Source organism: Mesoplodon bidens, assembly GCF_964165515.1.
Source record: "Mesoplodon bidens genome assembly, chromosome: 8".
NCBI lineage: Eukaryota > Metazoa > Chordata > Mammalia > Artiodactyla > Ziphiidae > Mesoplodon > Mesoplodon bidens.
In genome coordinates this window covers 14,870,248-14,941,242 of record NC_138165.1, presented here as the reverse complement: position 1 = coordinate 14,941,242, position 70,995 = coordinate 14,870,248, and the positions used below count along the sequence as shown (strand labels likewise).

At 46.5% G+C, this 70,995-nt stretch overlaps 3 protein-coding genes across 5 annotated transcripts; 1 reads left to right on the top strand and 2 right to left on the bottom strand.

The window, feature by feature from the left end:
• Positions 1–29,886: 29,886 nt before the first annotated feature.
• Positions 29,887–47,823, bottom strand: PTPN18 (protein tyrosine phosphatase non-receptor type 18; the record flags this gene model as incomplete). Of its 2 annotated transcripts, none has more annotated exons than XM_081243184.1 (15): positions 29,887–30,094; positions 30,320–30,394; positions 30,845–31,053; positions 31,726–31,814; positions 32,066–32,155; positions 32,248–32,325; positions 32,404–32,470; positions 33,083–33,225; positions 33,447–33,509; positions 34,258–34,326; positions 44,769–44,807; positions 44,921–45,016; positions 45,095–45,294; positions 45,459–45,567; positions 47,731–47,823. In XM_081243184.1, 15 exons carry the CDS (start codon positions 47,821–47,823, stop codon positions 30,027–30,029), a joined length of 1,488 nt encoding a protein of 495 aa, XP_081099310.1. In that variant the 3' UTR covers positions 29,887–30,026. The 2 variants fall into 2 exon arrangements, with proteins under 2 accessions (XP_081099310.1, XP_081099309.1); XM_081243183.1 differs by having other exon boundaries at positions 45,095–45,171.
• A 3,689-nt stretch (positions 47,824–51,512) lies between these two features.
• Positions 51,513–58,023, bottom strand: IMP4 (IMP U3 small nucleolar ribonucleoprotein 4). Of its 2 annotated transcripts, XM_081242405.1 has the most exons (11): positions 57,661–58,023; positions 57,371–57,490; positions 57,117–57,225; positions 55,426–55,509; positions 54,602–54,711; positions 54,390–54,522; positions 54,148–54,302; positions 53,967–54,061; positions 53,774–53,847; positions 53,585–53,693; positions 51,513–51,737 (listed from the first exon to the last, which is right to left on the bottom strand). In XM_081242405.1, the coding sequence occupies exons 2-11, from the start codon at positions 57,371–57,373 to the stop codon at positions 51,710–51,712; spliced, it is 900 nt and encodes a 299-aa protein (XP_081098531.1). In that variant the 5' UTR covers positions 57,374–57,490; positions 57,661–58,023; the 3' UTR covers positions 51,513–51,709. The 2 variants fall into 2 exon arrangements, with proteins under 2 accessions (XP_081098531.1, XP_081098532.1); XM_081242406.1 differs by lacking the exon at positions 51,513–51,737 and having other exon boundaries at positions 53,148–53,693.
• Positions 58,024–58,151: 128 nt separating this feature from the next.
• Positions 58,152–61,926, top strand: VMA22 (vacuolar ATPase assembly factor VMA22). The gene is made up of 5 exons (XM_081242030.1): positions 58,152–58,289; positions 58,361–58,464; positions 58,552–58,634; positions 59,288–59,419; positions 60,965–61,926. The coding sequence occupies exons 1-5, from the start codon at positions 58,179–58,181 to the stop codon at positions 61,075–61,077; spliced, it is 543 nt and encodes a 180-aa protein (XP_081098156.1). The 5' UTR covers positions 58,152–58,178; the 3' UTR covers positions 61,078–61,926.
• Positions 61,927–70,995: the final 9,069 nt, after the last annotated feature.

Sequence of the window (70,995 nt, the reverse complement as noted above, 5' to 3'; positions counted from 1 at the left end):
GAAGATTAGTACATGAAAGAAATGTATAAGCAGCTGCTTTATTCAAACATAAAACCTGTATTTGAAAAATATTTAAAATAATTGGATCTCAATTTGGATTCACTTTCATCGCTTGTATATTTCGATTAATGTCGCATAGTAGGTAATTGTCCTATATGCCTTGGAAAAACTTATCAATGAGACAAAGCCAAAAGAGTTTCTTCAGTTAGAAGGAACATTCACAAACGAGCTGCCACTGACCCTTAAACTTAAGGTGTGACTGACCTCCAAGCTTCCCGTAGGTGGCGCCCAGAACATGTCTAAGTCACTGTGGGCCAGGGCTCTCTCCACGACCAGAATTGTGTCAGAAGTCCCCAGGGTGGGACCAGCCAGGAGAGCCAGACCTGGGCCCCTGGCTGGGCTCCAGGAGACGGTGGAGAGGCCGGCTGGCTGCTGTCCCACACAGCACAGACTCTGGGAGGGGTGCTGGATGCTCCATTTGGAGAAGGAGAAAGGCCTAACCCACCGGTGAAGGAAAAGTAACAGTGAGAAGTACGGCGGTCCTTGGTTCTCCACTTCAGTGGAGATGGGGGGAACCTACCACAGAAGGCACCAAAGATAATAACTGAGGGAAAGAGCAGAGAATTAAAAGACAAAGGAATGTGAATAATTGCTGAAAATACAAAGATACCTCATTACCTTTCCTGTTATCTTCCTCTTCCTTACCAAGAGGTGTCTGTCACATTCCCACTAACCAGAGGGGGCCGCCTGGAGCCTGGCACAGATGACTCATGACTGTGCAATGGTCAACAAGGGGAGGAACACACCCCGAGTCCCATCATGTCACTGTGTCATCTGCAATGTCACACAGAAGCCGGGAAATGACAGCGACCCCCTTGCCTGGCTTCCTGGCCTCACCTTTGCTGGAGTCCTCACCTTCCCCGGCCTCCATGCACTACTGCAGCTCCTAGGGCTGGGACTTGTTAGGGGAGCATTTGGGGACTGCTACGCGCAGGTCACAGATCTAGTACTTTACATTCACAGTGCCAGGCAGCACCGGGGTAACCTTTTGAGTGAAGCATTATTTCTATTTGGCACTTGGGAAAACTGAGGCTCCAAGAAGAATAAGCTGCCCTGCTGTTGGAAAGTAGTAGAGCCTGGCTTCAGCCCAAGACCCTCGGACACACATCATGCCCCACTTCCATGATGCAACTGAAAAGAGGGCAGCTGAGTCTGAACTCATGCCGGTCCTGTGCTCCCTCGTCACCTAGGGAATAGCTATGATAATAGCACTGATGGTGAATCACCAGGGATTGATGTGGAGTCCAACAGAGGTCTGGGAAGGAGCTGTAAGATGGCCTTACAGCCATTTCCTGTCACCACTGAGACCCACAGAGCATCCCTCCTACAGCAGAGGAAGAGGCCGCCTCCCACCTGCTGAGGCAAAGCAGGTCCCCTATTCACTAAGGTTGAGCTGCTCCCCCAGGTCCAGCAAACAAGAAAGTGATGTCTAAAATTACAAGCAGACCTCAGAGAAATTGTGGGTTAGGTTCCAGACCACTGCAATAAAGCAAATATTGCAGTAAAGTGAGTCACACAAATTTTTGGTTTCCCACTGCATATGAAAGCTATATTTATACTGTACTCTATTAAGTGTGCAGTAGCGTTTTTGTCTAAAAAAAATGTAATACCTTATTTTTAAAATTATTGCTAACCATCATCTGAACCTTTAGCAAATCATAGTAGTAACATCAAAGATCACTGATCCCAGACCATCATAACAAATATTAAAATAACGAAAAAGTTTGAAATATTGGAAGAATTACCAAAATGTGACACAGAGACAGAAAGTGAGCAGATAAGGTTGGAAAAATTGTACCAACAGATTGCTTACTGCACAGTTGCCACAACCTTCAATTTGAAAAAAAAAATGCAATACCTGTGACGTGCAATAAAGCAAAACACAATAAAATGAGGTATGCCTGTATGTGACTGTGACAAAAGTCTGCCAACTAATGTCTAGCCTCCCCATCTCTGACAAAACCTGTGCTGGCTGCTGATCTGCCTTCTGCCTGTAAGCCCATCAGGTAACCATGCGAGCGCGAAGCTGGTCCTCATCTACCTGCTGATGATACCACACGACCCCATCTACGCTCGCTCACCCCACTGCCAGGTGGCAGAAAGTGATGCCCACACTCTGTCCCTGAGGGTGTGATTACTGATGTAGAATAACAAACACATTTCAATATACTAAGGCAAAAAAATTACAAAGTTGTTTTGAGAGTATATTCCCATACATTACCATTTATACATCTTGTTGAAATAAAATTTATATTTTAAGGCAGAGCAAGAAAAAATTAAATATAAAATTCTCTCTGTGTGTTTGTTTGGGCTTCTCCCTCCTTAATGTGCAGAGTGCACCAGACCTCCACAAAGATGGGAGTGCCTGCTCAGCTGTAAAGATCATTTTTTTTCTTCTTTCTTCTGACGCTGGCAGTTTAACTTCTTAAAAGAATAGTGCTCTTGCCCAGCTCTGTAGGGGGTCGTGGTGACTTGCTGCTCACTTTGTATGTGCTTACCTGGACTATGTATCCTTGGTGAACTTTATGTAAAATATCAGTATGTCATTTTGATGTACGATCCTTTGTCTCAGAAATGTATATGACTATGCCTCCTAACAGACGGAACAGTTCTCAGAGCTTTCTGAGAATCTGCTTCCTGTGTTATAATCCTCAGTTTGGCTCAAATAAAATTCTTTTTTCTTCTTAACTTGATAGTTAATTGAATTCTCATTGACATTTTCTCTGTGTAGTCTTCAGGATATCAGAGACACCCACCAGAGGACACCTGGAGTCTACCCCAAACCAGTTCTTGGTACAAGCAGGGACCCTTTGAGCCTCACCTATTTCTTGGTTTCCTTCAGGTGCTTTGGTGAGTTCTGATATCCAGACATCATTACTTTAAATGACGGCCTGAATTTTACTCGAGCTGTTTTTCTTGGGACTTGGAATCCTAAGAGGGTACCAGTACAATTCCTAGGAAGGGACCTAAGGGGAAATTCCTAGGCAGGGACCTCGGGGGAAATTTGGAGTGAATTGGGTTGGCTGTCCTTTTTAAAACTTGGCTTAAATTGGAAAGATTATGTATATATGGTCTGAACAAACTGCTAGTGAAATGAGAGACTGAGCCTGCTCAGCTCCAAAGAAAAGGGACATCTCCTCCTCCGGCCACAAGGCATTCTCAGGTGACTGAGACCCTAGCGGAAGTGTCTGAGGATCAATCCTCGTGATGTGTAGCAGTCCCACAGAGAATCCCACTACAACTATTAAGTAAATTCTGCCCCCCAGGGGGCATAATAAAGGATGATCACCTGGTGTCCTGAGCACCCACGGCAGTTTTAGACTGTTAGAGGGAGAAATCAAGACACGTAAGAGGGGCTTCCCTGGTGGCGCAGTGGTTGAGAGTCTGCCTGCCGATGCAGGGGACACACACGGGTTCGTGCCCCCGTCTGGGAGGATCCCGCGTGCCGCGGAGTGGCTGGGTCCGTGAGCCATGGCCGCTGGGCCTGCGCGTCTGGAGCCTGTGCTCCGCAGCGGGAGAGGCCACAACAGTGAGAGGCCCGCGTACCGCAAAAAAAAAAAAAAAAAAAAAAAAAAAGACACGTAAGAGAGTCAAACCAACCCAAGGGTAAGTCCTTGGGGAGCTAGACTCAGAAGCAGTGCACATTTGATTCATCACACTGTCCTCGGAAAGTTGCTCAGATCATATCTGAATTAGGCTGTCAAATTAATAACGGGAAACCGTGCCTCAAAGGCTGAACAGCTCCCGGATGGGCAGCCACTCACTGGAACTTCAGCTGGCTTCATGGATGGAGCTCTCTTGACATTCTAGAGAAAGCCAGCTTGATAAAACACCTTTTCAAAATTCTGATCTGGAGAACATAAGAGTATTCCTAGGAGAAAATTTGAAGTTATAACATCACCTGAGACTACAGCCTTAGCTCAAATAATAGAACTTAAAACTGAAAGGAAGAAAAAAAAAAAAAAAGGAAATGGGCTTTTTAAAACCCAGGCAGGAAAATTATGAGATCTCTGTGTCTCTGGATATATATAGTCTGTGTGTATGTTTTAAGTATGATGTGCCCCTACTTTAAGATGGTATTATCAAAATTAATTTGTAAAAGAGCTCTCTTTAACTGACTTAAAAGTAAGTGCTTACAAATTTTGATTTGTACAAATCAATTATTTCTACATGTAACTTGGGTAACTAAATGTAACATAAACTAGCCCCAAAATTTAAAGGATCACCTGATCTAGGATTATGCCTTTTTTTTTTAATGTATTTATTTGGCTGTGCTGGGTCTTAGTTGGGGCATGTGAACTCTTAGTTGCAGCATGTGGGATCTAGTTCCCTGACCAGGGATCGAACCCAGGCCCCCTGCATTGGGAGCGCAGAGTCTTAGCCACTGGACCACCAGTGAAGTCCCTAGGATTATGCTTTAATGAATAAAAACAAGTTTAAATCGAGGCTTTAATTAATATAAAAGTCTTTAGAGTCATCAAGTATAATGCTTTTATTGTACCTAGGTTTACTGAAAGTCAATAAGCTCACGTCATCTGTGTTACAAAATTTTTCAACAAGATAATTAATGGTATGATAATATTTTCATAAATAATAAAATAAAGATAAGTGGGACAAAAGCTTTTGGGTGAACTCTTTAATAATAATATGTTATATGATAGAAGCAGAGAAAACTTTCGACAAAATTCAACACCCATTTATGATAAAAACCCTGCAGAAAGTAGGCATAGAGGGAACTTTCCTCAACATAATAAAAGCCATATATGACAAACCCACATCGTCCTCAATGGTGAAAAACTGAAATCATTTCCACTAAGATCAGGAACAAGACAAGGTTGCCCACTCTCACCACTCTAATTCAACATAGTCTTGGAAGTTTTAGCCACAGCAATCAGAGAAGAAAAAGAAATAAAAGGAATCCAAATCGGAAAAGAAGAAGTAAAGCTGTCACTGTTTGCAGATGACATGATACTATACATAGAGAATCTTAAAGATGCTACCAGAAAACTACTAGAGCTAATCAATGAATTTGGTAAAGTAGCAGGATACAAAATTAATGCACAGAAATCTCTGGCATTCCTATACACTAATGATGAAAAATCTGAAAGTGAAATTAAGAAAATGCTCCCATTTACCATTGCAACGTAAAGAATAAAATATCTAGGAATAAACCTACCTAAGGAGACAAAAGACCTGTATGCAGAAAATTATAAGACACCGATTAAAGAAATTAAAGATGATACAAATAGATGGAGAGATATACCATGTTCTCGGATTGGAAGAATCAACATTGTGAAAATGACTCTACTACCCAAAGCAATCTACAGATTCAATGCAATCCCTATCAAACTACCACTGGCATTTTTCACAGAACTAGAACAAAAAATTTCACAATTTGTATGGAAACACAAAAGACCCCAAATAGCCAAGTCAATCTTGAGAAAGAAAAACAGAGATGGAGGAATCAGGCTCCCTGACTTCAAACTATACTACAAAGCTACAGTAATCAAGACAGTATGGTACTGGCACAAAAACAGAAATATAGATCAAAGGAACAGGACAGAAAGCCCAGAGATAAACCCATGCACATATGGTCACTTTATCTTTGATAAAGGAGGCAAGAATATACAGTGGAGAAAAGAGAGCCTCTTCAATAAGTGGTGCTGGGAAAACTGGGCAGCTACATGTAAAAGTATGAAATTAGAGCACTCCCTAACACCATACAAAAAAATAAACTCAAAATGGATGAAAGACCTAAATGTAAGGCCAGACACTATCAAACTCTTAGTGGAAAACATAGGCAGAACACTCTATGTCATAACTCACAGCAAGATCCTTTTTGACCCACCTCCTAGAGAAATGGAAATAAAAACAAAAATAAACAAATGGAACCTAATGAAACTTAAAAGCTTTTGCACAGCAAAGGAAACCATAAACAAGACCAAAAGACAGCCCTCAGAATGGGAGAAAATATTTGCAAATGAAGCAACTGACAAAGGATTAATCTCCAAAATTTACAAGCAGCTCATGCAGCTCAATATCAAAAAAACAAACAACCCAATCCAAAAATGGGCAGAAGACCTAAATAGACATTTCTCCAAAGAAGATATACAGATTGCCAACAAACACATGAAAGAATGCTCAACATCATTAATCATTAGAGAAATGCAAATCAAAACTACAATGAGATATCATCTCATGCCGGTCAGAATGGCCATCAAAAAATCTAGAAACAATAAATGCTGGAGAGGGTGTGGAGAAAAGGGAACCCTCTTGCACTGTTGGTGGGAATGTAAACTGATACAGCCACTATGGAGAACAGTATGGACGTTCCTTAAAAAACTAAAAATAGAACTACCATACGACCCAGCAATCCCACTACTGGGCATATACCCTGAGAAAACCATAATTCAAAAAGAGCCATGTACCAAAATGTTTATTGCAGCTCTATTTACAATAGCCAGGACATGGAAGCTACCTAAATGTCCATCGACAGATGAATGGATAAAGAAGATGTGGCACATATATACAATGGACTATTACTCAGCCATAAAAAGGAACGAAATTGGGTCATTTGTAGAGATGTGGATGGACCTAGAGACTGTCATACAGAGTAAAGTAAGTCAGAAAGAGAAAAACAAATATCGTATATTAATGCATATATGTGGAATCGAGAAAAATGGTACAGATGAACCGGTTTGCAGGGCAGAAATAGAGACACAGATGTAGAGAACAAACGTATGGAAACCAAGGGGGGAAAGTGGCAGAGGGGGGAGGTGGTGTGATGAATCGGGAGATTGGGATTGACATGGATACATTAATATGTATAAAATAGATAAGTAATAAGAACCTGCTGTATAAAAAAATAAAATAAAATTCAAATATAAGAAAAAATATATAACTAGCAAAATATTACTTTTATAGAAAGAATGATTAGATTCAAAGTCAAATCAGAGAAAAATGTTAAGAAAAATAGAATTAAAACATAGATAGCCATGACAAACACAAGTTATAGGCCAGTGACTAAGGCTGGGAAATGCAGGGTGTGTGTATGTGTGGCAGGGCGCGGTCTTTTGCAAGTCTTGCACAGGCCAGTCCATCAGATAGCACATAGAGAGCTTCTTCACTCTGAGGCCCCTGCTTCCACCCTCTCCAGGTCCCTACACTTTATCTCTTGATTTGTTTAGTTTCGGGTTTTTCATTAGAAGAATCTCCTGCAATTTTACCTCTCTTACCCAGCACTATTTTCAGTTTTCCATATTCCCTTCCAGGAAGAGGCCACTTAAATGAGGCTATTTGCATGCGTATTTTTCCATGGTTGTTGTTATCATGCAGATAGTTTGCATATGGCTTTATTTCATTCAATATTAGATCAGAAGCATTCTCCATGTTGCATATAGTTTTCTTTTTTTTTTTTGGCGGTACGCAGGCCTCTCACTGTTGTGGCCTCTCCCGTTGTGGAGCACAGGCTCCGGACCCGCAGGCTCAGCGGCCATGGCTCACGGGCCCAGCCGCTCCACGGCATGTGGGATCTTCCCGGACGGGGGCACGAACCCGTGTCCCCTGCATCGGCAGGCAGACTCTCAACCACTGCGCCACCAGGGAAGCCCAGTTTTCATTTTTAAGGCTTAGTTGTTTCCATTTTTTTAAACTAAATATTATTGGACACATAGCTCTTGCCTTCTACTGAACTTTTAGGGGTTTGGGGGAATAAATTCAGGTAAGTGGCAAAAATGGGTCAGAGCATATAAATTTTCATCAATTCTTAATTGTCCACACCCACTAACCTTGAGGCTTCTTAGCCCATAAAAATGATGATCACCTTTGTTCTTATATGCAAAAAACGTTTTCAAAGAAAGGGATAAAAAAACACTCAGTGGAAAAATGACAAAGGATATGAATGTTATCTCAGAGAAGAAGAAATACGTTTGGCTATAGGCATATGATAAATTCTCAACCTCATTGATCATTAAAAATTTGCAAATTCAAGCAAAAAAAAAGATACCTAGCAAGGTCTGAAAAGTTTGAGGAAGGTAAGCTTGGGGAAAGAGCCACTTTTATTAAATTTCTGCAGACATGTCAATTGACAAGATTTTAGGGGACGATGATTTGACAATCTCTGCCGAAGCTTAAAATGCATATGCCTTCTGACCCAGCAATTCTACTTCTAAGACGAGATCTTGCAGACTCACAAAAGTACACAAAGGTAAATTAGCAACTGTATTTGTGTCAATATAAGTTTTAATAGTGAAAACTGGAAGTGAAATAGTGAAAACTTTAAATCTCCACCCATAGGAGACCTGGTTGAATAAATCAGGGTACATGTACTTCAAAAGCACTGCCACTGACAGGAGGAGGGGTCTGCAAGTGTAGTACAGACATTTGCCAGGGTCAAACCCAGGAGACGCCGCTGGTGCATGTAATGTGAGCACAGTTGAGCCCATTTGTATTAGCATGGGGAGAGGGAGGCGTGTATGATTCTTCACTTTATATGCTTCATATTATTTGAATTTTGTATAAAAAGAACATAATACTTTTGAAATATAAAACATTAAAGAAAAAAGGAAGCCTCTTAAGAACAATCAATAACATATATATATATTTTTAATGTATTTAGGAGTCACTTGGAAAATTATTGACGAAGGGACCACAGTATTTTCTTTCTCATTAGAATTTGCCAGTGAGCACATTCTTTTTCCCTTAGTGAAGCCTCTAGTGACTAAAGTATTAGCCTAGTTATCAGAAAACTAGCATTCTGCTGTACCCACTGAATAAGTCACTGGATTCCACACTGTGCTAGAAGCTGGCTGAGAAATGAAAAAATCTTGTCATTTATGGATGAGAAAAATTGCAACACAGAGAATGCGGCTGACTGCCAGAGGGTGTTGAGAATGCAGTCTGGGAATGCTGGCCAGCGCTGGGTCCAGGGTTTCTCTAGCCTTATTCTCCACTGCAGGGGAACAGGACTTGTGCGCCAGACCCAACTTTATGGGCATGGTAGCCTCCAAGCTCTGGCCACTGTCTACAGAGGTTAGATGCAAGCCCACGTGCAAACGTTGCTGTGCCCCCTGTCCTGAGACCCTTTGCTACACCTCTGACTGACTCCACCTACATCCGGGCCTGCCAAAGGCCAGCCTCCAGAGCAGTGCTGTCCAGTATCACTTCTGACCATGATGGAATGTTCTGGGCCTGCATTCAACAGGCTACCACAAACCACAGATGCTTACTGAGCACCTGAAATGTGGGTAGTGCAACTGAGGGCCTAGGTTTTTTTTTTTGGTTTTTTTTTTTAATAAATATACTTTTAAATAGCCACGCGTGGTTACTGGCCACTGTATTGGATAAGTGACGCTCTAGAAGTGCAGCCTTCCCTGGGGTCTGCTTTGAGAACTCTGACAAATCCAACAACACCATGTTGGATTGCGGTTAGCTGGACCAGGTAAATCAATTATCAGGGAATTCTGTATGCAGTACAAGACGGAAGAATAGAAAGCAAAGAAATAATGGGAGAAACAGAAGAGAGGAATGAGAGAGTGCCGGTTTTTGAAGTGTGGCAAAACCATGGGGCCTCCAGGGTTTGTGGTTACATCTGAATGGCCATGGCCAGTGCCCCAGGCCTGTGTGAAGTCTGGTTTTGCAGCCACCAAGAAGGGTCTTTGCTTCTTCCGGCCTCTCAGCATAAACTGTCAGAACTAGAGCTCACGTCTGTGCTTTGCAATAGGATCAGCCTAACCAGCACTCTCTGTACCTAGATATGCAACCCCAAAATGTTATTGGATAGTTTGGTAAAAAAGAGTCATTACCTCCCATATGATGGCTTATAAATCTTGATGTGCATAGAACGGATTTGCACAAAATGAAGAAGAGTTTAGTTTCTCCATGATCCCGTCTGGTGTGGAGTGGGGATGATGATTGCAATACCAACAACAGGGGGCGGTAGAGGAGTGACCAGCTCTGCCAGTCAGCTCTTGTTTCTCCCTTGGGTTCCTGTACCATCTGTGGTATGCATCAACATTTCCCAAAATGAGCAACGAAGGGGATCATTTTCAAGGCAAGTGCTCTTGAAAACAACTGAGAATTCATGCAGGGACCCCATTTGACGTAAGACTTCTCCAATTTGAGAGTAGAATTGTAAGCCCATTTCAGTTTACATATTCTTTCATATTTAAAAAATGCACCCATTCTTATTCATTTGTTTTGGTCACATGTGTAACTTACAAATATAGTCGTAAGGTAGAGGACAGGTATATAGATAGCCATTTTCTACCTTTATAATTTTTTAAATGTTTAATTTTTTAATATTTGTGAGATTTATATTTGTTAATGGTGGGAAAGAGAGCTGCCAATTTTTTTCCCCAAATTTGTAATCAGTTCTCTAAACATTAATCTATTCCTTTTTTTCCACCCGTATAAGACACCTCCTTCAACATTGACCATATTCCCAGACGTACATAGGCTTTTTCTAGATCTAAGATTTTTGTTCCATTGCTCCACCTATATCTGCCAATTTAATTGATATAGTTTTCAAAATTCCTCAAATTCTCCATGTTCATTTTCTCTCCCAGATGAATATGAGTATCAGTTTGTCAAGTTTAATTTTAAAATCCTTTAGGTAATTTGATTGGTGATGTAGCATTTTCTAAGCCTATAAAGAAAACAATATGGTGGGAAGCTAAAGGTTACCATGGATCTTGCCTCCTCCTCCCCTACCAACCGCCATTTCAGCACAGGCTCCTGCTGACCCTGACACACCACACATCGTTGGCAGAGAACAGCACTCCTGACACAGAGCACTTCCTGTTTCTACTCACCCTGTGCTCCACAGGAGGACATCAGGGCCCCGCTGGGACGCCAGGCCAGCCCCTGCATGTCATGGCTGCTGTGGTCTTTCTTGCTGCCTTTTAACCCAAGGAGTCCACTTCTGGGGGTCAATCCTAAGCAAATACATATTCATGCAAGTGAACATGTATGTACACCTCACCATTATTATTAATAGAGAAAATACCCCCTAAACATAGGCACAGTAAAGATGTCCTGTGAAGCAAATATATGCCACTACCATGCTGGGCAGACCAAGTGCGGACCAGCCGGTGCAGTGCTCAGCCATAAGTGGCCACCGTCATATGGCGCTTGGTGCTGCCCTCATAGTGATGTCTACAAAGACTGCAGATGGCCTGGAGACACTTCAGGAATAATGTTAAATAGAAAAGTGAGGCATACAGCTATAGGTATAAATATATAAACATATATAATCATATCAACAATGTAAAAGGAACTTATTTATTCACTCGATAATTATTTCTTGAGTATTGACTCTCTAGGGGACGGATCCACTCCTAGTCCATCTTTTTCTCGGTGACTTACGGTGATATTAAATGGAGATGGCACAGAATGTCCTTAAGGAGAGGCTAGCTAAGCTCCTGGACAAGGCTTTGTGAGGTGTCACCACCAGCTGTTCAGGTCCAGAAGCTGGATTTTTTTCCCCAGGTACCCAAAATGGATGAGGCTTCTGAGGACCAAATAATGATGATAAACTCATAAGTCAATAATTGCCAAGATGGCTTGGGTATCACTTTCTTCAATGCTAATGGGGACTGAATTCTCCAAAAAGTGGAGAATTCAGTGATTCCTCAGGAGCTTTCTGGTCCCAGAATAACCTAACTCAGCCTTGGAAGAGACCCGGCTGACCCTGAATTGGAGCCAAATGAGTGTCATGGAGGAAAGCCACGCAGGCCCCAGTGGAAGAGAGATCAAGCCCCGTGGCAGGGCTCCTGATCCACTTTAAGGGAGCTCCAAACAGGCCATGTCCTATCAGGTAACACATTGTGTATTTTACCTCTACTGTGTAAAGCAAATCATCCAAACTTAGAAACGTAAACAGTAACACTCCCTATCTCAGTTTCCCTGAGTCAGGAATCTGGGTGTAGCTTTGCAGGCTCCTCCAGGACAAAGCGCCTCCAGTGGCTCAGGCCACAACCTTGGGTCTGTGTCCATACATCATCTACAATGTATATTTTATACTTTGCATAGTTATTTCCAGCAAAGCCTTTCCGTGACTAGACATCAAAGCACCGGAAGTTTCAACGCTAGCCTTTGAAGTCTGAGTATTCAAATAATTCCTGAGCCACCCACTGGATTCCATGAGATCCGACCATGCAGGTGGCAGGTGAGCACCCTGGCCGCAGTCTGTCCAGGGGGGTCGGTGTGGGTGGCCTGAGTGGGCTCTCCCAGAACCCTGCACAGCACTCCCTTCCTCCCAAGCCTCGCTCAGATGGTACAGCGTCTTGCTCCAGGAGTGTGCCTAGCGCTTGAGCCCTGTGTCTCTGAGTGCCAAAACCCTGACAGTCCAGAGGCCAGACGGGGGCAGAGGCGGAGCACAGTCACTCCCCCCACCCCTCCAGGCACCACCTCCTGGCACCCCGCACTCTTCCCTTCAGACATCTGAGGCGCCGGCCCTGTGAGTGTGAATGTGGGGACAAGACTCAGCGTGGCCAAAGGCGCTGAAGCCAATTCTATCCCTTAACCTAGAGTACACCCCGTGGAACCAGAAACAAGGCCGGCGACTCTGACACTGGAAGCCCCCGCCTCTGCTCTGCTGTCCCCCAGCCAGGACTCAGGTGCAGCCTCGCCGGGCGTACGGCAAGAGGCCGCCCAGGATGTGGGCTTGTTTCCTGCCCACGTGCTGGGAACCTCTTCCCTGGTCATCCTCAAAACACACACGAATTGCCGTATAAATAAGACGGATTAATCAGTCAGTCCTGCTAGCCCTAGACCCACGGGACAACACCTCCTGCTCTTTCTGCCCTGCGGGGCAAAGATGCTCTGTAATACATGCACTGTGCCTCTATCAGTGTCAGCTGCCAGGAACTCAGCTCATGAACCCGATTGCCTACAAGCGACCATCCCGAGTAAGGCAACCAGGCTCCTTTCCAGACTGCATCTGCACTCCCATTGCTGTACCTCCATCCTCGTTCACATCCACTGATGCCTGTCTCCCAAATGATGGCTTTGTCACCTCTACCTGCCTCCTTCTCTCCCATTTCCCTCATCCAGAAAACATGGTTGTTGCTAGTTCGAACATACCATGATTTTTTTTTTTTTTTGAGGTACGCGGGCCTCTCACTGTTGTGGCCTCTCCCGTTGCGGAGCACAGGCTCCGGACGCGCAGGCTCAGCGGCCATGGCTCACGGGCCCAGCCGCTCCGCGGCACGTGGGATCTTCCCAGACCGGGACACGAACCCATGTCCCCTGCATCAGCAGGCGGACTCTCAACCACTGCGCCACCAGGGAAGCCCCATACCATGATTTTTTATCTTTCCCTTCCCCAAACACCAGGCCCTCAATTCCACATTAGAGCTAAAATCACCAATTCATCTTAGAATCACAAAACTCAGTTGCTTAAAAGAAAACAATAACATGGGTCTCTTTGAAAAACTGAACATATCAAGAAACTTAGAATTTGGGGAAAATGCAGAAATAGCTGCCCATAAAGGCATGGCATGGCCTCAGAAGGACGCTGTGCAGGAGCTCTGTAGGTTTTAGCTTCTCCTCTGAAATAGGAAAGGGAAGCACGGGTGACAGCTGATCCAGTGCACACCTGAGTCTCCCCAGTGGGCCGCCAGCTCACACAGACAAGTCTGCCTCTCATGATACTTCCAGGAGAGTGTTTTATTCGGCTGCTTTTAGCAATCACACAGCACTGTCCCAGAGGGTGACCCCTTTCACGGCCAGACCCTCCCAACACCTCAACTCCAGAGAAAACCATTTGTAGTGAACTTTTGAGAATACATCCAGGGAGTAGACTCCTAGTGAGCTGGTTTGTTAAAGGGTAGGCCTTATCTAATAATTATTGAAAACAGTTGCCTCAATATATTTTCCTGTTGGCAATATATGAAAGGACCAATTCACATGTTATGGGGTCCCTGTGGTGCCGTTTCAATGACCAGCTTTCACTGGTAATTAACTTAGCCCACAAGTAACTGAACTCAATGAGTACAGCTCAGCCCAGGTGTCATTTCCTCAGGAGTCCCTTCCTGACCCACCCCTCCTTCCTCATTTTTTACTGGACCAAGATACACTCACCCTTGCTCCCCTGCCTTGTTTATTGTACTTTTCATACAGAAGGGAAAGTGCTTCCTTGTCTTTCTCCTCCCCTCCTCCCTCTGTCCTGTGGACACTGTAGAGGCTTCCCCCACATAGGACCCATGTTAGTGTCCCTTTCCTCACATCTAAATACATCTGTCATATTTGGGGGAAACAGAAATATGGCTGAGTATTCTCTCCTAAGCTCGGATGTATTGATCATGAAGATTTCTTCCACCCCCCAGAACAAACCCAAACTGAGAAACAAGAAGCCAAATAGAATATTCAAAGCAATTGTTTCCGATGTGTTTTTTCCAATACCACCAAACAATTCTGCAATTCTCAGCCGACACTGATTAGGTGCCCCACAAATTAAGCTCAATTCTGACATCAACCTGCAGATGGCATCAGACACCACAGGTTAAGGGCTCAGTCTTACCGAGACTAAGAAATGCCAATCTCAAGTCCAGGCTGTTACCTGTGCTTCTGACCAACCAGCGATCAGTTGGAGGTTCCCCAAACCCCCTACTTGGGCTCAATTAATTTGCTAGAGTGGCTCACAGAACTCAGGGAAACAGTTTACTTACTAGATTACTGATTTATTACAAAGGATACGAAAGGATAGGAATAAACAGCCAAAACAAAGAGATACACAGGGTGAGATCTGAAAGGGTCCTGCACACAGGAGCTTCCGTCCCTGTGGAGTTTGAGGTGTGCCACTCTCCCAGCATGGGGATGCATTCTGGGTAACCAGTCTGGAAGCTCTCCAAAGCCAGAAGTTCAGGGATTTTTATGGAGGCTTCATTATGTGGGCATAATTGGTTATATCATTGGCCACTAATGATTGAACTCAATTTCCAGCCACCCCCTACCCCCCACACCGCCTTCCCAGGTGAGAGGTTGGTGCTGAGCATTCCAACCCTCTAATCATCTGATTGGTTTCCCTGGCAACCAGCCTCCAACCTTAGTGACCTAGGGTTTTCCAAAAGTCACCTCATTAACCTAAACTCAGGTGTAGTAGAAAGGGGGCTGTTATGAATAACATGACACCTATTTCACCTCTATGGCCCTGAAGCACTTTCAGGAACTGAGGGCAAAAGACCAAAGATTATAATAAAAGGTGCTCCCCTTGCTCTTATTGCTTATGAAATTCCAAGGGTTTGGGGAGCTGGGAGCCAGAAACAATAGAGAAGTCCAAAATAAATATTTATGACCAATCACAATGTCACATTGTTGATAGTTTTGATGTTCCTTGATTTTAAAGCATCCATGTACACATGACAATGCAAATTAGAACTTTTTTTTTTTTTTTTTTTTTTTTTTTTTCAGCATGCGAGCCTCTCCCGTTGCGGAGCACAGGCTCTGGACGCGCAGGCTCAGCGGCCATGGCTCACGGGCCCAGCCGCTCCGCGGCATGTGGGATCTTCCCGGATCGGGGCACGAACCCGTGTCCCCTGCATCGGCAGGCAGACTCTCAACCACTGCGCCACCAGGGAAGCCCCTTGAACCATTTTTTGGTAGCTGTAGAGCTGCTGATCCCACACTCTCACTGGGGCCCTTGACCTATTTCAAGGTCAGGGTGGAGAAAGTTCAACTTTAGGCTTTTAGGCATGACTACACTGTAGAGTTCTTCCTCACCAACAGCTCTTATTAAATTCAGTAAATATTTATTGACCCCAAACTCTGCTAAACCTGTGGGGGAACCCAAAGATTTTTAAAACCGGGGTCTTGCTCACCACGATAAGTTTAACAAGATAAGGTAAAATTCCTATGTCTGCCACTTGGAAAAAAGTCACGGTGGTCAGCCTGTGAACGTTGTCAGTCGTCATCAATCCCCAGACAGCCAGCCAGATAGAGAGACTTCTTGGAGAAGTCATCCTCAGAGGGAAGGCTGCAGGGCCATAGGTTTGCTTGAGACCTGTGGAATCCATTGAAATCCCTTTTCAAGTGCATTTTGTATTTATGTTTGGACACTCTTCTTAGCTCTTTTTTTTTTTTTTTTTTTTTTTGCGGTACGCGGGCCTCTCACTGCTGTAGCCTCTCCCGCTGCGGAGCACAGGCTCCGGACGCGCAGGCTCAGCAGCCATGGCTCACGGGCCCAGCCGCTCCGCGGCACGTGGGATCTTCCCGGACCGGGGCACGAACCTGTGTCCCCTGCATTGGCAGGCGGACCCTCAACCACTGCGCCACCAGGGAAGCCCCTTAGCTCTTAAAGCCTCTGAAGTTGATTAGAATGGCTTTACAAACACTTGTCTTTCTCGTATTTTCTTAAGGATTCATGTCCCCTGGACCAGTTTGTATATTCTAAAAGAAATGTGCCGTAAAGTAAGTAAATGAAACAATTCCCACTTACTAGATAATTTACTCATACGTTGACCTTGTATTTGGACTAAATTTAGCTATTATCAAACATGGACCAGTGAACAATAGCTGCCTGGTGACTTCTTCCATGACTTTCACTGAGGCTGCAATCGGCATTCTGCAGGCTTTCCAACAAGGCCAACTTGCAGGAACATGATTGAGCAATTCCACTTACTGAATTGAAATCCACACTTACTGAGCACTGCTCTATGCAGGGTATGCTCCAAACATGTAGGCAGCAAAGAGGGGCAAGACACAGCCCTGACACACAGAACCGTCCTGCATCCCCAGGATCCTGCCAGCCCAGGGAGGGATACGACAAGGGCTGACACCAGGTGCTCCGGGGAATAGAAGCCGAGGGGTAGGGTGAGAGAATGCTCCATCCTTCACTGGGCAGGTGAAATGGGAGCTGGGTCCTGTGGGATGAGAGAAACTGACTGAAGGAGGAGAGTAGGGAGCCCTGGGGAGCCAGTGCATTTTGCCGGGAGTGCTGGCTTTGCGTGTGGGGGTGAGTGGAAGGTGAGAAGAGGAAGTGGGACCGGGCCCAGGCCAGCCCAGTCATGAAAGGCTGTTAGACTCTCAGCAGCCCCAGACCTCAGCAACCCCCTTCTAGGTTAAGATTTGAGAAGTTCGCTGAGGACCCAAGGGCTAAACAGAAATTCTTCACCTCTTTCTTTTGGCTGCATGAGATCAGATATCCACTGTCCAAAGTCCAGCAGCATCTTTTAGTACCACGTTTTGCTTCTGAAGGTAATGAGATACATGTGTGTAGGGGGTGACTGAAAAGAGCATTGAATGAAGAGTTAGGAAACCAAAACAAAGTTTCCATCACTGTGTAAAACACCTCTGCACCGCCGGGATTAAAAACAGCACATGTAGCCACAGATAGGGCCTCGTTTTTTTCTCAGAGACGTCACGATCTAAAATAAGAAACAAACACCTTATGTAGAGAAGAAGTCAAGTCAGGAGATGTTGAACACAGAAAGGAGGGAGGAATCACTGCGGGGTGTGTGGAGCAGGGGTCACCTGATACCACCCTACTTATACACTGACCACAGTGCATCCCTGTTTCATGGGTGCTGGCGGAAGACATGAGACTACCGATCAGAGACCAAGGGGCCCCCATCATGCTTGCATCCCCTGACCCCACATCCCGCTGAGGCACATGAGAGACAGGTACCACTCACACAAAGGGCTGCATCCCAGCTGAGGAACACTGAGTTCAGAGGGAGCCATTGCTTCCCTGAAATTTTCCTGCTGCAAACATAGCTCTGAGAAGGGCTATTCTTGGCACACCCAATATATGAGTTTCCTGTGGCTGCCATAACACATGACCATAAACCGGTGGTTTAAAACAACAGGTCTGGGGTCCAGAGGTCTTTACTGGAGGTGTCAGCAGGGCTGGTTTCTTCTGGAGGCTCCACGGGAGAATCTGTTCCAGGTCTCCCTGCCAGCTCCTGGTGTTTTCTTTGGTGTTGCTTGGCTTGTAGATGCGTCAGTCCAATCTGTCTCCACCTTCAATAGCCTTTCCTCTCTGTCTCTGTGTCTCAAGTCTCCCTCCCCTTTCTCTTGTAAGGACATCAGTCAGTGGGGTTAGGGCCCATCCTAAATCCAGGGTGATCTCAGGGCGCTTAACTTAATTACACCTGCAAAGACCCTTTTTCCAATAGGGTCACCTTCGCACGTTCCTAGAGCTAGGCTTTAGACATCTGGGGCAGGGGAGGGGCAATATCCCACTCACAGCCAGCAAAGATGTTCAAGAAAGGAAGAGGCCCACAGAGAATGGCTCTCCCAATGCTGAGTACCTTCTCAACAAGAGGAGGGCCGTGTGTCTGCCTGTGGCAGTCACTAACGTGGAAAGGCTAAGGGCACATTTGAGACAAAGTGTGATATTTTCTAGAAATTGGGAAGCCTAGGAATAGTGTGACATAAATTAACGTGCACACCTACTAAGTGCTAGACACTGTTCTAGGAGCCAGGCATAGAGCTGTTCACAAAACAAAAATTCCTGTCCTCATGGAGTTTACATTCTGGTCAGGAGAGACAGATAGAAAACAACATAAAGAGGTCAAATTTCTAATATACTAGAAGTGGAATGTGAGAGAAAAGCTTCCCAGGCAAAGAGAATAGCCAGTGCAAACACCTGAGGCAGGAGTGCGCTTGTGAACAGACAAGGAAGGAGGCCAGTGGTGAATCCATGAAGCCCCTGAGGGTGGCCCTTCCTTGCGAGCTATCAGGTTAGCTGCCCCAGTTTCACCTATATATGACATCAGACCTCTGAATCAGAGAAACAGCTTATCACTCGCAGTAAAAACAGCAGCCAGAATAAGCATCTTGAGTCAGTTTCCCATGCCCCTGCTCCCCACAAGGGGATGTCAGCATCACCTGTGCCTGCCAGGGGTTTGCATCACAGGAGAGAAACCCTGAACTAAGGAGGTTTTGAGATTTTCTCAAGGGGGCTGCTGCTGACCTGCCCATCCTCTCCCCCAAAGAGAAATCATTCACTGTCCTGTGATGTAAGTATCTTTGGGAAAGAGAGAAGAGGGTCTCTCAGCATATTACACTGGGATACATATATATTACCCAGGGAAAGAGGACTTCCCTCCTGGACAGCTGGGTGGAAGGTGGCAGGGTGGGGATTCACTCCAAGGCACTTTTGGTCCCCAAGGATGTGGGCAGGACGCCCCAGCCCTCACTCAGAACAGGGCATGACTGTGCTGGACGCGGGACCCTGGGGCACCGCAGCAGTGCTGGCAGGACCTGAGCCCACCATACACAAACACCTAAGCGTGGAAGGTCTGAGCAAGTGAAAGGAAGGCAGAGTGGTGTGTGGGAGCACCTGGCCCCCAGACAGTCAGTCCTCTGTCAAGTTTCTTGTGCTTTTTAAAATCATACTTATTGCATATCCAAGGAAAACATATCTATATATAAAAATATAGGGGCTTCCCTGGTGGCGCAGTGGTTGAGAGTCCGCCTGCCGATGCAGGGGACACGGGTTCGTGCCCTGGTTCGGGAAGATCCCACATGCCGCGGAGCGGCTGGGACCGTGAGCCGTGGCCGCTGAGCCTGCGCGCCCGGAGCCTGTGCTTCGCAAAGGGAGAGGCCACAACAGTGAGAGGCCCGCGCACCGCAAAAAAAAAAAATAAATAAAAAATAAAAAATAAAAATATTTTTTTCTTCTTTTTTTAATGTAAGTTAAATCCCATACGCTTTTCTTTCTTTTTAAAAAAATTATCGAGATTGGTTCAAGATGGTGGAGTAGAAGGACATAATCTCACTCCCTCTATCACAACTACTTGCTGAACAATCACCGACAGGAAGACACTGGAACTCACCAAAAAAGATACCCCACATCCTAAGACAAAGGAGAAGCCACAATGAGATGGTAGGCGGGGCGCAATCACAATAAAATCAAATCCCATAACTGCTGGGTGGGTGACTCACAAACTGGAGAACAATTATACCACAGAAGTCCACCGACTGGAGTGAAGGCTCTGAGTCCCACGTCAGGCTTCCCAACCTGGGGGTCCGGCAACGGGAGGAGGAATTCCTAGAGAATCAGAATTTGAAGGCTCGTGGGATTTGACTGCAGGACTTCGACAGGACTGGGGGAAACAGAGACTCCACTCTTGGAGGGCACACACAAAGTAGTGTGCGCACTGGGACCCACGGGAAGGAGCAGTGACCCCGTAGGAGACTGAACCAGACCTACCTGCTAGTGTTGGAGGGTCTCCTGCAGAGGCGGGGGTGGCTGTGTCTCACCATGGGGACAAGGACACTGGCAGCAGAAGTTCTGGGAAGTACTCCTTGGTGTGAGCCCTCCCAGAGTCTGCCATTAGCCCCACCAAAGAGTCAGCGTAGGCTCCAGTGTTGGGTTGTCTCAGGCCAGACAACCAACAGGGAGGGAACCCAGCCCCACCCAGCAGATAAGTGGATTAAAGTTTTACTGAGCTCTCCCCACCAGAGCAATAGCCAGCTCTACCCACCACCAGTCCCTCCCATCAGGAAACTTGCACAAGCCTCTTAGATAGCCTCATCCACCAGAGGGCAGACAGCAGAAGCAAGAAGAACTACAATCCTGCAGCCTGTGGAACAAGAACCACATTCACAGAAAGGTAGACAAGATGAAAAGGCAGAGGGCTATGTACCAGATGAAGGAACAAGATAAAACCCCAGAAAAACAACTAAATGAAGTGGAGATAGGCAACCTTCCAGAAAAAGAATTCAGAATAATGATAGTGAAGATGATCCAGGACCTCAGAAAGAGAATGGAGGCAAAGATCAAGAAGATGCAAGAAATGTTTAACAAAGACCTAGAAGAATTAAAGAACAAACAAACAGAGATGAACAATACAATAACTGAAATGAAAAACACACTAGAAGGAATCAATAGCAGAATAACTGAGGCAGAAGAACGGATAAGTGACCTGGAAGACAGGATAGTGGAATTCACTGCTGTGGAACAGGATAAAGAAAAAAGAATGAAAAGAAATGGAGACAGCCTGGGAGACCTCTGGGACAACATTAAACGCAACAACATTCGCATTATAGGGGTCCCAGAAGGAGAAGAGAGAGACAAAGGACCTGAGAAAATATTTGAAGAGATTATAGTCGAAAACTTCCCTAACATGGGAAAGGAAATAGCCACCCGAGTCGAGCGAGGAAGCACAGAGAGTCCCATACAGGATAAACCCAAGGAGAAACATGCCAATACACATAATAATCAAATTGGCAAAAATTAAAGACAAAAATTATTGAAAGCAGCAAGGGAAAAATGACAAATAACTTACAAGGGAACTCCCAAAAGGTTAACAGCTGGTTTCTCAGCAGAAACTCTACAAGCCAGAATGGAGTGGCATGCCATATTTAAAGTGATGAAAGGCAAGAACCTACAACCAAGATTACTCTACCTGGCAAAGATCCCATTCAGATTCGATGGAGAAATCAAAAGCTTTACAGACAAGCAAAAACTGAGAGAATTCAGTACCATTCTACAACAAATGCTAAAGGAACTTCTCTAAGTGGGAAACACAAGAGAAGAAAAGGACCTACAAAAACAAACCCCAAACAATTAAGAAAATGGTAATAGGAACATACATATCAGTAATTACCTTAAACATGAATGGATTAAATGCTCCAACCAAAAGACACAGGCTCGCTGAATGGATACAAAAACAAGACACATATATATGCTGTCTACAAGAGACCCACTTCAGACCTAGGGACACATACAGACTGAAAGTGAGGGGATGGAAAGAGATATTCCATGCAAATGGAAATCAAAAGAAAGGTGGAGTAGCAATACTCATATCAGATAAAACAGACTTTAAAATAATGTTACAAGAGACAAGGAAGGACACTACATAATGATCAAGGGATCAATCCAACAAGAAGATATAGCAATTACAAATATATATGCACCCAACAGAGGAGCACCACAATACATAAAGCAACGGCTAACAGCTATAAAATAGGAAATCAACAGTAACACAATAATAGTGGGGGAATTTTAACACCTCACTTACACCAATGGACAGACCATCCAAACAGAAAATTAATAAGGAAACACAAGTTTTAAATGACACAATATATCAGATAGATTTAATTGATATTTATAAGACATTCCATCCAAAAACAGCAGACTACACTTTCCTCTCAAGTGTGCATGGAACATTCTCCAGGATACATCACATCTTGGGTCACAAATCAAGCCTCAGTAAATTTAAGAAAACTGAAATCATATCAAGCATCTTTCCTGACCACAATGCTATGAGATTACAAATCAATTACAGGGAAAAAAAACGTAAAAAACACAAACAGGTGGAGGTTAAACAATATGTTACTAAATAACCAAGAGATCACTGAAGAAATCAAAGAGGAAATCAAAAAATACCTAGAGACAAAAACAATGAAAACACGACGATGCAAAACCTATGGGATGCAGCAAAAGCAGAACTGAGAGGGAAGTTTGTAGAAATACAATCCTACCTCATGAAACAACAAACATCTCAAATAAACAATCTAACCTTACACCTAAAGGAACTAGAGAAAGAAGAACAAACAAAACTCAGAGTTAGTAGAAGGAAAGAAATCATAAAGATCAGAGCAGAAATAAATGAAATAGAAACAAAGAAAACAGTTGCAAAGATCAATAAAACTAAAAGCTGGTTCTTTGAGAAGATAAACAAAATTGATAAACCATTAGCCAGACTCATCAAGAAAAAAAGGGAGATGACTCAAATCAGTAGAATTAGAAATGAAAAAGGAGAATTTACAACAGACACAGCAGAAATACAAAGCATCCTAAGAGACTACTACAAGCAACTCTATGCCAATAAAATGGACAACCTGGAAGAAATGGACAAATTCTTAGAAAGGTATAACTTTCCAAGACTGAACCAGGAAGAAATAGAAAATATGAACAGACCAATCACAAGTACTGAAATTGAAACTGTGATTAAAAATCTTCCAACAAACAGAAGTCCAGGACCAGATGGCTTCACAGGTGAATTCTATCAAACATTTAGAGATGAGCTAACACCCATCCTTCTCAAACTCTTCCAAAAAATTGCAGAGGAAGGAACACTCCCAAACTAATTCTATGAGGCCACAATCACCCTGATACCAAAACCAGACAAAGATACTACAAAAAAAGAAAATTATAGACCAATATCACTGGTGAATATAGATGCAAAAAACCTCAACAAAATACTAGCAAACAGAATCCAACAAAAATTAAAAGGATCATACACCAGGATCAAGTGGGACTTATTCCAGGGATGCAAGGATTCTTCAACATACGCAAATCAATCAAGGTGATAAACCATACTAACAAATTGAGAGCAAAAACCATATGATCATCTCAACAGATGCAGAAAAAGCTTTTGACAAAATTCCACACCCATTTATGATAAGAACTCTCCAGAAAGTGGGCATAGAGGGAACCTACCTCAACATAATAAAGGGCATATATGACAAACCCACAGCAAACATCATTCTCAATGGTGAAAAGCTGAAAGCATTTCCTCTAAGATCAGGAACAAGACAAGGATACCCACTCTCACCACTATTATTCAACATAGTTTTGGAAGTCCTAGCCACAGCAATCAGAGAAGAAAAAGTAATAAAAGGAATCCAAATTGGCAAAGAAGAAGGAAAATGTCACTGTTTGCAGATGACATGATACTATACATAGAAAATCCTAAAGATGCTACCAGAAAACTACTAGAGGTAATCAATGAATCTGGAAAAGTAGCAGGATACAAAATTAATACACAGAAACCTCTTTCATTCCTATACACTAACGATGAAAAATCTGAAAGGTAAGTTAAGGAAACACTCCCATTTACCACTGCAACAAAAAGAATAAAATACCTAGGAATAAACCTACCTAGACAGAAAAAAGACCTGTATGCAGAAAATTATAAGACACTGATGAAAGAAATTAAAAATGATGCAAACAGGGCTTCCCTGGTGGCGCGGTTATTGAGAGTCTGCCTGTCGATGCAGGGTACGCGGGTTCGTGCCCCGGTCCGGGAAGATCCCATGTGCTGCGGAGTGGCTGGGCCCGTGAGCCATGGCCACTGAGCCTGTGCGTCTGGAGCCTGTGCTCCGCTACGGGAAAGGCCACAGCAGTGAGGGGCCTGCGTACCGCAAAAAAAAAAAAAAAAAAAAAAAAAAAAGATACAAACAGATGGAGAGATACACCATGTTCTTGGATTGGAAGAATCAATACTGAGAAAATGCAAGAGGGAAGAGATATGGGAACATATGTATAAGTATAACTGATTCACTTTGTTATAAATCAGAAACTAACACACCATTGTAAAGCAATTATACTCCAATAAAGATGTTAAAAAAAATACTGCGAAAATGACTATACTACCCAAAGCAGTCTACAGATTCAATGCAATCCCTATCAAATTACCAATGGCATTTTTTACAGAACTAGAACAAAAAAATCTTAAAATTTGTATGGAGACACAAAAGACCCCTAATAGTCGAAGCGGTCTTGAGGGGAAAAAAAGCGGAGTTGGAGGAATCAGATTCCCTGACTTCAGACTATACTACAAAGCTACAGTAATCAAGACAATATGGTGCTGGCACAAAAACAGAAATATAGATCAATGGAACAGGATAGAAAGCCCAGAGATAAACCCACACACCTATGGTCAACTAATCTATGACAAAGGAGGCAAGGATATACAGTGGAGAAAAGACAGTCCCTTCAATAAGTGGTGCTGGGAAAACTGGACAGCTATATGTAAAATAATGAAATTAGAACATTCCCTAACACCATACACAAATTAAACTCAAAATGGATTAGAGACCTAAATGTAAGGCCGCACACTATAAAACTCTTAGAGGAAAACATAGGAAGAACACTCTTTGACATAAATCACAGCAAGATCTTTTTTGATCTACCTCCTAGAGTAATGGAAATAAAAACAAACAAATGGGACCTAAAGAAACTTAAAAGTTTTTGCACAGCAAAGGAAACTACAAACAAGACAAAAAGACAACCCTCAGCATGGGAGAAAATGTTTGCAAACAAATCAATGGACAAAGGATTAATCTCCAAAATATATATACAGCTCATGCAGCTCAATATTAAAAAAACAAACAACCCAATCCGAAAATGGGCAGAAGATCTAAATAGACATTTCTCCAAAGAAGACATACAGATGGCCAAGAAGCACATGAAAACCTTCTCAACATCACTATTAGAGAAATGCAAATCAAAACTACAATGAGGTATCACTTCACACCAGTTAGAATGGGCTTCATCAGAAAATCTACAAACAACAAGTGCTGGAGAAGGTGTGGAGAAAAGGGAACCCTCTTGCACTGTTGGTGGGAATGTAAACTGATACAGCCACTATGGGGAACAGAATGGAGGTTCCTTAAAAAACTAAAAATAGAATTACCATATGACCCAGCAATCCCACTACTGGGCATATACCCAGAGAAAACCATAATTCAAAAAGACACATGCAACCCAGTGTTCATTGCAGCACTATTTACAATAGCCAGGTCATGGAAGCAACCTAAATGCCTATCAACAGACAAATGGATAAAGAAGATGTGGCACGTATATACAATGGAATGTTACTCAGCCATAAAAAGGAACGAAATTGGGTCATTTGTAGAGACATGGATGGATCTAGAGACTGTCATACAGAGTGAAGTAAGTCAGAAAGAGAAAAACAAATATCGTATATTGATGCATATATATGGAATCTAGAAAAATGGTACAATGAACTGGTTTGCAGGGCAGAAACTGAGACACAGATGTAGAGAACAAATGTATGGGCACCAAGGGGGGGAAACGGCGTGCGTGCGTGTGTGTGTGTGTGTGTGTGTGTGTGTGATGAACTGGGAGATGGGGATTGATATATATATATATACTCACATGTATAAAATAGATAACAAATAAGAACCTGCTGTATAAAAAATAAAAAAAATAAAATTCAAAAAATATTTATTTTTTATCTGCGTTGGGTCTTCATTGCTGTGCACAGGTTTTTTCTCTAGTTGCAGCGAGCGGGGTCTACTCTTTGTTGTGGTGCACGGGCTTCTCATTTTGGTTGCTTCTCTTGTTGCGGAGCACCAGCTCTAGCTGCACGGGCTTCAGTAGTTGTGGTGCGTGGGATCAGTAGTTGTGGCTCGCAGGCTCTAGAGCGCAGGCTCAGCAGTTGTGGTGCACAACCTTAGTTGCTCCATGGCATGTGGGATCTTCCCAGACCAGGGCTTGAACCCGTGTCCCTTGCATTGGCAGGGGGATTCTTAACCACTGTGCCACCAGGTAAGTCCCTTTTTTTTCATTTTACCATGTGATTTGGAGATTCGTCCACACCAGTGCATAGAGGAGTTCTCCCTTTTTTAAACAGCTGCATAAGATTCCACCACAGCATTTATTTAACCAGGATCCCAGGGAGAACATTTAAAATGTTTCCAGGACTTCCCTGGTGGCACAGTGGTTAAGAATCCACCTGCCAATGCAGGGGACATGGGTTCAAGCCCTGGTCTGGGAAGATCCCATCTGCCAAGGAGCACCTAAGCACGTGTGTCACAACTACTGAGCCCACACGCCACAACTACTGAGGCCCGCATGCCTAGAGCCTGAAGAGAAGCCACCACAATGAGAAGCCTGCACACCACAATGAAGAGTAGCCCCCACTCACTGCAACTAGAGAAAGCTCACACAGAAATGAAGACACAATGCAGCCATAAATAAATAAAATGTTTCCAGTCTTCTGCTACAGTGAATAACATGGTGTAACATGGGTTAATATTTTACATTTAAATCTTTCACGCATTTGGAATTTATCTTGCTCTAAGGTATATGGCTCAAACTTCTTTTTTCCTAAATGACTACTTATCATCTCAATAACCTATGTTGAATAAAACGTTTTTCTGCCCACTGATTTAAAATGCAACAGTAATCAAAGACTGGAGCCACTAGATTTTAAGCAGGAGAATGTATAATTAAATTTGCTTTCAATTATTTTTGTCTTGGGTAAAGGGTGCTTTTTTGTTTTGTTTTTTGTGGTTTTTTTGTTTGTCTGTTCGGTTGGCTTTCAGGGTTTTTTTGTGGAATCTTAGTTCCCCCACCAGGGATCAAACCTGTGCCCCCTGCAGCGGAAGCGTGGAGTCCTATCCTCTGGACGACCAGGGAAGTCCCATGTCTTAGTTAGAGCTTTTGATATAATCATTTCAACTATATGGAATTCTGTTTTATTCTGGGGATAAGCCCTGAAAAAATAAGAACTCTTCTTTTCTATGTCCATTGTAAAAATCCAGATTCACAGTCATATATGTGGCAACCCTATGATAAATATAACTGTATTGCCCCATTTTATAGACTGGAAAACTGAAGCAGTGAGAAATTAAGAAAGTTGCTCAATATCACACTAGTAAGTGACTGAGTCCAAGCTATTATTCACCATTACGATACAGACCTGCTTAAAGAAACAACAAATGATGGAAAGATGCCTCTTCCTTCTACCATTAGCCCCCTGTACTCTGAGACACTACTGCTTTTCCCCTCTGGTCTCCGGAGTGCAATGACTTAATATTTCTGGCTTTGAGGTTGGTTTACACTCTAAATGACACCTTCAGCTGCCTCTGCTATCAGCAGCCCCGGGGCCTCCTTCCTGCCTCTTTCCCTCAAGATCTGCTCCAACTTTCACCTGTTTCCCATTGAGCTAGGGAATCTCTAGTTTCTCTGCAATTCCTGGTTTCTGCTGGTCGAACTGGTTCTTGCGCAGAGACTTTACACACTTGAAAAATTAAGTCACTGTCATCAAGCACTGTGTGGTCAGGGAAGGCAAGTTTCATCCTCCTTCTAGCAACACTCAAAGGGCAAATGATTTGTCTCAGGACCTATATTGAATGCAGGGCCCTGGAGCTAATTATGGCCGAACAATTTATTGAGCAGATGGTAGGCTCTTTATATTCCCTTTCACCGAATTTGCACAGAAACTGTGTGAGGGATGTGGCCTGGCTGAGCAGGTCACAGGTGGAGGCCTTGGTGGTCCACGCTCATCACAGACACAGGACAGCTTTCCAACAGCCTGGGGAAGGCACTGTGCTGGGGAGGAATGACTGGGAGTCCTCCTAGATAAACCTGATGTTGTCAGACAGACACTGCCAGAAGGAAGATCACGTCGGGAGGGAGGCTTACAGAGCAGGATCAGGATTTTGAAGCATCAAGTGTAAATTTACTCATCTTTTTGTCTACCTGGCGTTCCATCTCATTTGAAGTTTATCTGGCTGGGTGGCCCAGTGTCTGTCTGTCCAGCTGGAGATCTGTGTGGCTCACTGAGTATCTACCTGTCTAGATGGGGTCTGGCTGCTGTCTTTCTGGCTGGGGGTCTGCATGTCTGTCCAGCCATGGGTTTGTCTGAGGATCTTTTCAAGTTGGGAGTCGGTCTGTCTGGAGTTTTTTCCAGCTGAGTCTACTTGGAGGTTTACCAATCTATCAGTATGAGGTGAGTCCATCTGACTGTGAGGCTAGCGGGCTGCAGATTTGTCTGCCAAGATGGTGGTCTGTGTGCATCTGCTGTCCAGCTCAAGGGCTGGAGGCTGGCTTGTCTGGCTAGAAGCCTGTGTGAACAGCTAGGGGTCTGACTTGTTGGGGTCCAGTCACCTGTCCAGATGGGGGTCTACACGTTCATCTGGTTTGGGGGTCTGTTCATCCAACTTGGGATCTAGCTGGCCAGTTGGCTTGGGGTCCATTTATATCTCTGGCTGAGGATGGTGTCTCATTGTGGCTGGGAATCTATCTGTCCGACTAGGAGTCCACCCATCCAATGGGGTCCTATGTATCTGAGGGCTAGGAGCCCATCTGGCTAGCAGGGATTCCATCTACCTGAAGGATTTACAGTGTGTGTCCAACTGGCAGATGGTCTGGGTAGTGGAGGATCTGTCTGGCTCATGATGCTTTTTCTGTATGAGGGTCCATCTGCCTATCCGTCCAGTTGACTGCCTGAGTGTCCACCTGGCTGTCTTCCCAGCAGAAGATATATCAATTTCTCTGCCAAAATGGGGGGTCTGCCCACCTGTCTGCCTAGTTGGAAGTCTGGCTGGCTGGGTGGGGTGTCTGTGCAATCAAGGGTCCGTGTGGCTAGTATCTGCCTGGCTGGAGTCCAGTTGGCTAGTTGGGAGTCTGTGTGACTAGGTCTGTCAGGCTGTCTGCCCACATGGGGGTGGGTCTGTGTAGCTGGGAGGTCTGTCTAGCTGAGAGGACCTCTGTGTCTATTCAGCTGGGGATCTCTTTACATCTGCCTGGGAGTCTGTCCAGCCAAGGGTTTATCTGGCTGATGTCTGTCTAGCTGCTTAGCTGGGGGAAGTGGTCTGTCTTTTTGGTGGTCTCTTTTGCATGGGGTGGTCTGTTAGGCTGTTGGTGGGTCACTCTCTCTGGCTGGAGGTCCACCCATGGACTGTCCCTCTGAAGGTCTGGCTGTCTAAGGGAATTGCTGTATGCCTGTCCAGGTTGGGATTCCGTCTGTCTGCCTGCCCATCTGGGGATCTTTTCACCTGTCTGTCTGAAATCAGTCTGCTTGGCTGTTGTTATGCCTGGCTTCCATCTGTCTGAATGGTGGAGGGCAACGGGGGTCCATCCATCTCCCCGTGTCATAAGCTGAGTGTCTGAGTGAGGGAGGCTCAGCTACTGAGATGAACCAGTCCTTCAAGTGGGGAAGGGGAGTCTCCAGAAGCCTGTCTGTCCATCCTCCGCTTCACAGCCGGGAGCCCTGCCCAGACTCTTGGGGTTGAATTTATTCTTGAATATGCTCAGTGTAACCTCACTAGCCATCGTCAACCAGCTACCTCCCCAAGCCTCACGCCTTGAACGCTATGATCACTGAGGCAAAGCCCCCATATTTTCCACACTGAGAAACTTTTATTTTGATGCAGCCCAGCAACCCCATTCCCCGCACTTCACAGTGTAGAGCACGGCCCTCAGCAGCCCAGGCACCCACGTGGACCAGGCACCCAACAGGCAGGCAAGGGCGCTGCGCTCACACGCGGGTCCACTCGGCAGGCGGGTCCCGGGGTCCTTTAGGCCTTCCAATGCGCAGGTTGAAGCCTGGAAAAGGAAGGGCACCGTAGGGCTCACGGAGAAGCTGAGGTGCGGAGAGGTAGGCAACTCGTGGAAAGTCACCCCCAAGCCTCCAGGCCCTCACGGTTTGCTGCAGACACATGCACAGGACTCCGAGGGCGTGTGTTTTCCTGCCACCATCTCAAAGCCCCAAATGCCTGGGATTCAGTTAAAACTGCAGAGAGTCCCAGCGACCCAGGCTGTCTGACTTACCTAGCCCACCAGTCTGAGCTCCATCTACCACGTCCTCGTAGGCGCCAGGCCCTGCTGGGCTTTGGTCAACAGGAACTGCGGGCAGAAAACCACCTAACAGATCGGCTCAGGCCGGCCCTCGAAGTTCCGGAGAGCCACTCGGAGGCAAATGCGCATCCTCCCAGGCCAGAGAAGGCAGGCTGGGGGCCGGGCGCCGGGGCCCAGCGGGAGGGTGCGTGGCCAGGGCCGTGACCAAATCGGAGACCTCCGCCCAGACTAGGTGGTCGGGCCAGAGACCGCGGTTTGGCCCGGGACGCTTCCGGGCGTGACCAGAGGACCGGAGGTTGTCCCAAAGGCGTGGCCGGGGAAGCCAGGACGTCAGCCTCCGGGGCGTGACCGGGCCGAACGCGGTGGAGGGGGGGGGTGGGGGTCCTCGTGGCCTCCAGGGCCTCCAGACCGCAGCCACAGGGGGTCGGGAAACGGAGCAGGTCGGGGCCAGCCCCCCCCCCGCCCGCCCAGCCCCGCGCCCGGGCCACGTCGACTTACCGCGGCCGGGCAGCGGCCCGCGGCCGTCCTCCGCGTGCGCCTGGGGCCGCCGGGCGCGCGGCGTCACCTGGCTGTAGAGGGGCGTCTCCTCCGCGCCGCGCGCCCGCGCGCCCGCCCCTGCCCCGGTGCCCGCGGGGGCCGCGCGCTTCTGCACCACAGCGTACGTGTCGGCCATGGCGAGGCCCGGGGGCCCGGGCACCGAGATGCTCCTGCGGGTGGGGAGGAAGTGAAGCGGCGGCGCCGAGGCTGGGGAGGGAGGGGGCAGCGCGCTCGGCACGCAAACCACCGGCTTCCTTCCCGCCCGAGGCGGCGCGCAGTTACGGAGCGAGGAGGCGGAGGTGGTAGCGTCTCTGGGGAAAGGGGTCTCGTGTCTGGGTCCCTAGCGCCCAGCAGGTTGGGTGGATGAAGGAAGGAAGGGGCCAGCCCGGCAGGTGAATGGGGCAAGATATTGGTATTGAGGATTGGTCATTTCTGTGTAGTTGTCTGTTCAATAAATGAATGAGGAAGTGACATCTAAAGAGAAGCAAGGCAGAGTCTCAAAATGGAGGGCCGGTCTCAAGGACCAAGGGCTGAAGTCTCTGCTGCACCCGACATGAGGCCTTACAGTTGGGTGGCCTCAAAAACTATCTGCTGAATTAATGAGTGGAAAAGCGAGGAGGGGGCTCACATTGGGAGCTTGCCCGAGGGCAGAGGCAATGGGATCTCTGGGATTAAAGAATCATCTTGGGGAGGGTTCCCAGAGCTCAGCTGCAAGAACGGGCCAGTGAATATTTGGTGAACTGAACGGCAAGGGAGGGGCTGGTGTTTCAAGGGCGAGGAAAGGGCCAGCCTCCAAGGACGAGAAAGTGAAAATGGAAGACTGAGGGGAGGGGGCTGGTTACCTGAGGACCCCGGCGGCTGGGCAGGCTATGGCAAGAAGGGTGTGGGAGGTCCGGAGGGGGAAGGCATCGTCGTAGACTGGGGCACAGTTCTGGGGAAAGGCAGGAGGGAGAGGCGTGAGGCTTCGGAGGACGCTGGCCAGGCTCCTAGTGGGGGTCGCTGTGGGCTCTGTGGGGGAAGCTTAAGAGGGGACAGTGATAAGGAGGAGGACAAAGGTAGGTATCATAGTGCGTCAGTCCCCGCTCCTGGAGGGAGTCCAAGGGCTGGCTGCTGGCGCTGGTGGTGGCCATAGACCTCTGCCCTGGGTCCTGGTCTCTGAGGATTGGAAGGCGGCCTTGGTACCTCCTTGAGGTTCTGGTAGAGAGGGCTGGCATTTTGGAGCGCTGAGAGGAACATCTGAGCCACTGTGTGGTACAGGAACCTGTACTGCACCTGAGGGGGTGGGGCAGGGAAGAGGGGTCATCGAGAGGGGAAGACCGGAACAGGAGGGATACGTCCTTGGAACGAGGAGACCCGGCCCCCACCTCTGTCTGTATGGCTAAAGGCCGCTGCCTCCGAATCTTGAGGACCACACTGCAGAGGCTGAAGTCAGGTGGTATCATCTAGGGCAGAGAGATGGGCACTTGAGCAGGACCTCCTGGGCACAGGGCCCACACTGTGCTTGTATGCCCTCTTCATACCTGCGTCAGCAGCAACTGTCTCACATAATCCAGGGTGCACAGGACACCTGTTCGCCCACAGCCCGCACTGACAAGTGAGAATCAGAGTGAGCTCGGTCAGGGCCTGCCTGCTATCCCTTTTAAAGGGGGCATTTGGGGCTGGGGGTGAGGGCCTTAATGGAGTGTCCCCTGCAGCACTTTTTTTTTTTTTTTTTTGCAGTACGCGGGCCTCTCACCGCTGTGGCCTCTCCCGTTGCGGAGCACAGGCTCCGGACGTGCAGGCTCAGCGGCCATGGCTCACGGGCCCAGCCGCTCCGCGGCATGTCGGATCCTCCCGGACCGGGGCACGAACCCGTGTCCCCTGCATCGGCAGGCGGACTCTCAACCACTGCGCCACCAGGGAAGCCCCCTGCAGCACTTTTTGATTCCCAGAATCCGAGGTTATAATTTGAAGGGAAAACCTTTCTAATTGCTTATATTTGTTGAGCATCAACTGTGTACTTACTCCTTAGCAGACAGTCTGTGCTCAATAAATACTAACCATTTGAGCTGCAACTTGAGCAAGTGTGGCCTCAGGTTTCTTGAAACAGGCACTCAGACTGTAAGACTGGCTCCAAGCCCTGCACTATCCTCCCTGTCCCCCTCCCCACCACCATCCCCTCTGTCTCACCAGACCCCCATAAAGCCCATTTTCCTAAACCTGCAGTGGACACAGAGGGGGCTGGGGCCAGATCCCTGGAGGCGCCGGGCTTCCTCCACCATGGCGAGCACGTGGTCGGGATTGCTAGGGACCCCTCTGTCTGGCCAGGATATATACTGCAGCTGGTACACAGAGCGGGATTCCTGAAACACAGGAAATGAGGGGCAAAGAATGAAAAAAGAAAGAAAAGCATTTATTGAGCCCCTATTACATGTCAGCACTAGTTCTCCACATCCTCCATTTAAATGCAACAGATAATAACTGAAGAGATGGGTACTATTGTTAATGCACATTTTACAGATGAGAAAACAGAGACAGGAAACAGCTCTCCCTATGTGGGAGTCTCCTCCTCCCCTTTCAGTACCTTCTGGAAGGTGACCTGAAGGGTCCTGAGCGTGATGTCTGCATTCAGCCACGTCTCCCTTGTCTGTGGATATGGGGCATGTGAGAAGAGGGCAGAGAACAAAGATCACAGGTGCCAAAAGACATATTTACAAAAAAACAAAGCGTTTCTGATTAAAAATCAAATACAGGGAGTTCCCTGGTGGCCTAGTGGTTAGGATTCTGGGCTTTCACTGCTGTAGCCTGGGTTCAATCCCTGGTCAGGGAACTGAGATCCTGCAAGCCATGCAGCATGGCCCCCCCCCCAAAAAAAAACAAAAGAAAAATCAAATACAAACAACATATTTTTAAAAATTCATTTAGCCTGAATATCTCCCATGGCTTTTGTGAAGGAAACATTTCACAAAGGGGAGAAAGAGGAACTATGATTAAACATCCAACAAGCTCATTTACAGTGAAACAAAGAAACATCTTTTGTTCTAAAACAAGTTTCATTGTATTTATTCAATACCAATTGTATTTATGATTTATGAGAGATTTTCCTGAGTTCTTTTGAAAGGGTAAGGGAAATAAGAATTTTAAGAACCTAACCAGGCACATGAACATTTACAGAGATAACCATGATAGTAGTTAAAATGCAAAAAGTGTATAATGAGTTCTGACTATTTGCCATGCTAATACCAGAGCGCTCCCTGCAGTGTGAGGGCGACCGTGGGAAAACTGTTCATCCTTTCAGGCCCAGCCCAAAAGCTTTCCACTCAGAATCATCTGTGAAATCTTCCACAACATCCAAGACTTCATAAAGTGCTGTTCCCACCTCTGCCCCAGCTCACCAGAGTGATGCAGAAAAGCCCAATCTGCAGTGGCTCCTTTTCTTGGGCCCAATAACGCTCACACTTTTTCTGCAAAAGGCAAGGGGAAAAGGGCAGAGAGTGAAGAGGCGGAGTGTGCCTCAGAGTTCAGATCAACACGTGCACACCCCGCACGGGACAGCCCAGGTTGCTGGTGGAAGCACAGACAGCTGAAGCTTCAAAGGAGGCCAGGCGGCAGAACCTCATCAGACTAAACACAGACAGACTCAATGGAGATGTGAGCTTCTGACTGTGCAGGAGGAAGACAGTCCAGAATATTCTCCTTCTGAAAGCAACTGAAAACCTGGACAAAATATATGAGCCACTATTTTCAGACACTGGTCCACAGCCTTGCAGGACTGTGATCACTGAACAACGGGAAACACATGAGTCAAACGGTGTGACCTCCCCAGCTTACTGCCAAGAGGCAGTAACCAGGCTGCAGAACGTGGAGAGTTTGATGAGCCCACTGAGTTGAGGAACCAGAGATCTTGGCTCGGGGAGGCCAAGGCAGAGGTCTTGAGAGAACAGCACTATGCAAACAAAAGCAAAGAACTCCAGAAGTCTGCATAGGGGTCCCCTTAAGTCTTTAGCTGAATAATGATCTGGGCACATATGACACGAAACCCCATGAAGCTAGGACGGAATAACTTCCCGTGAAGGAATAATAGCTAGGGAACTGTAAGATGAACATTTCCTGGGGCTCACGGTGGGACAGAAATAATTTACATTTCCTCCAGCCACAGTGGAGAGACTTGAGTGATTAAAAGGGGCATTCAGTAGGGAACCTGAAGGATCAAACATTGAAAGTAGAAGAACTTAGTTCTAGAATAAAGCCTTCTCTAGACTCGCCCTAAAAAAGCTTAGAAACAAACCTTAAAATGATCAAATATCTAAAAGTAACTTAACTGCCTTCCACAAAAAGTCCAACACTTTTTAAAGGAAGGTAACAAAATCCAAAACTTACTTTTGTAAAATTTAAAATATTGAGCATCGAATAAAAATTTACTAGACATATAAAGAAGTAAGAAAATATGACCTATACCCAGGAGAAAAAGCAGCAGAAAAAGACCCAATAGAGATGAGGAAACAAGCAGACAAAGACTTCAAAACAGCCTTTATAAATATTATAAATATGTTCAAAGATGAAAAGGAAACCACAAAAGGGATGAAAGTGAAATAAGAGATATAAAAAAGACCTAAATGGAACTTCTAGAGAGGAAAAATAAAATATATGAAATAAAAAATTCACTGTCTAAGACGCATGAAAAGATGCTCAACATCAGTAGTTATTAGAGAAACGCAAATCAAAACTACAATGAGGTACCGCCTCACACTGGTCAGAATGGCCATCATGAAAATGTCTACAAATAACAAATGCTGGAGAGGGTGTGGAGAAAAGGGAACCCTCCCACATTGCTGGTGGGAATGTAAATTGGTGCAGCCACTATGGAAAAGAGTATGGAGGTTCCTCAAAAAACTAAAAATAGAGTTACCATATGATCCAGCAATCCCACTCCTGGGCATACATCCGGACAAAGCTATAATTTGAAAAGATACATGCACCCCTGTGTTCATAGCAGCGCTACTCAAAATAGCTAAGACATGGAAACAACCTAAATGTCTATCGACAGATGAATGGGTAAAGAAGACGAGGTATATATATATATACAATATACTCAGCCATAAAAAAGAATGAAATAATGCCATTTGCAGCAACATGGATGGACCTAGAGATTATCATACTAAGGGAAGTAAGTCAGAAAGAGAAAGACAAATACCATAGGATATCCCTAAATATCTAACATATGACACAAATGAGCTTATCTACAAAACAGAAACAGACTCACAGAGATACAGAACAGACTTGGAGTTGCTGTGGGCAAGGGGGTGGGGAGGAATGGATTGGAACTTGGGATTAGCAGATGCAAACTAGTATAAATAGGACGGATAAACAACAAGGTCCTACTGTAGAGCACAGGGAACTATATTCAATATCCTGTGATAAACCATAATGGAAAAGAATATGAAAAAAAAATTCACTGTCTAATAGCAGATTAGACACCAGAAGATCAGTGAATACAAAGGCATAGCAATAGAAACTATTCAAAATGAAAAAGAGAGAGAAAAAATGGGGAAAAAACTAACAGAGAATCAGATACCTGTGGAAATATATATCAAGAGGCCTAATGTATGTGTACCTGGAGTCCAGAAGGAGAGGAGAGAGGAGAATAGAAACTATTTTTGAATAAACAATAGCTGGAAAATTTTCCAGATTTGATGAAACTATGAACCCACAGATCCAAGAAGGTCAATGAACCACAGGGAGAATAATCATAAAGAAAGCCACACCAAGGTAGCTCATGATCAAACTGCTGAAAAACGATGATAAAGAAAAAAATCTTAAAAGCATCACACATAAAAAAGACACATTACATACTGAGGAATAAGGATGACAGCAGAATTTTGTCAGAAACTCCGCGAGCCAGAGGTCAATGCTGTGACACCCCCAAAATGCTGAAATTTAAAAAAAGTAACTGAGAGACTTTGTCACAAGTAAAACAGCACTATGAGAAATATTAAAGTAAGCTTTTCATACAAAAGGAACCAGGTGGAATACAGACCTACACAAAGGGATGAAGAGTAAAGAAAAAGGTAAATATGTAGCTAAATGTAAAAGGTATTTCTGATTTTTAACATCTTTAAAAGATAATCTAGTGAATTTTACCAAAAAAGGAGGAATTAATAGCAATCCTTCACAAACTTTTCCAAAGAATTGAAGGAACATTTGCCAACATATTTTATGAGACCAGTATTACTCTGCTACCAAAACCAGACAGATAACACAAGAAAAGAAAGCTATTAAGCAATGTCTCAAGAATATAGACAGAAGAATCCTCAACACTATATATATATATATATATATATATATATATATATATATTTTTTTTTTTTTTTTTGCGTTACGCGGGCCTCTCTCTGTTGTGGCCTCTCCCGTTGCAGAGCACAGGCTCCGGACATGCAGGCTCAGCAGCCATGGCCCACGGGTCCAGCCGCTTCGCGGCATGTGGGATCCTCCCGCATCAGGGCACGAACCCGTGTCCCCTGCATCGGCAGGCGGACTCTCCACCACTGCGCCACGAGGGAAGCCCCTCAACACAATATTAACAAAGGATTTTACACAGGATCAGGTGGGATTAATCCCAGGAACACATATATGAAAATCAATATATGAAGGTCAATCAATATCATATCCCATAATAATAGAAAATGAAACAAAAACACATGATCAACTTAATAGATGCAGAAAAAAAATCTGAACAAAATCCAATACGTTTTCATATAAAAACATGAAAGGAACTAGACATAGAAAGGAAATTCCCCATCTTGATTTAAAAAGCAAAACCAACAACAACAATAAAAAAAAGTATCTACCAAAACCTACAGCTAACCTAATACTTAATGGTGAAAGACTGAATGTTTTGCGCTTAAGATCAGGAACAAGACAAGAATGTTTGCACTTTTTTGTACTGGAAGTTGTAGGCAGGGCAATTAGAAAAAGAAATGAAGGAAGGAAAGGAGGGAAGGTGGGAGGGAGGAAGCAAGAGAGAGAAAAAAGAAAAGAAAAGGAAAGGAAAGGAAAGAAAAAAGAAAAAAAGATAGGGAGAGAAGGAAGAAGAAAGAAAGGAAGGGAGGTTACCCAGATTGGAAAGGAAGAAACAAAAGTATGTCAACTTGCAGATAGCATGATATTATATAGAGAAAACCCTAAAGAATGCGCACACACACACACACACACACACTATTAGAACTAATAAGCAAGTTCGGCAAGGTTGCAGGATACAAAATCAGTACAGAAAAATCAACTGTATTTTCATATTAAAAAAACTATTATTTGCAATACCTCCCCCCCGCCCCCAGAATTGATAGATTCAATGAAATCCTTATCAGATCCTAGAAGGCTTTTTGAAGATATGGGCAAGCTGATCTTTACATTAATATATAAACAATATGTTAACATTAATAAATGTGTTATGGATTCCCAAGACTGCCCTCAGGTTTGATCATTCAACAGGAGGACTCACAGGACTCAGTATAGAGTTGTACTTGTGGCTACAATTTATCGCAATGAAAGGTTACGGGATAAAACAGCAAAGGGAGAAGGCGCACAGGGTGAAGTCTGCAGGAAACAGGGTGCCAGCTTCCAAGGGTCTTCTCCCAGTGGAGTCACATAGAATGTGCTTAATTCCTCCAGAGTGAGTTGTGACCACACGTGTGAAATGTCCACAGGGACATTTAGGAATTCAGTGCCCAGGGTTTTTACTGGGGGACTGACTCTATGTGGTATGTAGGCACCTCTGACTAGCATGTGACAAAACTTCAGACTCCCAGAGGGAAAGCAGGTGTTCACATAAACCTACTGTCACATAGACACATTGTTTGTATAAACAGTTTAAGCATGGTGAGCCACTCTTACTGGAAATCCAACTTCCAGTCAAGAGCCAAACCTTCAGGAAGCTCTTTTTAAGCATAAGCATTTATGCCAGCTATGTTAACTCTTTTCTTCATGGCAAGTGACCCAGAATAGCCAAAACAATCTTGAAAAAAGAAGAACAAATTTGGAGGACTCACACTTCCTGATTTCAAAACTTACCACAAACCTACAATACCATGTAGTACTGGCACAAAGATAGACATGTCAATCAATGGAATAGAATTGAGAGTCCAGAAATAAACCTTTACGTGTACACTCAATTGATTTTCAACAAAGTACCAAGACCATTCAATGGGGAAAGCACAGTCCTTTTAACAAATGGTGCTAGGACAACTAGGTATCTATAAACAAAAGAATGAATTTGGACCGCTGTCTTACACCATATACAAAAATTAACTCAAAATGAATCAGAGACCTAAACATAAGAGAGAAAACGATAAAACACTTAGAAGAAAACATAGGAGTAAATATTTTTGACCTCTGGTTAGACAATGACTTGTTGGATACAACATCAAAAGCACATCAAGGGCTTCCCTGGTGGCACAGTGGTTGGGAGTCCGCCTGCCAATGCAGGGGACATGGGTTCGTGCCCCGGTCCGGGAGGATCCCACATGCCGCGAAGCAGCTAAGCCCGTGAGGCATGGCAGCTGGGCCTGCGCGTCCGGAGCCTGTGCTCTGCAACGGGAGAGGCCACAGCAGTGAGAGGCCCGTGTACCGCAAAAAAAAAAAAAAAAAAAAGCACATCAAAACAATGGATTGGAAGTCTTCAAAATTAAAAAGTGTTTGTACTTCAAAGGACACTATAAAGAAAATGAAAAGACACCCACACAATGGAAAAAAATATTTCTAAATCATATACTGATAAGGGACTTGTATTCAGAAGAATTCTTACAACCCAATAATAAAAAGACAAATAACCCAATTAAAAAATGGGCAAAGGACTGAAACAAATATTTCTCCAAAGAAGACATACAAATGGAAAAATAAGCACGTGAAAAGATGTTTGGTAAATGCAAATGAAATCCACAAATCCACCTCATTAAGCTAATGCAAACCAAAACTGCAATGAGATACCACTTCCCATCCATTAGGATGGCTAATAAAAACAAAAGTGAAAACAGAAAATAACATGTCTTGGTGAGTGTATGGAAAAATGGAACACTTGTGCATTGCTGGTGAGAATATAGGGTGGTCCGGCCACTGTGGAAAACAACAACAACAACAAAACTAAACACAGAGTTGCCATACGATCCAGTAATTAATTCTACTACCCAAAAGAATTGAAAACAAGGACTCAAAACAGATACTTATGTACTAATGTTCATAGCAGCACTACCACAATAACCAAAAGGTAGAAACAACCCAAATGTCCATCAACAGGTGAATGGATAAACAAAATGTGGTACATACATACAATGAAATGTTATTCAGCCTTAAAAAGAATGAAATTCTGGTACACTCTACAACATGGATGAACCTTGAAAACCTGATAAATGAAATAAGTCAGACACAAAAGAACAAGTGTTGTACGACCCCACTGATATGAGGTACCTACAAGAGGCAAATTTATAGAGACAGAAAGTAGAATAAAGGCTACCAACAGCTGCAGGAAGGGGAAATGGGAAGAAACTGTTAAATGGATACAGAGTTTCTGTTTGGGATGATGAACAAGTTCTGGAATTGGATAGTGGTAACGGTTTGCAACACTGTGAGTGTACTTAATGTTTCCAAATTGTACACTTGAGATCGTTAAAATGGCAAAAATTTATGTTATATATATTTTACCACAACTGAAAAAAAAAAAAGACCCAATGAGTACAACTTCACATCCAACAGGATAGCAATAATGAAAAAGACAGACAATAACAAGTGTTGGTAAGAATGTGGAGAAATTGGAACCTTCATACATTGCTGGTTGAAATGTAAAATGATATAGCCACTGTGGAAAACAGTTTGGCAGTTCCTCAAAATGTTAAAAATAGAGTTTACCATATGACCCAGCAATTCCACTTCTAGGTATATATCCAAGAGAAATGAAAACATACTTCTACACAAAAACTTGCACATGAATGTTTATAGCAGCAATATTCATAATCACCAAAAAGCGGAAACAGCTCAAATTCTATAAAGTAGTCACTTTTTACTGATTAGAAGAAAAGTTCCATGAGGGCAGGGATCTTTGTTTTTCCCATTAGCATAAATTACTCAAAGAGTATATGTCAACATTGAAGGCACATGGTTTCTGCATCCTGACATGGATATATAAAATGGATATATAATGGATATATCCATTAATGGATATATAAAATGTGGTAGATCCATTCAATGGAATGTTATGCAGCAATAAGAACGGGTGAAGTATTGATACATGCTACAACATACATGAGCCTTAAAACACAGCCTTAGTGAAAGAAGCCAGTCATGAAAGACAACATATCGTATGATTCCAGTTATAGGAAAAGTCCAGAGTGGGCAAATCTACAGAGACCAAAAATAGATTAGTAGTTGCCTAGGGTGGAGTTTGGTAGGAAATGCAGCATAACTGCTAATAGATACAGGGCTTCTTTATGGGGTGATGAAAAGGTTCTGAAATTCATTGTGGCGATGACTGTATAACTCAGGAATATACTAACAACAATTAAATTGCACACTTTAGATGGATGAATTGTATCTCAATAAAGTTGTTTTTTTTAAAGATAATCTGTAGGAAAAATAATAGCAGTGTGTTGTGTAGTATATTTTAAATTTAGAATCAAACCTAGGGCAACAATAGCTTGAAGCATGGAAAGAGAAAATTGAAATACGGTATTGTAAAGTTCTCACATTTTACATGAAATGGTATAATATTATTTGAACATAGACTGTGATAAGTACACATTCCACTAAGCACACAAGCACATAATACAAAGAGGTATAACTAATAAGTGAATAATGACTGTGAAACAGAGTCATAAAAATTCTCAGTAAAAAAGAAGACAGAAAATAAGGAACAAAGAACAGGTGGAACAAATAGAAAACAAATAGCAAAATCATAGATTTAGACACATTAAAGACTAAATACTCCAATTAAAGGCAGAGATTGTCAGACTGGATAAAAAAAAAGTAAGTACCCACAATATGCCAGCTATAAGAAACACAGTTTAAAAATAAAAATGGGGAATTCCCTGGAAGTCCAGTGGTTAGGGCTCTGCACTTCCATTGCAGGGGACATGGGTTCAGTCCCTGCTCAGGGAACTAAGAGGCTGCAAGCTCCGTGGTGCAGCCAAAAAAATAAATAAAATAAAATAAATAAAAATAAATAAAAATGAACACAGATAAAAAGTAAAAGAATTAAAATAGAGATATCATGCACACTCTAATCTAAAGAAGTTTAAATGGCTATATTAATATCAAAGTACACTTCAGAGAAAGGGATATTACCCTTTTCCTTTTAGAGATAAAAGCGACATTACATATTGAAAACAGGATTGATTCATCAGGAAGACATAATCCTAACTGTACAAGCACGCAATTATAGAGTTGTAAAATATCTGAAGCAAAAACTGACAGAACTGAAAGGAGAAATAGATAAATCTAAAATCAAAGTTAGAGATTTCAACACTCCTCTTTCAGCAAATAATAGGACAAGTAGATGAAAAAAAGTAAGAATAGGGACTTCCCTATAGTCCAGTGGTTAAGACTCTGCCCTTACACTGCAGGGGGCACCCTTCCAGTGCAGTGGGCACAGGTTTGGTCCCTGGTCAGGGGAACTATGATCCCACATGCCACATGGCCAAAAAGAAAAAAAAAAAAAGGTAAGAATAATAAGATTTGAATAATACTATTGAGAAACTTGTCCTAATTCAGAGTTATAGAACAGTTGGAGGTTTCAACACTCCTCTCTTGGCAATTGATGGAACATTTAGAGAAAAGAAATCAGTAAAGACATATAAGATACAGTAAAGATATAGAAGATATTAAAGTGTCTTTCAAAAAGACACAATCAATTTGACCTGATATTTATAGAACACTCCACTCAACAAAGCAGAATACACATTCTTTTCAAGTGCACACAAAACATTTACCAAGATAGATCACATTCATGGCCACAAAACAAGTTTCAGTACATTTGAATCATATAAAGTTGTTCTTTGACCACAATGGAACTGAAAATTAATAACAGGAAGATATATGGAAAAGCCCCCAAATATTTGGAACTTAAGCACAGCCATGGTCAAATACCATTGGTCAAAGAAGAAATCACAAGGGAAATTAGAAAATATTTTGAGCTAACTGAAAAAAAAGACACTACATACCAGTTTGTGAGATGTAGCTAGAGCAGTGCATAGAGAAAAATGAATGACATTAAATACTTATATGTAGGCACTTCCCTGGTGGTCCAGTGGTTAAGAATCCATTTTGCAATGCAGGGGATGCCGGTTTGATCCTTGGTCGGGGAACTAAAATCCCACATGCCACAGGGCAACTAAGCCCACGTGCCACAACTAGAGAGCCCATGTGCCACAACTACAGCCCACGCACTTTGGAGCCCATGAACCACAACTACAGAGCCCACATGCTCCAGAGCCCGCACGCCACAACTACTGAGCCTGCACACCACAACTAGAGAGAAGCTTGCGCACCGCAACTAAGAGCCCATGCAACCGCAACAAAAAGATCCCCAATGCCGCAACTAAGACCCCATGCAGCCAAAAAATAAATAAATATTTTTAAAAAAATACTTATATGTGAAAAAATCACAAATCTATTATCTAAGCTTAAGGAACTAGAAAAAAAAAAGAGCAAGTTAAACCTAAACCAGAAGGAAGGAAATGATAAAGGGAAGAAATTAATGAAATAAACATGAAAAAGTAGAGAAAATGAATAAAACTCAAAGCTGCTTCTTTGAAAAAATAATAAAATTGATAAGCCTCTAGCCCAGAGATTGGCTAACTTTCTATAAATGGCCAGATAATAAATAGTTTAGACTTTGTGAGCCATACAATGTACTTAACTTGCAACTACTGAACTTGGCCATTGTAGCATGAAAGCAGGTATGTAAACAAATATGTAAACAAATGAGTGTGGCTACGTTCTTATACATTTTTATTTACAAAAACAGGCAGCAGGACAGATTTAGTACAACTAAAGTTTGCTTGTCTTTATTCTTGCCAGACCAATGTAGGAGAGAGAGACAGACAGACGACCAACTATCAAAATTAGGAATGAAGAAGGTACATCACTACAGACTGTACAGACTCCGTGATCAGCCAGCCATCCCGGGGCATTACTTACCCCACCCCCAGCCCTGTCCATGGAGCACGCCAGGATGCAGAAACCATGTGCCTTCAGTGTTGACATGTATTCTTTAAGTAACTAACTTATGCTAATGGGCAAAACAAAGATCCCTGCCCTCATGGAACTTTTCTTCTAATGAGGGAGACAGAATAAACAATATACATAACACATTTGTAGATTATCTTGTATGTTAGAAGTTGGTAAGAACTGTGAAGAAAAACATGAAAGTAGGACAAGGGAAGGAGAGTGAGAGTGCTGGGAGTTCCAAATGGGTGAGATCCAGGAAGATCTCATTGAGGAAGTAGCATTTGAGCCAAGGTGGTGATGGAGCAGGCCAAGGAGAAAATGTCCCAGGCAGTGGGAACAAAGCATAGGACCCGAGGCAGAACAAAGGCCAGAGTGGTTGGAGTGGAGTGAATAAGGGGGAGAAAGGTGGAAAGAGAGATCAGAGCTGTACTGGGGAAGCCACAGTTATAGGGCCCTATGGTCTATGGTATGGAATGGGGCGGGAAGACCAGCAGGAGAGGGGTTGAGCCCCATGAATAAAAGGAAAAAGATCAACAAAAAAATTAAAGTTAGTAATAGTGGGCTTAGCAGAGGTACAGAGAGGGTCACGCCAAGAACTGGGCCATTGAGTCATGGCATCAGGGAAGAGCTAGCAAGGTTTCTCCTGTCTCCTCTCTGCACGAGGATATGCATTCTAGGGGATGAGGACACCTACCCGCCCATTTTCCATCTCCTGACAGCCCATCAGGATCACCTAGACAAGAGGGGTAAGGGGAAAGGGAGGAGATTTGGTTTAGGGGGTGTGGTTATCAGGGCCAAGGGAGGACCCAGAATGTTGGCCATACCTCACCCTCCCCCAAAGCTGACCTTGACCCCAAACTCCCAGATCAGGCGCCAGAAGTCTAGCAAGGTGTGAGGCAAGGGTCCTTGTGTGGCGATGTAGGCCTGGCTTCCATCCGTGCCCTGGTAAAGGCTAAGTTCACTATGGGGATCCCGCTGTGCCTCCACCACCTCTGCCCTTTCCCTAACGCCCAGCCTGACCCTGATGAAGTTGCCATTGATGTAGTCTCCATGTCCCTCTTCCTGGAGCAGGGAAAGGATCACGCGTGTCTCATCGTCTGCCAGCGGGAGAGGTGAGAAACGTGGAGTTTGTGGGTGACAGGGGCCTTGACGGCCTCCCGGATGAAGGCCAGCAGGGGACAGCATACCTAGCAGGGATCCCATCGAGGTGCACTCGCAGACTGTGGGGGGGAAATGCAGCCACAGCAAGGCCCTGGGAGGGAGAGTTCTGGGGGCCCAGTGGTGGCGCGGGGATCCGGGCTAACGCCTGCACTGCTTCAGGGTGCGGGCATGCAAAGCAGCACCGACTCCCTCCAGAAGGCCCCCACTCCCACCCCCGACTTACATGGCAGCACATCTTTGTAGCGGTTCTTCCTCACGTTTTCTGGTCGACTGCCGGCCTCAGTGGAACACACGCTGTCTGTCTTCCAGGAGGCTGAGCGGGCCTGGATGTCCTGGTGGGAGGACAGAAAGAAGACCCGGGGGAGGGAGAAGAGAGCAAGAGAGGAGCCAGGTCAGGGTCCTGGGACGCTGAGACTCTCACAGGGATACACGGCACGTGGCCTGTGAGAGGTGAGTGCCGTGCCCAGATAGCACAGGGCCTGCTAATTATGGTTCCATAATAGTAGCGACTCAGAGTGCCTTCTCTGTGCCAGGCTCTGTGTGAGGGCATTGAACCACCTGCAAGGTCCCTCCGAAGTGGGTACTCTTATTGACATCTCCATTATGTAGGTGAGAAAGCTGAGGCACCACATGTTTGAGTGACTTGCTGAAAGTCCCACCCAGGAAGTGGCACAGTGAGTGAGTATTGAATTCAGACCTCTGAGCATCTACCCCCTGTACACTCAATGTGTATTTACATTGTATTGTGAACAATAATTGTAATATATTATGCATTTAAAATAACAAACATGGTGATACACTATATATAAGACAATATACAATGCATATGAATTATAATGTATAACATTACTTATGTAACTAGATACTATAGGTGCTTTACTACTGTTCCATTATTATAATTAGTGAATAGCATTACCATCATCAAGTATTCATAATCATGATGATAATAAGTAACACCTACCAAGCCCCCTGATGAGTGCAAGCCACCATTCTAAGTGTTCTTATGCCCATCAAGTCATTTACATCCTCGTGGACACACTAGTGTAGTGGGTACCACTATTAATATTTTTATTATATAGATGAGGAAACCAAGGCCTAGAGAGGCCCCAAAACTCCTGTAAGTACAGAAGGCTGCCTGCAGGAGGGTGGCCTCCAGCAGCTGGCATGCTTACTGCTCCAGACTGGACCCAGACCCAGATGGACATGATGTCAGGTACTACCTGGATATTACATGTTTACATTTATTATGGACATTTTCATATTGAATAAATTATATATTTTGCATTTATTATGCATTTCTTATATATGATATTTATTTTTATATTTGTGTAAATTTAGATTTTTCTTAAACTTCTTTTATCTATTTATTACATATTTTATTACTTAGGAACTTCAATAACTGCTTATTTGATAAATTATAATTCTATGTTGTATTTATGTGTATTCTATTGTTTTAAGAAGTTAACTAATGTTATTGTGTAAATTATAGTTTACAATCATATTTATACATATTCACTATATATTTTCTATTTATTAATCAACTTATTTCATAAATGTTTCTGTTATCTATTTTTATTGTACTCAATGATACATAGTCATTTATTAGATACATACATATATTTACCAAACATTTCTAAATTTGAGATGTCACCATATATTGTATTTACATATTTGCATAGCACGCTTCCATGTTATTATATTTAAAATACCTCAGGACATGTAGATGCGATGCCTACGACGATGCTGCGTTAGCATTCCTTACATACGGCTTGCACTACCCCATTGTAAAGTTTAGAATATTTATAACTAGTGACAAAGGCGCCTACAAAGTGAGAGCTCAAGATGTGCTACGCGCTTTTTACCCACACTGGTTATTTTAATCCTCAGGCCAGTTGAGTCATCAATGTCCGCATTTCCCGCAAGGAGAAACTGAGGCCAGAGGGACCGGATAAAGCGCCCCAGGCCACAACGCCTATTAGAGCCAGCGTCCACACCCTCGCCGCAGCGGGGCCTCTTGGTTCCTCTTTCCCTAGCCTCTTCCTCCCCAGGACCACAGCAGTGACTGACTGGTCGCCTGGAGCGGCCGGGCGTCGCGTGTCCAGCGCAGGTGAGCGCCCGCCCTGCTCAGCAACCGGACGATTCCGGGAGCGCGGCAAGGGCGCAGGGACCCGAGGGCGTGTGCGGCCCCGCCCGACCCGACCGTGGACATCGCCCTCTGGGACCCTACTGGCAGAGGGTGAAGACAGTCAGGGAGAGAGTGCGACAGAGAGAGGTGCTGGGGAGAGAAAAACAGAGAGATCTCGAGGCGAGGAGACGCCCCTGGAGGCCGAGAGAGAGACAGAGAGACAGAGAGAGGCGGGGGGGGGGGGAGAGAGAGACAGAGAGAGAGAGAGAGAGAGGCAAAGCTCAGCAGGGCGCACAGGAGAACAGACGTCTGGACCGTCCAGGGCAAGGAGCCCAAGCGCGGCGCGCTACCGGCCAACTCGGCCACTCACGCTGAACTCGCAGGCGAGGACCGCCCCCTCCCGGCCGCCCCGTGCCTCCAGTTGCTCCAAGAAGCTCCGAGCCGCGTCCAAGCTGCAGCTCATGGCGCTGCCGGCCAGAGACGCCCAGTCTACCTGTGGCGCTCCGCGCTCGCATCTAGTGTAGACTCCGTGGGAGGTGGCCGAGGCCCCGCCTCAGATCTCGCCAGCCAGTGGCAGTGCGCAGCGGTGGACAGGGCGCTCCCCTCGGCCAATGACACTCAGAGCCCGCCCCAGCCTCGCCTACAGGCTCCCGGACCGGGGCGGCTGCCTGAGCGCTTGGTTCACCCGGGCTGGGTCAGGGACGTGGATCCTGCGCTGGCTCTTCCCTTTTTTATGGCCTCTGCGCGAGCTGGCTGAGTCCGCATGGTCCCATGGCCACTTCCTCTCTCTTGGACCCGGGGTCCGCGCCCGGGCAGGGCGGATGGCTGCACGCCCTCGCCCGGCCTCCCCGGCTCTGTCTTCTGGGAGCTAGGCTGTGTCCGGATCCGAGCCGGGGTGGCGTGGCAGCTGTGAGTAAAGACGGTCGCCGAGACCGACCTGCAACTCCTGCCTGGGGGACCCCGGGTGAGGACCGTCCCGCGCTTTGCGCTTCGGCGGGGTCCGAGGGAGGTCGGGGGAGGTAGCCGCGGGGGAAAATGACACCCGGGCACCTGGGATGTGAGAAAGACTGAATCCGTGTATTTCCTGAGGTCCCTTCTTTTTCTGGGTCGGGCTAGGATGAACTGGGGGCGCCAGCATCCAGTCCTAATTTGAGGATTTCAACCCGCATAAACCTTCTGGGAAACTGAGAATCGAGGCTCTGGGAGTGGGTTCCAAGGAACTAGGTGTTCTCAGTGCTTTTAAGGGGCTTATTTTCTTTCGTCCCCACACTCTTGTCTTCAGAAAATGTGGAGAAGACTGGAGGACAGCTGCTGTCCCAGCTCCCGGGGCCACCAAGGGGAGGCTGGAGAGAGCAGAGAGGAGTCTACGGCCCCTGCCAAGGATTGGCCAGTGTAGATGGGCTAGCCCATCCTTCACCTCGGGGGTGAGGAGTGTGGACTTAATTCATCAGTGTTAAGTCAAGAACAGGCAAACTGTTTCTTAAAGTGCTTGGGTCTCTGGTCCTTGTCCCAACTACTCAATTTCCGCCATGCAGGGTGAAAGCAACCATAGGCAACATGTAAAGGAATGAGCATGGCTGTGTCCCAAACTTTGTGGACTTTAAATTTTAATTTCATGTGTCACGATTTGTGTGTGTGTGTGTGTCCTGCAGGCTGTGGGTTGCTGACCCCACTTTAAGTGACTGAGAGGTCAAAAAGCCAGTTAATGGGGAAGTTTCACTTATTGAGGGGTCAGTACGAGTCACTGTTGACTCAGGGTTTATCACTGTCATCTTTGAGAGTTCAGAGGTGGTCAGCAGTGATCACTGAGGATGGACATCGATAGTGAATTCATTGGAGGCCAGTGAGAGTTCCTTGGAGGTTCATGGAGACGGTCAGTGGATGTCAGTGGCTGTCACTGGGAGGTCAGTGAGAGACTGAAAGTAACTGAGGAGCCATTGGGACTTGGAATGTTAGTTTACTAAATAACTGAGGGGTCAAAAGAGTCAGGGAAGGTCATTGAGGACCCCTAACCAGGGCTCAATAGTGAATGTCAGTGGAATCACTGAGATTTCTTGGATGTTCATGGCTTCTTGGAGACTCAGGGTGGCAGGATACAGAAGCATCAGTGAACTTTGAGAAAATATGGAGGCCCACTGGAGGAGTCACAGAGACGCTTGAGTCCCTGAGTAATCATGGATACGAATGGCAGTCATTTGGGTATAGTGGATGCCAGAGTAAAGGGGGAACAGCCACTGTGGGATCAAGAAAGGGCTTTATGGACCCTGCTGGTCGTGAATGTCATTGGATGTCAGGGATCACTGGAAACCAGTGCTACCTGGGGAGCAGCGCTGAGGGTCAGTGAGCCATCGTATCACCTGTGGTGAGGACTGGGGGGCAGGGCCGCTCACCCAGCAACTGGGTTCTGGCACTCTGGGATCTTCTGTTCCACTAGGGGCTGAGGGTCTGTTTGTCCGACAGGGTGGGGTGTACACGTCTATCTGTCCGCCTGGCTTAGGAGACATCTGTCTATCCTGAGGACCTACCTGCCTTTCTCATTGGCTGGGTCTTACTGGCAAAGAGTAAGTCTGTCAAGCTGAAGGTCTGGCTGGCTAGTTGACTGGGTAGTGGAATGTCTCTCCATTGAGTTAACGGTCTCTGTACAACTGTGGGGCTGTCTATCCTTGAGGAATGCTGTCTTTTGGTTGGCTGGAAGTGGGGTGGGAGGGGTGTCCACGTGTCTGGACGCAGGTCTTTCTGGATGCCTGGCTGAGCACCTTCCCACCTGTCCAATAATCTGTCCATTTGTCTGGCTGTCCTGCTGTAGTCTCTCTCTCCCTGGGACTCTATCTAGAAGTCTGTCTTGCCAGGGATCTATGTGTCTGTTTGCCTGCCTGTTTGGGAACCTTTCTGCCTATCTGGCCTGTGAACAGAGTGGCTGAGACTTTAGCCCACCTGCCATGCTTCCACCAGGGTTGGGTGTCTGTCTTTCTGGCTGCACGTCCACCTCCTACTACACACCCTCCTCTTGTTTAACCGGACCGCCATCCTGACACTGACCATCCCTCCATGTCTCTCCAACATCCAAATTCTCCTGGCTTGCCCTCTGCTCAGCTCAGGCTGGGTGTAGGGGATGGAAAGACCCCCAAGACCTCCTCCAGCAGCCCTGGCTCACCCCTCTCCGTTGTCCCAGAGAACTGCAAGCTGTGTTCTTGCAGTGGGACTCACTGCTGCTGCTGGCCCTCCTGCGCACCCCACTGGCGGCAGTCCCAAGCAGTGGGAGCAGCTGGCACTGTCCTGAAGGTCCTGAGCACCCCAGCGCCCACATGCTACATGCCAGTCTGCCACCTGCTCCCCAGCTCAGAGTGCTAGGCCACCCAACGGAGCCAAGTGGACAGGGTGCTGGAAGGTACTCGGAGAAGCTTTTGCAATACTGTGAAGAACCCAGCCTGCGCTGATGTTGCAAAGAGGAAAGAGTTAACTTTTAAACAGTGGGGGAACCTGGCAGACACCACCCTCACCTAGAAGGCTTATGCGGAGATAAGACTACTGACATCCCTATTGAACAGTTCTTCTGACTTTCTTTTTTGCTAGGCCACAAAAGGGAACAAAAAATTTGAAAAAATTCTCCCACTGCTCCACTCTGTTACGAACTTTTGGACTGGGTGTGGGCTGACCTGTTGGCCCACCTACAAGTCTGGCATTTGGCAAAAAAGGAAAAATGCCAGTGTCTCCAGTTACAAGTGGCAGCTTGCATCCACCAGTGATTGGAGGTAACTGCCTTTGGGAGGGCTTTTGTTCCAGACTCTGGAAACTCCACAAGACAGACCAATTTCCTAACTGAATAAATTACAAAGAAAAAAAATTAAAAAGAGAATTCTATAGGATAAAAGAGACTTAGAACTTATACACAGATGCTCATAGCAGCATTATCAAAATAGCCCAAAAGTGAAAAACAAGCCAAATTTCATAAACTGATGGATAAATAAGGTACACACACGCAACAGAACACTGTTCAGCAATACAAAAAGGAATGAAGAACTGACACATGCTACGACATGGATAAATTTCGAGAACAATGCTAACTAACACCACATATCGACGATTCCGTTCCGTTACCAAGTTGAAGCTCATACTGCTCGCCGCACTACAGGCCAATAATCGAGAGACGAGTTGTTGGGACAAGGAATAAGACTTTATTCAGGAAGCCAGCAAGCCGCGATGCTGGGCTCGTGCCCCAAAGAGCCATCTTGCCTGAGTTAGAATTCAGGCTCCTTTTATACTAGGAGGGGAGGAAATAAAGTCAAACACTTCCTGGTTCCCATCAGCCTCTGGAGAGGATGTGTTAATTTCTTCCTCCCTGCAGTCATTTACAGGTGGACCTGGTCAGGATGTTTCCTGTGAGTTAGACAAAGGTATTTTAGCTCATTACCTGGGAAGCAGGGTTCCCAGAGATGAGCCATTATGTATAACTCAAGCTTACAGGCAACATCCCTTTAGTGATTAGCTTGTAATAGAATACAAAAGGTTCTTCCCTATCACAGTTCCTACGGAATGTCCAGAACAGGCAAGTCTATAGAAACCAAAAGTAGATAAGTGGCTACAAGGGGCTGGGGGCTGAGAGTTGGGAGATGGCTGGGGAGGACTGGGAAGTGACAGAGAGTATGGAGTTTCCTTTAGGAGGGACGAAAATGCTCTAAAATTAGACTGCGGTGATGGTGGCACAACCCTGTGAATACGATAAAAAAAAACACTTAAGTGTACACTCGAAACAGGTGAACTGTGTGGGACACGTGCACTGTATCTCAATAAAGCTGTTTTAAAAAAGGCAAGAGACTTGTCCATCATTTGCAATGAATGGACCTAAGTTGGATCCTAGTTCAAACGAACATAACGTAATCAGGGAAACTGAACATTAACGTGAAGAATTCGGAATAATTGTTGATTTTTTAGGTGCGACAGTGGTATCGTTATTCCTGTTGAGTCTTATCTTTCAGAGATACGTGGAAATATTTATGGATGAAATGATATGGTGTCTGGGATTTGCTTCAAAATAAACGAATGGAGTGGATAAAGGGAATGGGTGGGGCTATGAAGGAAACCAGACTGGTCAACATTGAGATGGGCTCATGGACTCACTGTACAGTCCTCTCAGCTCTTATGTTTGGAATTCTCCACAATTAAAAGACTTAAAACAATCAGTCAACATAGAGGTGAACAACTGTTTCTACGAAGAGCTAACAGGTCACAGAGAATAGACATACACTAATAATCAATGAGTATTTGAAGATGCATAACCTCTGTCATAATTAAAGAAATGCTAATTCAACTGAGGACCCATTTTGCACCTAGAGCTCGGGCAAGATGCAAAGTCTGACAGTTCACAGTGCCTACAAGGACACAGGAAACACTCAGATCTGATGACAGTGGCTGGGAGAGACAGCCTCCTGGAGCACAATTCTGCAGCATCTATAATCATTTTCAAGACACAATTCCACCTGCAGTACTTTACTCATCAGATATACTCACATAAATATGCACAGAGGCATGTTCAATGTTCTTGAAGCAATGTTTGTGGTAGTAAAAATAGGAAACAACTTGAGTGTGCGACCATCAAAGAGTGGTGAATCCACACATACCAGACATCCTAGATAACCTAGAAATATCCTCGGTAATCCAGGGAGAGCCTAAGGAGACCCTTAAAGGGAAAGATGGTCATTATAAAGCTTTCCACTGCTGGTGAGTCCAAGTGCACTGGGTTCTCTGAGGAACTTTAATTACACTCAAAGGAGGCCGCAATGAAGTGAGTAAGTGGTTTGCCCCTTGTTTATCTTCTGTCTGTCTCTGGCTGAGAGCTGGCCCCAGCACCAAGCCCTGCTCTAAGTGAGACTTCCATGCTCACATTATTATCTCCACTCCCCGATGATGAAGTCACAGGGCCCCGACTCCTGAGTGACAGAGAGCAGCACCAAATCTCCCAGGGTAGCGCCACACCCTCTGTGGCCCAGGGGCAAGCCAGCACATCAGGCCTGCCTTGTCCTAGACACGACGTCACCACCAGGCCTGAGAATGTCCCAGAGCTATTAGGTCCCCAGCTGAGGAGACCCCACATCCTTCACGCTCAGCCTGACAGCCCTGTCCTGGCCACTCAGAGGCTAGCAGGGTGCTGTGGCAAACAGACTTTATTCTGACCTCTCCCCAGCTCCCGGGTCCAGGTCCACATCCTGACTGGGGAGTGGGCTCACTCAGCACTCAGGAAGACCCTCTTGTGCGCGGTGTTGGTGTAGGGGTGCCAGCGCCACTCCACGTCTGCTGTGGCCTCCTGTTCCAGCGTGCCCAGACGGATCATGTACACTGGCAAAGGGGGATGAGATATGGTCACTTACACAGCCAGCATGCCCCCCACCAGATGTGGGATAAAGCCCCAGACTCACACTTCAGCTCAAAGCGAGGCCCAACCTCGGTCAGCTCCACGTCGCGGTGGCTGGTCTTCTTGTACACGTGGTGCCTGGGGCAAGGGGGGCAGGGCAGGAGTGAGGGGAGGCAGGGAGCAGCTTCGGGGTCAACAGCAAACAGCACAGGGACACAAAGGTCAGGACACCGCTCGGGCCCAGCCCACTGACCCACCGGAAGGAGATGTAGTCGTCCTGGTTGGCGAAGGTGATGACCCGGCGGCTGTCATCTCTGGGCACAGGGAACAGGTAGCGGAGTATGTCAGACACCTGGGGCAGAAGGCAGAAAAGTGGCGAATGCCCAGCCTGCCTGGCACCCCAGGCCCCCAGCCCTCACCCCACGGCCTCAGACTCACCCGCTTCCCCAGGCGGGAGGAGAAGCCATGCATAATCAGGTGAGGCTTGGCCTCCGACGCAGTGCCCAGGTCGGGGACGTCGTGCCGCATGACCACGTTGCACAGCGTGAAGTACGCGGTTGGGCCAAAGGGCAGGTGGCTGACAATGAGCCCCACTGGCAGGGCCAGGGAAGCCGTCAGAGACCCTTTGCTCCCGGCCGGCCATCAGGGCAGCAGCCTGCCCGCCCCCCCTTCAGCCTTACCAGGTGTGCCTCGATGCTCGTGGACGACCAGCAGGTCAGTGACCCCGTTGGCTTTGCAGGCTCGCACCAGCGCCCCTACCTCGTGCCGGCCACGGTTCATGCGCTGGGCGCCTGGGAACACCAGCTTCAGCTCCTGTGTGTGAACTCCCTCTGCTTAGGACTGGGGCTCCTGGGGCCGGAGCATCTCCCACCAACTCCCCATCTACTGGTACCTTTGCAAACATCTTGAGGCGGGAACTGGGATCTCGGGAAGTGGTGATCATGACCTTGGGATCCTCAACCCCTGCCCATCGATACTCATCATCCACGTGGCTGGTCACACCTGTTCGGAGCGTGAGGCGCAAGAACGTGACGTTGTCTAGAGAAGTGAAATGCTAACCTGGGGCAGCCACATCCACCTAGAACAGCACTGACGACACCTTCAAGGATGCAAAGGCTCTCTACCTGCTCTGGGCCAACAGGGTGGCCCCCAGCCACACTGGCTACAAACACAAGTGTGACCAAGGAACTGAATCTTTATATTTGATTGAATTTTAGTTCACTGAAGCTGTAGTAATCACATGGAGCCAGTAGCTACCATGTTAGCCCCAGTCCAGATTCTGTTAAGGCCAAAGGTATCGGGCTCCATTCCCTCATAACAAATATTTATAATGTTTGTGATTCCTTTCATATTTGTTGAATAATGCAGTGAAGGAGACATCTGAGTGCCAATGAAGTGTTGGTAGCTGAGGACACAGCAGTGAACAAAACGGACACTCTTCGGCCCCAGCAGAGCCCACCGTCCTAGTAAGGGGGACAATCAACAGACAAAGCAAAGCCGAAAGTGGGGTAACACTGTGTCATGTAAATGCAATTGGGAGCACTCGGGGAGAGGTCCCCTGAGGTGTCATCTGTACGGAGCCACGAGGGCACCTGGGGGACAGTTTCAGGAGTGGGAGCTGCACAACCTTTCTTCAAGGTGTCTGAGGAATGACATGGAAGCCAGTGGGCTCAACGGCAGGGAGTGAGGCTGGCCCACAGGGTCAGGGAAGGTCACCTTCACCGCCGGCATCGTCAAACTCCAGGGAACCCTGTAAGGCCAGAGCCTCCTTGCGTAACTCGGTGGGAATCAGGCGGTTCTCTGCAGAGGGAAGACGGAGGGGCTAGTGAGACACCTGCGTGGAGCCTTCAGTTTATACAACACCGAACAAACTTGATGGAAAAATACCCCTTTTACTCCATTCTGAGCAGAGAGGTGATACGTAACTGGGGGAGAGGGATGCAACTATTTTTGGCTACAGGCCACCCTGCTAACAGTGGTTATAGGAGATTTCATTTACTATGGTTCCTGAGTTTCAAGACTTGAAGGGTTTCTAAAATACTTAATCACAAGTATACACTCCCTTCGTAGTTAGAAAAAAACTAACAATTTTTAAAGAATAAATGGAAACTGCTCTTTCTATACAAAGGTGGACCAGAAACCCTCCGACAATAAAATCATTAATCGTGATGCTCTGGGTCAGAGGTTTCCTCTGTGAACTAACGCTGGACTTGGCAGAGGGGCTAGGCTGTGGGCATGCCCACTTTGGAGCACGCCCTCGAACCCAGCAGGTCCTCCAACATGCCCTGGACAAACTCTTGCACATGGAAGAGAATGTTCACAGCAGCAGGCCCGCCCCAAACTAAAAATAAGCTCAACAGCACCCACAGGGAAATGGATGAAGACCCTGTGGAATGTTAACCTGCAGGAGCCCCACCCACACTCAATGGATCTTAGAAACAACACTGAACCAAAACAGAAAGCTGCAAAAGATCGCACGCAACCTAATACTACCTTTACAACTAAAAATCGGCCAATGTGATTTAAGAATACAAACAAGCAGGATAATCCTCAAAAAGAACAGCAAGGAAATGGTTGATTTTTAATCAATATTCAATACTGTGTTCATCTAAGTTGGGGGAAATATTTCTGAATTTAAATATATCGATCATTTTTCATTTCTTAACACGGGCAGATAGGTCACAGGTGTTTAACTTTATGCTTGACATAAGTATTACATACACATACCTCATATACTTTATATGTCTAAAACCTAAGAAAATCAAAGTGAATCTAAAATAGAGATATGGAGTTGATGTACTATCAGATAGGAAACAGAGCTCCACCAACATGAGAACCAACAAACTATGGATAAATACGGCATTTCCAATCAGGCATGTGTGACAGGCTCTTCATTAATACGGCAAATGGAAAGCGGGGAAAATATTGCAAAGTTAAATTCCTAATTTACAACGCAAATAAAATTAAGTTCTACGCGAGTTAACAGTTTTAAAATACAAGGGACTCATAACAGCACTAAAAGACAATAAGATATTCTTGTTACCTTGTAGTGAAACAAGTAGCAAGAATAAAAACGACAGAGGGGAAATACATACAGGACCCCGTTAAATGTTTAAATTTGGGAAGACCTAGACACCGTAAATAAAATCACTACGCAAGTTGTAAAATCTGGATACTGCAGCGTAAATGACAAGTAATTCACACCATCATGAAAGCGACATTTGCAACCCATCAGGAAGACCCAACAGGAAAGGAAAATGGCCAGTAAATACTTGAAACATACTCACCATACTAACACAAGTAAATGCTAATTAAAAGCGTCTGACACCACTGGCCTTTTTCCCGTTGGGTTTTGACAGGAAAGCCCAAGGGTCTTTACAGGGACTGGGGGGCGGGGACAGACGTACCCTCGAGCGCACGCCGAACCTTGTCCTTCCTCTCCTGGGCCGTTCGCCGAGCCTCCTCACAGGCCTTGCGATACAGGTACTCGCGGCGAAGGCGGGCCTCGCGGCGCAGCTGGGAAACAGCAGATCCGCTCAGACAAACCTTTTTCGCCGCGCAAGATCGGGCCCGGGAAACACCCGCCCCGAGCCCACGGGCCACATCCCCAGCCTCCGCGAGCCCCCGACCTCCAAAACAGGAGCTTAACCATTCCTCCTACCATCCTGGGCGCAACTTCCACGTGAGTCCAGGAGTTCTCTTCTGGCGCCGCCGATACCACGCAGTCGTCGCTTCCGCCCTCAACCGAGAAGGCCGCTAGAGGCCTCACTAGATTCTGCTGCTGCCGAGAATGCCCAAAGTTAAAATGGCTGAGAGTCGCAAGGCGATTGGCCAGCCCGAAGCTGGAGCAACCACTAGGCGGGGTGGGGTGGGGTGGGGGTGTTTCAAGGTGCTGTCACGTGGCTTAGAACGGCCGTTAATAAAGGCGTCGGCCGTGGTTTCACTACCTACCGTGCGGAGTGGGATGCCCAATTAGAAGATGACGAACAGCTAAAATAATCATAGTTGTAGGCTCGAAATAGTGCAGCAACTGTAAAAGCTGCACAGCGATTGACCGGATGATCGCCTAGCGGCCGGTTCTAGAACTGAATTTAAAGCCGCTCCTCCCTTAAAATGGTTTCCGAACAGCTACGCCTCCTTCCATCGCCACTGCGACAGCCGTACTTTAAAAAACGGCCGATTCCAAAAGCGATTCGGAGACACCCACAGGTCTCGCCAACTGTCCGGGTGGCTGGTGCCCTGCCGGTGCTCGCGTGACGAGGCGCTAATCACCTCCCCGGGCCGCTGCTCTGAGGGTGCTTATGCTGAAAGGAACTAAGCGAGTCGCCTCCACCCAGTGGGCGTCTCGGCCCAAGGCTGGGAACGCCCCCTCGGGGGACAGACCTCGCGCGCCTATTGGCTCTCCTTCTGGCACGGCGGGCGCTGATTGGGCGACCTGGGGAGCCGGCTACTGACTGTGTGCGGAGCCCATGGCGGCGGGGAATCCGCGAGCCGAGCTGGACTCCCTTATCTTGCAGCTGCTCGGGGACCTGGAGGAACTGGAGGCGAAGCGGGCGGCGCTGAACGCCCGGGTGGAGGAGGTGGGAGCCTGGGGCGGGCGGGCCGGCACGCGAAGGTTGCTGAGTTTCACCGCTCTCCTCTCTCTTCCCAGGGCTGGCTCTCGCTCTCCAAAGCTCGCTACGCCATGGGTGCGAAGTCGGTAGGGCCTCTGCAGTATGCCTCCCGCATGGAGCCCCAGGTCCGCGTCTGCACCAGGTGAGGTCCCTTTCACGCTGCAGCGGGTGGGCAGGCAGGGGCCAGGTCGGGGCCGCCAAAGGTCCAGCCTCCCTTCTCGTTCTTTAGCGAGGCCCAGGACGAACCCCAGAAGTTCTGGATGGTGAGAGCCGGCACCCAGACTCCAGAGGAGGTGGGACCCCGCGAGGCAGGTGAGCCCCCCCGCCCCTTCTTCCCGTAGGGCCCCTTCCGATGTCAAAGACAAAATGCACGGGACAACAGAGGAGATGATTTTATTTAGGCTGTTGCTATAGAGACGGCACCTCAGATCTGAAGATCAGCATGTAGAATATCTCAGCAGAGTGGTTTTTTGCCTTAGACTTTTACAGGGAGAGAGAGAAAGTTATAGGTGAGGTCCTTTACAGTTGGGATTGTTTTGCAATCAGAGGAAGTCTCAGCTGCGCAGAAGATATTTATTTGTGTCTAGCTAGTTTCAGCGGGACAAGCTTCTAATCTCAGTTAATCATTCGTGAGACAAAGAACGGGGAGTTGAAGGGTCTGTCTGGCCTTTCAGCATGTTCAGGCGAAATGGGAAAAGTCAGTGTGTGGCTTTTTCACGGGTAAACAAGGGGGGTCATTTGCTGGTTTTATGATAGTCGAGAAAGAGTGGACGGATTCACATGAACCACAAGGGGAAGGGTGGTTCTTTGTAGTAAGCTGTTTTCCAGAACGTAAAAGGTTGAGAGGACTTTCCAACTATCGGTATTTTCTAGGATCATGAGCTCAAATGAAGTTTAACATTGTGTCACTGAGAAAACAAGGGCCCGGTAACAAGCCCCCCAGCCTCCAGCCTTTCTTTTTACAGTTCTGCGCAGGCGCAAGGGTCTCACGAGGACCCCGGAGCCAGACCCCTCCCCAGCTCCCCAGGACCCTCTGAACTGGTTTGGAATCCTGGTTCCTCACAGTCTACGGCAAGCTCAAGCCAGCTTCCGGGAGGGTGAGTGGACCCTCTATCTACAGGGAGCACTTGAGCACTAATGCCAGGGCTGGGATTAGTCTGCAAAGGGCTTTGCAGGTTTTCTCCATTGCATACTTTTGTTGCACACCTTCTGTTTTTTCAAAAAGCATTTATTCGCTGTTGGCAGAGTTCCAGGTTCATATTAGGTGCTGGCAGTAAACAAAAGGGACAAACAGCTTCATGGGATGTTTGTTCTATTGAGGGCAGAGAAACAACATGCAAACAAATAAGTAGGCCCTAAATATAATACCAGGTAATGAGACTTGGAATGAAAAAATAAGGTAGAGTATGGAGTGGGCTGGGGAAGTTGTTTTTTGAATGGTATCCTGGAAAGGCCTCTGAAGAGATGAAGGAGAGAGCTTTGGTGATCTGGGGGAACAGTGTTCTAGGTGCAGGGACCAGCCAAGGCAGACAGCTCTGAGTCAAGGTTGTATCTGGAATGGCAGAGAGGAGGCCAGTGGTCTAGTGGAGGGGGGCGGGGGGAGGGCAGTGGAGGATGGGGTAAGTGGTGGAAAGCTGCACGTTTTTTCAAGTAAAAGCCACAGGATTTGCTGACAGATCAACTGGGCAGTAAGGGAAGGAGCGGAGTGAAGGATGCGCCCACAGTTCTAGCCAGAATGCCTGAAAGGGTGGATGCCCTCACCTGGAGTGGGAGGGCTGCGGAGCAGCAACAGCCGAGGGGAAGTCAGGAGCGGTGTGGGGTGTGTTCCTGGTACTGTGTGGTGGAGATTCTGATCAGATGGTTGGCCACATGCATCTGGAGTTCGGAAGAGGGCTGGGCTGGAGAGAGAGATTTGGGAGCCCACTGCATAACACTGGTTTTAAATTCCCAAGTTGCTAACACAGACACAGCATTAACGCTGAAATGAGATAAGATCAGCAGAGGTCCTGGGAATGTGGACAGGAAGTAAGGGTAAAAAGAAGGGAAGAAACCAGTCGAGGAGACTTAGAAGCAGCAGTGCGGCAGGAGCAACACCAAGAGGGTAAGATATGCCCCGGAGGGAGGTGATCAGGTGTGTGGCCAGCTCTGCTGCCAGGCAGTTAGGCTGAAGACAGGACTGGCCAGTGGGCTGGGTGGTGTGGAGGGCCCAGGGGACTTGGTAGCAGCTGTTCCAGGAGAAGCATCAGGTGAAAGCAACGTAGAGGTGGATCCAGGGTGGGGACCAATCCTGGGGGCAGAGAAAACAGGTAGAAGGAGAGAGGACAAGAGCAGCGAGGGGCTGTGATAATGGAGAAAAGAAGGAAGGAAATAAGGGCATGAGACTATATTATGGTCTGTGAATTTTTAGTTCCTGGTGGGTGATATACGGGGTCAAGGAAGTATTCTGAGGAGGTGACATTTTAGCAACGACCTGAAGGACATGAGGGTATGGGTCCAGGGAGGTTCTCGAGGAGCCAATGCAAGGCTATACCTGGAATGTTTTAGGAAGAGTGTGAAGGCCAGAGAGGCCTGGGGATGTCCAGAGCCCCCTGAGTCATTTGTCACCACAGATACCATGGTGACAGTCTCTCCTCTTCCTCTAGGTCTGCAGCTGGCTGCAGACATGGCCAGCCTTCAGATCCGCATCGACTGGGGTCGAAGCCAGCTCCAGGGGCTGCAGGAGAAACTCAAGCAGCTGGAGCCCGGGGCTCCCTGACCTGCCACCACAGAAGCAAGGCAGCGAGCACAGCTGTTCTTCGATGTGGCTGCATTATCTCAGGCCTTCTTCCTTCACAGATTGCCCCCCACCCCAGCTATTCCTCCCTCCTTGATACTTCTCTGGTCTGCATGTTTCCAACTTTGTTAGGTGGGGACGTTTGAAGGGACAAAGTGATGTTGAAAGCCTCTACTCTGAAACCACTTCTAGACTTCTGTTGTCTCAGGACATATTCATGTGGGGCAGGCACAGACCTGTTAGGCTAGTTCATATCACTGAACAACTGTAACAACCTGATGCATAAATCAGCTGTGGTTTTTCATTAAAGGATGAAATATTGCACAGCTACTGGCACGGAAGGAAGAGAAGTAGGTACTTCGGTTTCTCTAGATCCTTAAAGGTGATTTTGATGGAGGAAAAAACCATACACAGCTCACGGATCAGGATAGAATGATTCCTCATCGATAAAACACACACACACCCGAGTAGATGGGCAGTGCGTGGCAGGTTTTAAGCCAGAAAGTAAAAAGGGTCGGACCTAGATTTTCAAGGGAAATCTTTCAAGAGACCATTCAGGTTTTTAAAAACTTGCCTTTATCTTTCCAAGAGTGAGTCTTTTAATTGGTTGAAGGGCCAGGAACTCTGTGTCAATTCATATTCCTACTGGCCTGTTGATATCTTTAGCAGTTTCTAGGAGCTAATTGTTATGTTTGGTGGATGTTAGTTTTTTGTTCATAATATGAGATGTAAATGTTTTCCCAGTTTGTCTTTTAATTTTGCTTATGGTGGTTTAAAAAAAAAACAAACGAACTTTTTATTATAAAATAAAACACATTACATTAAACTGCACACACCAAGTGAATAGCTCAAAGAGCAAGGTGAAAGCTATCATGAGCATCTCTCAGCTCTTGTGTTTTTTTTTTTTCTTTTTGTGGTATGCGGGCCTCTCACTGTTGTGGCCTCTCCCGTTGCGGAGCACAGGCTCCGGACGCGCAGGCTCAGCGGCCATGGCTCACGGGCCAAGCCGCTCCGCGGCACGTGGGATCTTCCCGGACCGGGGCACGAACCTGTTTCCCCTGCATCGGCAGGCGGACTCTCAACCACTGCGCCGCCAGGGAAGCCCAGCTCTTGTGTTTTTAAGTCAGTTTTCTTAGTACAGTTGAATTTATCAATCAGCTATTTTATGACTTCTTGCTTTGGGATTGTAGTTGATGTAACGGTAAGGGAATTCGCCCGTGTTTTCCTCAAGAACTTCTGTGTTTTCAAGTGAGGTACAGGGTGAGTCCTGCACTCAACTTCCTCTTTTCTACCACAGACCCACATACAGGGGACCACCCTTATCGCTGATTTGTGATGCCACCTTTTTCTTTCGATTAATCCCGATGTTGTATACCCGTACCATGTGCCGGCGGTTCCATTCTGTTTCATTGATCTTAATGTCAGACACAGGAACCACACTGTTTGAATTCTTGAGCCTTTAATACATACTTTAACCGCAGTAGCGCACATTTTCTGGTTGGAGGGAATTTTTTTTTTTGGCCGGCCCGGGGCGGGGCTGGGCGGGGGACTACGTTGAGCTCGAGTCGTCTGTGAAAAAGCCTAATCGAAGCACTGAAAAGCAAACGCTGTGGCCTGAAGGAAAAAGGGCGTCCCTCCACCCACACAAAAGGTTAAATTTCAGACCAAAACCTGTTACCAACAAAGTGCCAACCTGTGAGATCTTCAAGCTAAAATGAAAGATAACACCCCGTTTTTGCTTTTCGAGGAAAAGATTTTCACGGGGAACCCGGTACTGGGGCGGGCGGAGAAGGGGTGTCTTTTGTTGTAGATGTCAGTTGACATCGAAGGACAAGCAATAGCCCTCCTTTATTTACTGTTGAAGTTCGGGTTCAGGGGCGGCGCGGCCAGGGCCCCAGCGGGTGTGCTAGTGCGGACGGTGACTACGACTAGCACCCAGCCACCCTCGCTTCGGTTCTTGGAAACACTTCCGGGAGGAGGAGTTCCCGCCCCTAGGAGGGGCCCGGATGTGCCGGCCGGCGCTGCGTAGGCGGGCGGGTCCGTGAATCCGGGCTCGCGCAGCCGCAGTCAGCACAGATTTCTACCAGTCGGAGCAAGGCCTGAGGTGCGCAGACGTGGTGTGCCGGTGCTGACGACAAGGTGACGCAAGTAATATATGTTGCATCGAGGAGGAGAGTCTTTCACCACTTCCCATATGGTCTAGCGGTTAGGATTCCTGGTTTTCACCCAGGCGGCCCGGGTTCGACTCCCGGTATGGGAACGTTGGACTCTTTTTCTTACTCTTTCAACTTGCCACAGTTCGGCTTTTTTCCACTAGCACACCTCACGTCAAATTAAATGTCTCTATCCATTTAAACCTGGAGAAATTGAGGCCCGGGAAGCTCTGGGCCCCATCTGTCAGCGTATTAATCGGAAGTGTCGATTTTCATCACGTCATTGACTAGTTCTACCAGTGAGTTACATGCGGTACCATATCCACTACAGGTGTGAGTAATAGTAGTAGTTACAGGTTAAATGTTTACTCCAGTATGTATTAGACCACCGCCGTGAAGGGCGCCCCGGGCCCGGCCCCTCCCTCGCGGGCGGCGCCGCCGCAGCCTGGCTCCCGGGCCTGCGGGGAGGGTGGGGCCGCCGCTGCGGAGCTGAGTCCGCGGAGGGGCGAGGGGCCGGCTGAGGAGGGGACCGGAGCGTTCCGCGACGGTTTCAGCTCTCTTTGGCCCGGCGGCCGCTGCGTTTGCCCTGTGGTCCAGTGGTTAGGGGTCCTGGGTTCTCACGGGGGCAACGCGGGCTTGCGGCCCGCGGCCGCACGCCACGCCCCCCGCACCCCAGCCCGGGCACACTTCCCTTCGAAAGGCGAGCCAAAGCCACAAACATGTGTCAGGAAACGCCTTCCTCCGTTTTCCATCCCTTTACCCTGTTGGATCCGTTAATCCAGGGAGCTTACGCGCAGGCCCGAGGCCCTGTCCCCAGGAGCGCAACACCGCACGCGTGTATTCATTCACACTTCTGCGCGGGGGGCGGGGATTATCTCTATAATCATATTAATTTTAAGCGTGGAAGTTACAGTAGGTTACAGTGGCTTCTGATCTGTCCTCACAATAAGGAAAAGGCTGAGAAAACTACAGTTTAGCCACCCGTCTTAGAGCATGAGGAAATGGAGGTCGCGGGGCCAACCGCCGCCTCGAAAACTGGAGAGAAGAGTGGGGACAGAGAGCCAGGCCTCAGCAGGCTCAGAAGCGGCTGCCAGAGTCAGCAACTTGTAGGAAAACTGGAGGCTCACTGAGCGTCACACTTGTGGGTTCGACTCCAGGAGCCCTACCGGGTGCTCCGGGTCAGGACTGGAGAAAAAGCCCCCGGTGCTTCTGGCAAGGGCAGGGGGAAAGGAACCGTTCGGAAACGAACCAGCGCAGCCTGTCCTCCTTCACAAAGGCCCATCCTCAGGGAAACTGTTAGCAGAGCGTACCCAACCTGGGGGAAGGGAGATACCGCACTCCAGCCCTCTCGCGCCCACGGGTTCGTGTCCCGGTCTGGGGGGATCCCACGTGCCGCGGAGCGGCTGGGCCCGTGAGCCATGGCCGCTGAGCCTGCACGTCTGGAGCCTGTGCTCCGCAATGGGAGAGGCCGCAACAGTGAGAGGCTCCGCGTACCGCAAAAAAAAAAAAAAAAAAAAAGAGTCATAATATTCTGTAACAGAGTTGGTTTCTTCGGCTTATTCCACATGGTGGCAAGGGACTACTCTGAGACTACTGTGTCTCAAGCCATTCATGATGTCAAGGTGAGGGCATCCCAGCTACCATGACACCCCCAAGGGTTGTCCAGTGGAGTATGTGCCCTTCCAGAATTTGAAATGAAATCTTTTAAAAAAATTTTTATTGTGATAAAATATACTTCATAAAATTTACCATCATAACCATTTTTTTCTCTTTTAAAAAAGTTATTGAAATATAGTTGATTTAAAATGTTGTGTTAGTTTCTGGTGTACAGCAAAGTGATTCAGTTATATATATAAATATATTTTTTAAATATTTATTTATATTTTCTTTGGCCGTGTGAGGTTTTAGTTGCGGCACGCGGGATCTTCGTTGTGGTGTGCAGGATCTTTAGCTGCGGCATGCTAACTCTTAGTTGTGGCAGGTGGGATATAATTCCTTGATTAGGGATTGAATCTGGGCCCCCTGCATTGGGAGTGCAGAGTCTTAGCCATTGGACCACCAGGGAAGTCCCTAGTTATACATATATATATATTATAATAGTTTGCATCTGCTAATGCCAAACTCCCAATCCATCCCTCCCCCACCCCCCTTCCGCTTGGCAAACATACGTCTGTTCTGAGTCTATTTCTGTTTTGTAGACAAGTTCATTTATGTCATATTTTAGATTCCACATATAAGTGATATCACATGGTATTTGTCTTTCTCTTTCTGACTTACTTCACTTAGTATGATAATCTCTGGGTCCATCCATGTTGCTGCAAATGGCCTTATTTCATTCATTTTTATGGCTGAGTAGTATTCCATTGTGTGTGTGTGTGTGTGTGTGTGTGTGTGTGTGTGCAACATCTTCTTTATCCATTCATCTGTCAATGGGCGTTTAGGTTGTTTCCATGTCTTGACTATTGTAAATAGTGTTGCTATGAACATAGTGGTGCATATATCTTTTCAAATTAGAGTTTGGACTTGTCCAGATATGTGCCCAGGAGTGGGATTGCTGGATCACATGGTAACTCTATTTTTAGTTTTTTGAGGAATCTCCATACTGTTTTCCATAGGGGCTGCACCACTTTATATTCTCACCAACAGTGCAGGAGGGTTCACTTTTCTCCAACACCCTCTCCAGCATTTGTTATTTGTAGACTTTTTAATGATGGCCATGCTGACCAGTGTGAGGTGGTACCTCATGGTAGTTTTGATTTGCATGTCTCTAATAATTAGTGATGTTGAGCATCTTTTCATGTGCCTGTTGGCCATCTGTATGTCTTCTTTGGAGAAATGTCTAGTTAGGTCTTCTGCCCATTTTTTGATTGAGTTATTTGGTTTTTTGTTATTGAGTTGTATGAGCTGTTTGTATATTTTGGAAATTAAGCCCTTGTCAGTCACATGGTTTGCAAATATTTTTCTCCCGATCTGTAGGTTGTCTTTTCATTTTGTTTATGGTTTCCTTTGCTGTGCAAAAACTTATAAGTTTGATTAGGTCCCATTTGTTTATTTCTGCTTTTATTTCTATTGCCTTCATAGACTGACCTAAGAAAACATTGCTATGATTTATGTCAAAGAGTGTTTTGCCTATGTTCAGTCCCCTCAGCTTGGGTCTTTGCTTGAGTGGAAAGGACAGATGCCAGGACCCTAATGATCTTTCTAGCTCTAACAGCCTGTAATTCCAGTTAAATAAAAAGGAAGGAAATCATTTTGGCCCCCCTCTCAATGTTAATTTTTTTAATAATTAGCAGGAAGTCTTCAGAACCAGACCCTAGAATTGCTGGGCTTGTCTTCTGTGGAGGTTTGGCGCTGTTCTGGGTGGGCCAGAACTTTCAGCCCAGCCTCTGCTCCTAGAGCATGTGTGCCGGGCTCAAGAGAATGAGATTAAGTGGGCAGTGAAGTTAGCTGGATCCTCTACAGAGGCACAGCAAACTCCTTGAGGGTGGCCCTTGGCACCTCAAAATCCTTACCAGACCCTGGTCCAGCATCTGGAAACTCTTGTTTCCAATTTTTTTTTTAATTCAAAACTTTTTCTCCCTGTTTTCTACTAGCCTCTGAAATTTCTAAAGTAGAATTTGGACCCAGCTGGGGGGAAAAATTTTTTTTAAGGTACATCTACATCTTGCTTACCCAGAAATAACTTTTCACTTTCACTTCTACCCATCAGAAATATGGTTAAAACAGAAAGTTCTGAATATGTTTGGAGAGGAGTGAGCAGTTTGGGGTGGAGGCATATTTTGAGCCAGCATGACCCAGGGGTCCCTGCATCCGAGAGTCCTACTTCATTACTGGAGAGACCAGCCGAATACTCATAGAACAACTAGAAAATGACCAAGTGCTCAACAGGCTTCCAGAGCAAGAGAAAGGCCTGGACTGGACAGAGCTCACAGAGCTCCTTAGGTTTCAGTAAGCCTCGAAGCGGAGTGAGAGTTCAGGCAAAGAAGGTTCTGGAAGAACAGCCTCTCAGAACACTGTGCAAGGACAGGTCGACAAGGTAACCCAGGTTAGGTAAGGTCTGGGGTTGCTCGTTCCTTCATCATTCAGTTCTGCCTGTTCTGGTGGAAAGAGAAGAAGAGAATGAAAAAGAAAAGTGGGGAAGGGCCCTAGAGCTGGGCTGTGCCCTCTGGGCCCTGCTGGCTCCAGGTGGGTTGGGGCAAGTGGCGCCCTGCAGTAGAGGCTGTCAGGGCTCTGGCTGGGCTGCATGACAGCCCGGCGGACGGTCATACGACCAAGGGCCCAAGGCCCTGAAGTCCCTACCCCTTCAGCCCCAGCAGCTGGACCTCGTGAGCTCTCGGAACCCAGCAGGGCTGGATCTGGAGTATCCCGTGATGGGAGGGGCATGGAGAACACCAGGACCTCGAAATGCTGGAGCCCCTGGTCTCAGGCACACAGCAGGCTGGCCCGCCTCCTACTTTCCAGACGCAGCTGGTAGGAGGCATGGGTAGCAGAAGCGAGGCCTCGCGCCTGGGCCAGCTGGTGGTGCACCCAGACCTGGCAAGCAGGGACCTCGCTGTGCCTGGTCCAGAGCCACGTGGGGAGCCAGAGTGGCCAGAGCAGGCCGTGGGCTTCTTCAGAACATATCACCTGGAACCTGCCCAGTCTCCCCTGACCTCAGGAGCAGGGTTACTGACCTGGTTATTACTTGGCTTGCAGACCTCCTGGGGGCACCAGCTGCTGAAGGCTTTAGCCTCCCACCCCCTCCCTCTCCCGCAGCTCTTTCCAAAGACCCCCCTGTCCCTCCTCCCTCCCCGCCCTCCAGCCACTGCCCTCCCCATCCTAAAATCCCACCCGCCCTCTACATCCCAGTGGCCTTCGGCGGCCCCCTAGGGCAACACTGGCAGGAGGCGGCATTCCAGCCCCTCAGCCTCACAGCCCCACCCAGACTCAGGGCAATTGGGTGGGCGGGGGCACTGACTGAGGGGACCCCTAACGTGCAGGCAGCGGGCTCCCTGCGTCCTTGAGTTCTTCCTATACTGGGAGCTCTCGAGAAATTCACAAGGCAGGGGCTGTAGGCCACAGCCAACTCCAGCAGTCATTCCCTTTCCCAAGGGAAGGACATTCCCGTGGCAAGGCAGGGACAAGCCAAGGGGGCAACTGTCCTTTCGCACCTGGACCGCATTGTACAAACTATGTGTGCCCTTAGGTCCCAAGGACACAGACCTATCTGAGGCCTCAGGCCCCGCTGGCGTGCTCATGGGTATTGCTCTTCCAGAGCAGCGGGTGGGGCCGGCAGGCACCCTGCGAGGGGCAGCCGCAGCACTTCCTGGCCCAGCTGGAGCGGACCGCCCTCCCTCGGGGAGCCGCCCTCTCCCCCACAGCCTGCCCTCTCTCCCTCTCTCTCTCTCCCCTCCTCTCTCCTCTTTTGGCCACCTGTGGGCAGGGTTCTGGTCTGGGTGGGTTGTATGGTGGGTTTGCAGGAAAGGCTGGGCTACTGCCCTCTGGACGTCCTGGCTGGCTTCCGTTGGAGCAAGTCTGAGCTGAACTGGAACACAGTACTCAATGCTAGCAAACTGAATACTCAAAATGGACCAATGGCTGATGTGAAATTTGGCATACTTCTTGCAACTACCATTAAATATGTAGCTTCCATGTGCTGAAAGTGACCTCCGTCCCACATCTTCAAATTAAGGGGAATAAAATGGTTCATATGTGACTCATATAATTGCAGTGATAAGTGCAGGCAATTTAGTCATGAAGGAGAATGACCCTGTGTGATTCTCTTTGTTTCAGTTCCATGAGTCTCTGAGGACTTTGTGAAGTGTCACACTTTAAGTATCATTACTGCAGTTCCAGAGATCATTTGAACTGCAATTTATAGATGAGTAAGTGAAAGTGTGAGAGATGAGTCCAAGGTCAAGAGATCCAAAATAAGAAACCAGATCGTTATGGTTTTTTCAAAGGCATGCATCAGCCACTTGGGTACTTGATATGCTAACACCTGTCCCCCTAGAGTAGAGAAACATGAGCCTAGCCTCTACTTTGGAAGAAAGTCTAAAACGATGAAAGCCTCAATATTTGAATTACTTTCTGGATATTTTTTATTGTTTCTGGAATTTCAATAAATGGTCTCAAAATACACGTTGATGTGACCAACTGAATGATTGCCTTAGAGACTAAAAGGCTTTCAATGCATATACATTTTACTAATGCTTTTCCCTTAATTTACAAAACTACTTTCTAATGGAAATAAAATCAATGTAGTTCAGATTAAAGTAGACGCAAATCTTTCAGTTATGGTATGTATAAAAGTGTTTTACAGTTAAAAAACCCTCCTGATTTTTTTAAAAAACAGGATACTACAGAAGGAGATAAATTGCATAACACAACTTCATCAATTCTTTTCTTTTTCTCCCCTAAGAACTGGACAGTAATGGTAATTAACTGAAACCAGAAAGGAAAAGATAATTTACTTCTCTTAGACCTCTCAGAGCAAAACTCCATCCCATTAAGGTAATAAAACCAATTGAGATAATCACTAAAATAGTAATGATTATGATAATAGTTATGGATTGAACACTTTGGGCCTCAAATTTACTTTTTTAAGTTAGTTTATCCCTTCACAGAACTATTAGTAACCTCCAATGTACATGAGTGTATGTGTATGAGTTGGAAGGGGGCAGGATCAGAGCTGGAGGATGAATAATGTATGCACAACCACAGGGAGCCTTTTCACACATGTAGATCTAAACACTGGATTACCCGGGTGGGGTGGGTTGGGGAGTGGGGTCTTCTGCACTTTAAAAAGTTAGCTTATTATTTCTGGTACCTTTTCCTTCTGTATAGTTGAAAGCTACCATTTAAAACTATGAGCCATTCAAGATGAATAAAAATCAAATAACATAAAAATATTTAAAAGTTTTCATTTTAATAGTAAAACTGGGAAAGTCCCAAGCAAAGTGGAATGATCAGTCACTCTAGTATAATCATCTATGGTACATTTTAACCCATATGCACCTTGAGAAATTTCTGCTGTGGAGTGATGTCAGCATCATGGCAGAATAAAATGTCTCGTTTTTGTGCCCCTCTCAACAAGAATTATTTGGCATCTGTCCATGGATGCAAGTGCCTTTGAGGGAGCTGTGGAATTCAGCACCATATATCAAGAGACCTGGGAAGAATCTCACCCACCCATGCATCGGGTAATAGACATACAGACCTCAGTCCCAGCTGTGGTCCTAGCCCATGGCTCAGCTCTAACCCCTCTTGGCCATGGTCCAGTACCCTCTGGAAAACAATATTTTAGACAATGACCCAAGAATGAGAGAGCTTTTGTGGAAATCCAGGTTTCCAGAGGAGAATTTCCAGCACACCGCTGGAACAAAAACAAAAACATATGAGTTTGGGTGCAGTGGAGAGGAGTACTGAGTCCTGAGCTGCATGAGTGGACAGTGGGAAAAGACTAGGAGAGTGGCAGATGGCACTCTCTGAGAGAATTGAAGGGCCACCGATCCTACTAACTGCATCACAAGTTCTATCAAGAAGCCTGCCCACAAGCTTCTGGGAGCACCTTGCCTGAAGATACCCCGACTGGCCCACAGGCATCCCAGCACTCAGTATGCCTCACTTTTCCCCTACCTTCACCCCTCCGCCCCTGAGGCTAGCTCCCAACACAGGCACACTCCAGACAGCAGCAGCAAGAGTGAGACTTGGCAGACAGCTGGTGGGCATGCACAGATAATGGAACCAGATCAGGCCAGGAAGAGAC

Bases quoted from the DNA above. Each gene is read 5' to 3' on its own strand.
- IMP4 (XM_081242405.1), bottom strand. The intron at 54,523-54,601 runs GTACCAGTAGAT...GTTCACACACAG, and splicing joins GCCTCAAGATGTTTGCAAAG to GAGCTGAAGCTGGTGTTCCC. The intron at 53,848-53,966 runs GTGGGTCAGTGG...CCCTTGCCCCAG, and splicing joins GACGACTACATCTCCTTCCG to GCACCACGTGTACAAGAAGA.
- VMA22 (XM_081242030.1), top strand. From the start codon at position 58,179: ATGGCGGCGGGGAATCCGCGAGCCGAGCTGGACTCCCTTATCTTGCAG. The intron at 58,290-58,360 runs GTGGGAGCCTGG...CTCTCTTCCCAG, and splicing joins TGAACGCCCGGGTGGAGGAG to GGCTGGCTCTCGCTCTCCAA. The intron at 58,465-58,551 runs GTGAGGTCCCTT...CTCGTTCTTTAG, and splicing joins CAGGTCCGCGTCTGCACCAG to CGAGGCCCAGGACGAACCCC.